Source organism: Populus alba, chromosome 4 (assembly GCF_005239225.2).
Source record: "Populus alba chromosome 4, ASM523922v2, whole genome shotgun sequence".
Taxonomy (NCBI): Eukaryota; Viridiplantae; Streptophyta; class Magnoliopsida; order Malpighiales; family Salicaceae; genus Populus; species Populus alba.
The window spans coordinates 14,750,702-14,820,730 of NC_133287.1; the positions used below are offsets into that span (position 1 = coordinate 14,750,702).

General features: G+C 34.4%; 2 protein-coding genes across 2 annotated transcripts; both read right to left on the reverse strand.

The window, feature by feature from the left end:
• Positions 1-2,106: 2,106 nt before the first annotated feature.
• Positions 2,107-4,372, reverse strand: LOC118050751 (glucan endo-1,3-beta-glucosidase 14). The gene is made up of 3 exons (XM_035061195.2): positions 4,104-4,372; positions 2,917-3,971; positions 2,107-2,606 (listed from the first exon to the last, which is right to left on the reverse strand). The coding sequence occupies exons 1-3, from the start codon at positions 4,168-4,170 to the stop codon at positions 2,526-2,528; spliced, it is 1,203 nt and encodes a 400-aa protein (XP_034917086.1). The 5' UTR covers positions 4,171-4,372; the 3' UTR covers positions 2,107-2,525.
• Positions 4,373-34,053: 29,681 nt separating this feature from the next.
• Positions 34,054-36,039, reverse strand: LOC118050823 (acetylajmalan esterase). The gene is made up of 5 exons (XM_035061303.1): positions 35,760-36,039; positions 35,436-35,657; positions 35,019-35,170; positions 34,565-34,838; positions 34,054-34,277 (listed from the first exon to the last, which is right to left on the reverse strand). The coding sequence occupies exons 1-5, from the start codon at positions 36,037-36,039 to the stop codon at positions 34,054-34,056; spliced, it is 1,152 nt and encodes a 383-aa protein (XP_034917194.1).
• Positions 36,040-70,029: the final 33,990 nt, after the last annotated feature.

Below are 70,029 nucleotides of genomic sequence, written 5' to 3' on the forward strand. Positions count from 1 at the left end.
GAGCATATTGATTGATTTGAGAATCGATAACATAAATCAAAGTATATTAGTCCTTTCCTTCATATACAACACAATGATTTTAGTAAGGGTTCCTCTTTTTAGCATAAAAAATGAAGTAATAAAATACCATATCGATAATCTAATGTAGAAGTTAATACTCTTGAAAATGGCTCTTCTAGATGATTTTGATGCAAAAATATTAACATATAATGAAACTAAGTATGCTAAAGAAGTTCATGTTACATCAGTTGATGACGGAGCACATTATGAAGGTTGTTCTAGATTACTTTTTTAATGAAGCAAAATACAAATGATGTGCTTCACATGTGAATAAGAAGAATTCTAAGATTCATGAGGTTGAAGTTGATGTTTTTATACTAAAAAATAATGAACTTGTCAATGTTTTTGACAATGTTCCAAAAACAAAAATTATTAGTTCAGAACATAATAAAATTAATAAAGGTGGGGGAATCAAGTTGTTCTTAATTTCATGATAACTAAAGGATCATGATGTTAAAAGTAATGTAACTAATGTTAAAGGATTCCAATTCAAGGCTTGCATAATGGATCATGAAAGTGCTTTGATTGGACATCCAAAAGGTAAGGAAAGAACTATCTAAACTTAAGGGTGAGTTTTTATTAACAAGGAGAACTTGATATGTGAGTGTCCTCTAATGGTCTTATTAATTAATGATGGGCTAATTGAGTTTGGATTGGCAATGCAAATGAGCGAAGTTCTTGATTGTGTTTACTGTCAGCCTATAAGCCAACTTTGAGCTTAAATTTACATGTCTTCATTGAATTGAAAAATAAGCATATCCTATATAATTTTTAAGTTCAGAATGTTATATTTATAAATTATTCAACCATGCATGCATTGACATTTCCTATAAGAAGTTATGTCTATTCTATTTTTTAAGCTTTTTAAGTATCTGTTTGTGTTTCTCATAAGTCAAAAACACGTGATAAATTACTATTTATCTAGTTTTATGTTAAAATTATTTATTTGGATCTCAATTATATTATTTTGGTATTTTTCTATACTTGAAGGGTAGTTTCAAATATATAATGTTGAATCAAATTAGATATTTAGATCTTTTGGAAAAATTTAAATTAAAAGTCATTGACTTGGCCTTTTAACAAACTATCAAATTCTTTATTTTTTTTGTGAGTAGTAAACTTATACCTTAACTCTGTATTTCTAAAGTGGTAATTTATTTTGTATCTTTAGATTACGGGTTTTTTTTTTATATATATTTCTTGAAAAACAAATGTGAATAAATTACAAAGAACATCAAATTAAGAAAAGAATATGTAAGTATTGAAGAGTACTTAAGAATGAAAAAGAAAACACATCTATATTAAATGTATTGAAATTATAATAACTAATTAACTCAATTGGACATGTGAGACACTATAGAGTATTTTGGCTCGGCCTTGGGATAGAAATAGAATGTTTGAAAAAAAAAAAAATGTTTCCACGCATGAAGAACACCTATTCCTTTATGGGGTTGGAATTGAAATAATTTGATATGATTCTCTGTTTCATTTGGGTGCGAAAAGAAAGATGGAAAAACAATAAACATTCCTAGTCGGGGTCCATCAGTATGGCTGGGCTGCATGTGCACCACGTTGGCTGACGTGAAATTGATAGAACATCCCCGAATAGGTTAACAAAGGCTGAGCTTAGATTGTCCCCTCATGATCCATCTATAAGTTCTCTACAGTGAAAGTGAGAGAGAGCAGATTTAAAGCTCCTTTGCCTAAAGGATGCCGCATGACTCAATGCTGACGGTTATATTGGCCAAGGGAATAAAGCTGCTCTCAATTCCCGCTTCAGGATTAACAAAAAAAATAAAATAATAATAACCAAACAAAGCCTCCGCTTTACATCCTGCTGCTCTTCATCGTCTCGAACATATTTTATATGCTTTTCTTTATTTCATACAATATGTTATAGGCTGCAGATATATAAATTTAAGAGAGGAAAGAGAAGGGAAAAGCAAAGTTATGAATTCTTTGTACACGGAAGGTCGGTGATGGATTCCACGTCCAAAAGGAGGGAGGTGCCTTTCTTTGCAGCCAATAAGGGGCAGATTGGCAATATTGTTATAAATTCCATTACATATTTTCCCCCGAATGACAAAGTATATTACATACTCAAATATGTCCTAGCAAGAAGGACAGCAAATTAATGAAAAGGTTTTTAAATTAAGAAATTACTGTTCTAAATACCTGGCATAGTTACGATAAAAGATGCTGCGTATCGATCCTTTGTTGTTTCGTGGAAAGCAAGCTCAATTCATGATCGAGAGTAGTTCTGCAAGATGCTGGAATTAAGGATGTAATGCTTTGTGGAAACAATTGTCAATATTGTGAGATTCATTGGTTCTTAAGTTCGTCCAAAATGGGAACTTCGCTTTCTGATTGTGGTGGTTCTGGGGTCCGTGTTCTGAAGGTTACCCACAAACCTCAAAGTTTATCACAAAAAAAAAAAAAAAAAAATTTACAACTCTGTCGATCGCTTAGCATGCTCTTCTCATGAAAACATGGAACGTCAGGAAAATCATAAACTGCAAATACACCAAGTTTTCCATGCTTGTATCCTGTTTGACAGTAATCGCCATTTAAGGAGAAAAGGAAAGGAAATAAAAGAAATCAATTAGATTATATTGTTTCACCAAGCAAGATTAAATAACAGCATTTGTATATAAATATATCTCAATTTTTTCTCTATAAAGGGTTGCAAATGGTTTATACAAGTATGGTCCTTTACATATGTGGCACACCCCTTTTGGCCGAAGGTCCCGCCTCGTATACATTTTTCTTATTCTTATGCATAAATTTTAAATATTCAGACTAAAATCAAAAGAAGGATTAACGAATGCTTAATTAAATTGAAACCTATGTTTTTACCTTTGTGGCAGAGGAAGTAAGAGAAATGGAAGCCGTTGAGGTCGATGATGGACTTGAAAGGGCTGAGATCCCCACATTGTAGACCATGGTACAATCAGGTTGAAAGAGGCCATAATTTCTCTCTGATGTTGGTCCAGGCTTCATATCCTCGTTGAACAAAGCAAACAAATAGACTTCTAGCTTCATGTTAGGCCGCAAAGGTGTGCCTTCGTTCTTGAGTTGCCTCCTCAAAATATTTTTGTTATAGGCTGCTGCATTATCAACTATGGCACCAACTTCATCCGCGTCCCCTTTTGATGGCCAACCAGTCTCTGACACCCCAACTTCAATTCCACCAAAACCCATTCTGGCAATTGCAAAAAGAACAGCATCGACTTGAGCATACAGCATGTTGTCGTAGTGTAACTTGGTGTAGGGGTCAACCATGCCTGCGTTAGGGTTAAAGAGCACATAATCCAAGGGTACCTCATCAGGTTTATCCTTGTAAGCGAAATATGGGTATGCATTGATCCAAAATGGTGCTTTAGTGCTTGACAAGAACTGTAAATATTGTGACATGATTCCTGAGACCTCAGTTTTGAAACTGCCAGCTGAAGGAGGGTATGATTCAGCGAGGACCGCTAAAGAATTGGGTGTTGAGACTTGAATGTAAGTATCTAGGCCTAATTGAGCAAGTGCGCCATGAATGCTGACTATGGCTGGAACAACAGAGGCTAGTAATGTTGTATCACTGTCGGTGAAGACCTCATTTCCTACAGCGATTCCTGTAATTCTTGTGGCCGGAAAATATGGCTTGATGTGGTTACTAACCCACTGAAGGGCTTGTTGAGGATCCATTAGAACAGCTAGCATTTGGTTTTCAACAGTGACAATCAACTCAACGTTGGAGTTGGCAAATGCTGTCAATACTTGAGGATTGGTATCATAGATTCTTGCCTTTGTGAGCTTAAGGGAGCTCAAGAGATCAAGAACCTTCTCTGGCTGTGGCAAATTGTTGCCAATTTGACCATAGTTGATACCAAGGGATGTGACTCCACGTAGAAATCCATAATTGTCTGTTAACAAAGCAGGCAACAACATTAGTGGAAACCCAATAAAAGAAGGGAAAAAAAAACGTTGAAATGTACATTAATGTTGAAGCTTTGAGAATGAAACACTAAGGAAATATATAGAAATGCATGTAGTACCTGAAGGAGTTAGAAAAAGTTGAAGAAAAATATGAATTATGGCAATTCTTATACAAAACAACGCCATGGAGGAGAGTAGAGAGAGAGAGAGAGAGAGAGAGAGAGAGAGAGAGATGAGGATTTTGGGAGTTGTAAACTGAGAAGGGAAGAGAATATATAGATATAGAGAGAAGGAAGCCGTAAAGGGAAATTGTGAATTCTTTTCTTTACTTGTTCGAAAATTTTTAGAGGCAAGAGGTAAACTTCCTTCCCTGAGTTGCCTTTGGCTCTTGGCTCTTACCTCTTAACTGGTTTTAAATGGCTCCAAAGTACGGCCAGGTTTTCCCAAGACCACAAGTGTGGTTTTTCTCATTTTCTTCGTCATGATTGCTTTTCTTTTGGACTGGTTTGTCTCTTTCCAATTCAGTCTAACAATCAATTGTCTATTACCAAAATACCCCCAGCCACTTTCTTCAGACAAAAGCAAAGGGTTTCATTGATTAAATACACAATCTAGCAATTGGGGGATCCTGAAATCTGGAGTGGGGTAAGGGTTAATTATTATAAACATTAGGGTGATAGTTTTTTCGGTTATTATTTTAAAAAGTATTTTTAGTTATGGTTTAAAAAAACAGATTTTAAATTAAAATATGTATTTAGATAAAATTATTATGAGATAAATTTTTATATCTAAAATAAATAAAAAAATATCTCTATAAATAAAAAAGAAATTATTTTAAATTTTACATAACTAAAATTTAAAGCGTAATTAAGCATGAGCACAACACAAAAAATAAAGCTATTTAATTAATAAAAACAATTTTTTCTACGTAGTTAAGCAAAATTCAAAAGCTACTACAGTCACAAATATTATGCAACAATGATAATAAGAGAATCTACTTTCAATTTTGTTATCGAAAATGCATCCATAGATTCTTTTACTTTTTAGTAGCAGACCTTGATTGCTACTCCACAACTAGAATTTGTCACGTTAACAATGGATTGTTTTGTCGTGATTTAAACATTGATTCTATTAAAAAAAATTATTTATGAACTAATAAAGAACGATATAAATTATATTTTGAGATTTTATTTAATATTTTAATTTTTTGGGTTAAAATGATTCTTTGACATTATATCAGAGTTTTGATAATTAAGCAGTCACGAGTTCAAATCTCACAATTTTTATTTATTTGATAAAAATTAAGTACAAGATAATGTAGATCTATGCAAGTTTCAAGTACAAAGAACTTTCACTTAAAATGATATATTAGAGAATAATATAACTTATATTTTAGGATCTCATCTAACAGCTTGATTTTTTGAATTGAAATGATTATTTGACATAAATAACATTAGAAATGATTATTATTCATCATAAAACTTCTTGATGGTGATTTTTATTCTGTTTGTAGGTCCATCAATAATATAAAATACCTATAGATTTAGAGATAAAAAAAACACACCAAACAAAAAAAATATTAACATTGTAACAACCCATTTTTTTTTCCAAAAATTTAAAAGAGTTTTTTCTATATTTATTTATACTAAATTATCGATTCAATAATTTTCACCACTTGTATTCAATAATCTCAATAATTTTTGCATTATCCGGGATTTTATCAACATGGCCATAAGATCAAGTTTTCATTTTTCTTCATTTATTCAATAGAACGATGGTTATAATATTCCATGATTATGGCAACAACAGTACAGTTATTTGTAAGCTAAAAGAATATCAAAATTGATGTGCAGTGGAATTATAATCTACTTAAAATAAACAACTTCTTTAATTATATTATCCATGCTTATATTATACAAGCAAAATACATTTTTTTCTTGATACAAAATTATATTACAATAAAATATGCATTCTCCCAATTACATCATTTAATTTGAAAAAAAAAAAAACATAAGTTCATGGAGATAGAAATAGAAAAATTCTTCTTCTCTAAATATTGTATTTTCATTATATTTCATTTGTATATACGCATGCATTTATATAGTTACAGATTGTAACTGTCATGACAGTTATTATAACTGTTACTGTCAATTACAAAGTAGTTAGGATTAGTTACAATTCTGTTACAGGTGGTTAGAAGGATAAGAGAATAATTAACAACAATCCTAATGCAACCAATCCTTCTTCCTTCTTCAGCTTAACCAATCCTTCTTTCTTTTTCAGCTCTGTAACTTAGTCCTTCACGTAACCAATCCTTCTGCTTCTATTAGTGGTTTATCATCCCCTCGCAAGTGAAAGGGTCTTGGTAAGAGGCACAATTGTGATTTGAGAAACAAGAATCTTAAGCTTGTAAGATGTTTAGTTAGGATATCAGCAGACTGGTCTTCAGTTGGAACGAATTGTAATTCGATTTTCCCTTGTAGAACTTGATCACGAATGAAGTGTAGATCAATTTCTATATGTTTTGTTTGTGCGTGAAACACAGAATGTGTGGCCATATGATAGGCATTGATGTTGCCATACTAGAGTATAAGGACAACAAGGGTAGGAACACATAGTTCATGCATCAATGCTTGAATCCAAATAATTTCTACAGTAGCCAGAACAAGTCCCCTATACTCCGATTCTGCATTGCTACGAGAGACTAATTTTTGCTTGGTAGAGGACCATGAAATTAGATTAACCCCTAGATAAATGAGGTAGCCACTGGCACTTCTTCGATTGTCAGGCTGAGCTGCCCAATCAGCATCGGTGAACCCTTCAATTGTCAACTGATTTGAGGAACTTATGAGTAAGCCAACATACATAGTTCCACGTAGGTATCTAAGAATGCGTTTGACAGAGAGCCAATATGTTGAAGTCGGTTGTTGCATAAACTGACATGCTTTATTAACAGCGAAGGCGATGTCAGGTCGAGTAATTATGAGATATTGTAGAGCTCCCACTATACTGCGATAACCAAAAGGATCTTCCATAGGTTCACCTTCAAATTTAAATAAATTCTATCCAACAGCTCTGGGAGAGTTGACAGGCTTGGTGCCAAACATATCTGTTCTGTGCAGTGAGTCAGAAATGTATTTTGTTTGGCTGAGATGTATAGAATTGTCATAGTAAGAGACTTCAATGCCTAGAAAGTAGGCCAGTCTTCCCAAATCTCGTAATGCAAATTCAGAATTCAGTTTAACAATAAGTGAAGTTACTTGCATATGTGAGCTGCTTGTGATGAGGATATCATCTACATAGATGAGAACAATCAAAGTTGTAGACTGGCCAAAGGAGATGAACATAGAGCTATCGGTCTTGGAGGTGTTGAACCCCTACTACAAAAGAGCAGAGCTGAGTCATTGGAACCAAGCTCGTGGAGCTTGTTTCAAGCCATATAAAGCTTTCCTCAGGCGACAAACTTTAGCAAGAAACTTGGTGTCCACGTAGCTAGGAGGTTGAGACATGTAGACTTGTTCCTCAAGTTCACCATTCAGAAATGCATTGTGGATATCAAGCTGTCTTACTTCCCATTGAGAACTAAGAGCAATGGTAAGAATAATGCGGATAGTTGCAGCTTTGACTACCGGGCTGAATGTCTCAAAGTAATCAAGGTTAAGTGTTTGATGATACCCTTTTACCACAAGTCTAGCTTTATACCTGTCAATGCTCCCATCTGGTTTGTGTTTTAATTTATATACCCACTTGCATCCTATGATGTTAACATTAGAAGGCTTAGCAACAAGATTCCAAGTGTGATTGTGATGAAGGGTTGCAATCTCTTGATCCATTGTTTTTGTCCAACGTGGATCCTTTAGAGCTTGATTGAGTGTATATGGTTCTGTGATAGCAATTAGATTTAGAACAACCTTCTTTTTAGTGATAGCACTCATTAACCTTGTTTTCATATGTGGAGCTAGACTGGAATCAGGAATTGGAATAGTAGGAGCTGATTCAGGAGAAAAAGGTGAAATTGGAGAGGTTACAGGTTCATTCAAGGAAATAGGATCAGCAGTTGTGGGAGTGGAATCAATATGTATTGAGATAGGTATATCTACTGGATTGTGAGACAAATCACTAGATGGGAATAGTCATCAAGTTGAGATGGGGGAGATTTAGTGGTGAAAGGGAATTGTGTTTCATCAAATACCATATGAGGTGTGATATAAACTCGTCCAGTAAGATAATCAAGACACAAATATCCCTTGTTGCTGAGGGTATAACCAATAAAGATGCACTAAACCGATCGATATTGCAGTTTATGGTTGTTGTAAGGACGAATGAAGGGATAGCATAGGTAACCAAACACTCTCAGAGACTTGTAGTCAGACAGTTTTTGAAAAAGATTTAGATAAGGTGAGGTATTGTTAGTAACTTGCTAAACATTGTATTGATGAGAAATGTGGTTGATTGGAAGGCATACTGCCAGAACTTCATAGGCAACGAATCATGAGCTAGTAAGGGCAATCTAGTCTCTACAACATATCTATGCTTCCTTTCTACTCTCCCATTTTGAGCTGAGTTATAAGGGCAAAAAAATTGATGCATATTACTAGCCTGTTTGTCGAAGAAAGGTGATGAAGGATTTGAACTCACCTCCATTGTCAAACTGCACATATTTTATATTGTCATCAAATTGATTCTCTGCTTGGAGTTTGAATTGTTGGAACATTGGGAGAGCTTAATCCTTTATATGTAATGGATAGAACCATGTGTATCATGAGAAATCATCTAAGAATAGAATAAAGTACTTAGCACCAGATATGGATTTTTCAGAGGTAGGCCCCCATATATCCTTATGAATCAATTCCGATGGTTTGGAAGCACGAGAGGAAGAGAGATGAGTTGGCAGTCTATGACTTTTGGCAAGCTGACAGGAGGAACATATAATAGAACAATCAGTAGCTTTATTCTTTTCATAGGAAACATTACAGCTTTGTAATATTTGGGCTACAACATCAATGGCAGCATGGCCTAGTCTGTGATGCCATATGTCCATTTTATTCTGAGTGGTGTTGGAGATTGGAGAATGAAAAACATAAAAGTCTTTGATGCCAACATATGCCATCTTCTTATTGCTCAGTACTGGGAACTTGTAAAGTCCATTCTCAAGTCTACCTTGTGATAGTATCTTCTTTGTATGCAGATCCTTCACAAGGAAACTATTAGATCAAATTCAATCAAGGCATTATTATCTGAGCAGAACTTAGCAACACTAATCAAGTTTGCTGAGATGAATGGAACATGGAACACCTTTCTAAGTTGAAATGATCGGGAGTTAGAGACTAGATGATGGGAACCAATGTTGAAAATGGATAAGTGCTTACCATTACCAACTGTGACCTTATTTGTCCCTGTATATGGAGTAGAATTGCTTAGATTTCTAGCATCCTGAGTCAGGTAATGGCTTGCTCTAGAGTCAAGGTACCAATTGTCATCTACAATATTATTAAAGGAGGCAACCATAGCAGGTACATTGTTTTGAATTCTATTATTCATGTTCACAGAGTTAGTACCATTATTGGAAGAGTTTTAATAGGAAATGTCAAATCTATGATAACAAACGTGTACTGTATGACCAAATTTGCCACATAACTGACATTGTGGCTTTTCTGAATTGATTGAATTATGTCTTCCACTCTGTGTATATCTGCCCTCGCAACCACGACTTCTATAGTTGTAATTGCTGGCATTTGGAGTGAAGCTTGTGTAGCTATGTCCTCTACTGCCATTGTATCTCCTTCCACCACCTCTGTTATTAAAGGAAGAGGCAAAATTGGATACCATTGCAGAGATTTGATCTGCTGAGCTTTGTTGCTCAAGTTGATTTTCAAATGCTAGAAGCATACTATGAATTGCTTCAACTAAGATTTTATCATCTCTAATATTGATAGCTATAACTACTGCATTGTAGTCAGAACTGAGTCCTCTAAGTAGATTCATGACTTGATCATGTTCGGATACAGGTTCTCCAATGGCAGCCAGATTGTCTGCAGCTCCTTTCACCTTCATGATATAGTCTATCATAGGCAGGGATCCTTTCTTTGTGGATTGCAATTCAAGCCTTAGTTGCATTATTCTGGCTCTCGAAGACAAAGAGAAGGTCTTTTCCAATGTATTCCAAGCAGACTGAGAAGTAGTGTGTCCAATAATTTGTGCCATGATAGCTGGTGTGAGGGATGAGTAAATCCAGCTGAGGATTGTGCGATCCTGACTTCTCCAAGTAATGAACGCTAGATTGATTACACCTGCACTCAATTCTTTTTCTGGACAGACAGAGGTGCCATCTATGAAATCTTCAAAGCCATTAGCAAAAACAACATTGTCAATTTAAGATTTCCACAGAACATAGTTGGTTCGATCAAGTTTTACTGGTAATGCATGGTTGAGCTGTTGATAGGATGAAGTGAGTGCCATTATTGTGTTTTGCCCAGATCCAAGAGGATTAGAGGTAGAGGAGAAGTGACTTGAAGTAGAAGTTATGGCTGAATCGAAGAGGGAAAGAAGTTTCTCTTTTAGAAAAGCTTTGATACCAAGATAGAAATAGGAAAATTCTTCTTCTCTGAAGATTGTATTTTCATTATATTTCATTTGTATATACGCATGCATATATATAGTTATAGATTGTAGCTGTCATGACAGTTATTATAACTTTTACTATCAGTTACAAAGTAGTTAGGATTAGTTACAATTCTATTATAGATGGTTAGAAGGAGAAGAGAATAATTAACATCAATCCTAACGTAACCAATCCTTCTTCCTTCTTCAGCTTAACCAATCCTTCTTTCTTATTTAGCTCTGTAACTTAGTCCTTCACGTAACCAATCCTTCTGCTTCTATTACTGGTTTATCACATAGAGATACTAATCAGTGTGATAATGTGAAGTACCTGGAGATTATTATATATATAAATTAGGTGATAATTGCTTTTCAATTAAACAAGAATTAGTTATTTTCAATCAAACAAGCATTTAAATAATCCTTTATCAAGCAGTGTATTCTTATTCCATCACTTATTTTCACAATTTAATTTTGTTAAAAAAAATTCTTTGGACATGTTGTAAACATTAGCTAGTCTATTCCAAACATTTAATTTATTGCTAAATAATCTAGATTTTCTAATTGTCCATTATTCCGGGCACTAATCTCACACTCCAAATTTAATTTCTCTGATTATCTATTTACTATACTTGAATCCCATTAATCAAGGAATTCAACACTCAAATTGTCCATTAACTATGACACTAATCTCATTAACTAAAAAATTAGTTTCTCAATTCTCCTAGTATTCTCACACTCCACATTTAGTTTCTCTAATTATCTATTGACTATACTTGAATCCCATTAATCAAGGAATTCAACACTCAAATTGTCCATTAACTATGACACTAATCTCATTAACTAGAAAATTAGTTTCTCAATTCTCCTAGTATTAAGGCATATTTCCATTAATCAAAGATTAGTTTCTCAATCTGCTTAGTAATCAGGATACTAATCTCATTAACTAGAGATTAATTTTTACAATTGATTGTTCATGCATTTCAATTTAAACTAGAATATAATTAAAGTATTTTCAGCTATTTTTAAACAATTAATTAGATTTCTTGAAGGTGTCAGGCACCTACCTGGGGTTTGAACTCATGAAGAAGTCTCTTGCTATTGAGCTAAGCTCACTGTCTCTCTTATACCATTTGGCACACAACATCATTTACCATTCAATCATTAATTCATCATGAATTTGACTTTGTACTCAATTATTCCACTTCACAACCATATACAAGTTTTACTCATTTAATTTAACATAACTGCATTTATTCAAAATTCATTTCTCACACAACATTATGCATTTTCTCTCATAATTTTCTTTCTTAAGCCAACACAATTTTATTGCATGATAACTTGTTCTCTCTTAGTTGACCTTATACACCATTAGAGACACCATACGTTTCTGCATAATTTAAGACCCATCACAAGCAAATCTAACTCAATTGGTTCAATTCACCATCCATTTACATTTTCTCCTATTTCAAATTTCAAACCTTAACACAAAATTCATGATTTAAACATCAATTATTTCAATTAGATTGATATCCATCCATTTTTCATGTTAACAAACATAAATAAATCATAAAAACAACAATTCAACTAGCCAAAATCCATAGCTCAAGATTTATGTCACACTAACGTATCTAATATTTCAAAAAACATAAAATCGAACAAATTGGTTATTTGAGAGGAGTTTGTTACCTTATTTAGATGATAATTCAAATGTAAAATGCAAGAATAACCCTAGCTCCCTTCACCCTTCTTCTTCTCCTTAAAATGTTACTTTGATCTTTCTTAATTACTAGTGTAAATTTGTTTTTTTCTCTCAAAATCCTCTCTTTTCACTTCTAACCTTCACTTCTCTATTCCCTAAAGGTTGTAGGATAAAGGAAGAAGAACAAAAAAAAGCACATTTTCTCTTATTTGGCTACACCTCTGAGATATATTTTTTAGCAATCAAAGCAGTTTCACCATTTTGAGAAATGATCTAATCATTTTATTAAATCAATCTAGTGGTTTTCTCAAAATAGCTAGATCATTTTCTTAAAATGGCTTGACAATTTTTTGTTATGAAAAAAATGCACATATCTGACCATAAAATTTTCCTTTTCCCTTTCTTTGTTCTCTGTTCATTTTCTTATCTCAATTTATTACACTATAATTTCTATTACATTATTCTTAATTTATTTCAGGGTTTACAAGCATTATTTTATCATAAATAAAACTAAAATAAAAGGGTTAAAAGAGTAATAACATTTCTATTTAAAAAAAAAATCAACAACATTTCCCCTACACGAGAGACTATCCAAAATTCATCTACCTATAAATATTCATCAATAAATAAAGCCACAAATTAGTTGATTTAATTGATGACTAATATGTTTTTATAAATTAATTATTTCATAAGATGAACAAGACAAAGATAAATAAGGCAGTCATTTGAACAAGGAAATATACTATTCAAAAATAAATATCTCCTAACACTTAAATCACCAACCAAACTTTAAATTGAGATTTAATTTAACCCTAAAAAAACACATTGTTTAACACATCCCAATCAATTTCCTTCAAATTAACCCCAAATTCTAAACTGCAAAATAATTCTTTTCTAACAAGGTAATTCCCAAGTCAACTTTAAATTTAGCTGAATTCAACTATAAAAACAATTTATTTTATGAAAAAAGACATCCTAATCAATTATTCCAAAATTAACATCAAACTCTAAATCACAACATTATTTTCTCCTAACACTTGCATTACCAACTAAACTTTAAATTGAGACTGAATTCAACAATAAAAAGAAAAAGATAAAGAAAAACTAATTATTTTATGAAAAATGGCTTTGAATCAATTTCTCCTAAATTTACACAATCTTAAATTGTAAATTTGTTCATTCCCAACAAGTTGAAATTTTAGACATAACTTTAAATTGAGATTCAATTCAACCCCAACAAATACATTATTTATGAAAAACATATTATAATTAATTTTTTATGAATTAACCTGAGACCTTAAATTACAAAATTTTAACACAAACATATCAAAACTACCAGCAACAACAATAACAATAACAATAACAAACATATAATGTAAAATAAACATAAACTAAATGGATTTTTTTGTATCAAATAATCTTTTTTAGAAAAAAAATTAAAAATAGAGAAAAAACTATCACAAAACTCACAAACATAGCACATAATACCTAAAAAAGGAGAAGAAAATGAAAACCCTCACATGTTAGTCCAACTTAGTGATGCTAGCACAATTGCTTACAAGGATCACAAGAAAACAAGCATAAGTTAAAAGCATCATAAGGCAAATAATTAAGCTTTGAAAACCTAAAAATGGTAGGATATTTACCTGGCAAAGTCGTGGATGTGTGGTGGATGAAGGATGAAGAGATGAAAGGGAAGAGAAGGACAAAAAAAAAGATTGATAAAGAGAGAAATGAGGAATAAAGAAGATAGAAGAAGACATGTTTTTTTTATGAAATCAAGGATTCTAGTATTTTAATTAGGGCTTTGTACCAACAGAATTAATGATATAATATTAAATATTTATATATTTTAAACGTCCATCGATAATTCCATATGTAATGGTTAGTGACAAAATCATGTAATTTTTTTTCAACTCTCTAGAACTTTCCAATCGACTTAGTCCATCGGTAATGTCATTTGTAATCACATTAAAATCACTTTCATTACATAATAATGTTTTACAATTTAATCATAAATGTCATATAACTCTTCTTCTTCCTTTTCTTTTTCTTCTTTAATTTCATCATCGTCATATTCATCGTAATCTTTTTCATTGAATTGATGCTCGATGATTCAAAATATCATTTAACTCTTGATCATCAACATCAATAAAAAAATTCTTAGTTAAACAAAATTCTAGATGTTCTTCTAAGTCGATAGACGGAGCAACTTGATATGCATCAACGAACTCATCAATTTGAAAGACATCGTCTACTAAATTTAATTAGTCGTTATCTTCTTGAACAACTTGAACACGATCCCTAGGTTTGGTTTTCATTATGGACAACTAATCAATGCTAGAATGATCATTTCTAAAGAAATGGGTGCATGTGTAATAAGTTTATTGTCATTACTTAGCAAAAACTAAGATATCATTGACATTGTAAAGTCTAGCCTTTGTATTAATTTTGACTAAACAATGATAGAGATCTACTTTAATTTCTCTATTGGTGGTATCATACCAATAGGATTTGAATAAAAAGACTTTATTCTACTCGTTATTATATTGCAATTGAATTACCTTAACACGACCAAACGATTGATGTCTTTTCATAAGTGTAGGAGTGTCAAAGTAATAAATACCCTGGCAAGACCGGGATCGAACCACAGGGAGGTTAATTATATAAATTATAAATAATAATAATAATAATAATAATAACAATAAGTTAAAGAGGACTTTGAGATGTAAGATTAATGTGCGGATTCAACAATGATAAAAACAAATGTCAAGGTTAGAGGATCCACTAATAGTATTAGAAATAAGTATAGTATAAACTCTTTTTATTAATCAATTGGAAACCACACACAAAGGAGGTTCCAATCGGATGATTTATCCTTAATAGTTCATTATAAATTTTTAACATGATCATATTAGTTATCTTATTTAAGTAACACCAAACTTTTAAATATTGTCAAGAATTCATGATGTTAACTTATGTTAACAACAAATCCCTTTCATAGCACAAGTGTAGGTTATACCATATGGTTGGCTATGAAAGTGTAAAGCATTTGTTGTACCAAGTGTTATACAACACAAATATAGATTAACCATTTAAGAAGCAATGCATTAAGAATTAGTAAGATAAAAAGATAAGACATGTTAATAACAGACTTTCTGGATATAAACATTGAAGTCTATGTTGAGTTTATATTATACATATTCTAACACCATTAGTGAAACCTTTTCACTTTGACATAATAAACTTAGGTAAACATTATGAAGAAGAGAAACATAAATAAACAAGAGGAGAACATGATTATATAAGTATAGTAAAGGAAATAAAAGGCATAAACAAGAGATTAATGAAAATATATCATGGAATAAAACTTGAACATTACAAAATACAAATAAAGAGAGCAAGAGCAAGATCTTGATCTAAACAACTAAGATGCCTAAATGCATGGCAAATGCCTTCTTTTATAGGCCAAAATTTGAAACTATTGATTTGATGACTAATTGTTAAATGGGTGGCCACATCTTGACTTGGTGACAATCCTTATTTTCTTGTCTGAACAAAACGTCATTGCTAACCTCAAAATTTGAACATATTTTTGTTATAAAAGTTCTAGGAGATTGTCTCAACTTTCCAACAAAAAATGAATCGGTGCATTTAGACTTCTAAAACTCAAGATATGGACTGAACACTGAATAGTGTCTGGGTTGCAAGACAGATTCGAACTTCTCCGTTGTTGCTACTATTTGAACTTGAAAATGGCCTTTTTGAATCTTGCACTCCCATGAAAGTTTTAGGCCTATGTCTTAGCTTCCATCCATATAGAGCAGACCTAAATCCAAGTTCTACAACTCCAATTATGATCCAATAATCGAATAGTGTTCTTGGATCGACTTCTTAAAGTTGGTTATTATAGGAAGTTGGAAGAGGTGTGATTAGTGCTTAAAAGTGTATTTTTATCAATGATGTTTTTTTCACACCTCTTGAAGTATCAATAACTCCTTAAGTTAGAAGAGGTGTGAATAAAACATCATTGATAAAAATACACTTTTAAGCACTAATCACACCTCTTCTAACTTCCTATAATAACCAACTTCAAGAAGTTGATCCAGGTCTACTCTATTCGGTTATTGGATCATAACTGGAGCTGTAGAACAAGATTTAGGTCTGGTTTATATAGATGGAAAGCTAAGAAATAAGCCTAAAACTTTCATGAAAAGTCCAAGATTTAAAAAGGCCGTTTTCAAGTTCAAATTGTAGCAATAACGAAGAAGTCAGAATCTATCCTGCAGCCCATATCTCAAGTTTTAGAAGTCCAAATGCATCGATTCTTTTTTTGTTGGAAAGCTGAGACAATTTCCCAGAACTTCATGAAGACTATCTTTTGTTTTGGACAAGAAGATAAGGATTGTCACCAAGTCAAGATGTAGCCACACACTCAGCATTTAGTCATCAAATCAATAATTTTGAATTTCAAGGAATGTCTCCATGAACAAGCCAATGCTTAAACAGTTTCTAATGGCCAAATCATGATCCATACTCACAAACATACAACCCTGGTTCGAGAAATCACTCAAATTTTAGTTGGAATAGGGGTAACAATAATGCACAAACTTCACTGCCACCATTTCAAACACACCATAATTTTTAAAATTCTCATGAATATGCATCTCTTTGTGTTCCCCCTCCTTGAAGAAATCTTGAGAAAACTTTTGTATGCATTCATTGAAAAGCAAAAGACAATCAATACTCAACTTGCTCAAACCATAACAAATTTTAAAGATACTCTTGCAAAGTTAACATCTGCTCTTAGTTTTCAGAAGAAAGATAAGTTTCCATCTCAATCACAAAAAAATCCCAAAGGACAATATAATTCAAGTGCAAGTAGCTCTAGAAGCCAACATATAGATCAAGTCCAATCAGTCATTACTCTCCACAGTGGTAATATTATTGAAAAACCAATTCTTAAACCTTGTGAGAAAGATGATGAGTAAATCTCTAAAGATAAGGAAAGGATTAAACCTGAACATTGCAAAGAAAAGACTGATTCCTTACCAATACTTTCATTTTCTCATGCCATGACCAAACAAAGGGAAGTCAATAACGATTCTAAAATCTTTGAAACTTTCAAATAGGAAGAAGTCAAGGACAAAAAAGGCACTGAAAATGTGATATTGGCATGCAAGTTATAATTTTTTAAATAACAATACCAAGTATATAGGCTGCTCTAATGTGTTTTTTACATAAAAAATTACAAGTCTCATTTGAAAAGTCTATGTAATCATCTAACTAAATAAATCGACAATCATTTATGTAAATAACAATATGTCTTTAATAATAACTGAGAAAGAAACTGTAAATTTGAGATAAATACACCCTAAAAAACTCATAGCTTATACGATAAATACAAATGAAAATGATTGAATAAACCTACACCATAAAAAAAAAAATTATGAAAGACGAACACATTAGAAAAATATAAGGAATGAACACTTGCTGATATGATGAAAACATATAAAAAAATATAATAAAAGCCTCGAGTGACCTGGTCATCTAACCGAGGTGAACAAATCAAATACATAACTTACGACATGAAATTGGGATGACCTCATAAATAACAGAGAAAAAAATACCAGAAAAAATATTTGAAAACAATGCTTTTAAAAAAAAAACCAAAATTGACCTAGGCTAATCTTTCAAATATATTACCTAGGTAATTAGACCATGATGACCCCATTAAAAGCAAACCTAAACAAAACAAAAGAAAGATTCTTAATAAACAAATATTAAGGGATGAAATTGAGGGAAAAAAATCAATAAAAAAAAAAAAACAAAGCAAGCAAAACAAATAGTAATTAAAATAATAAGGACTAAATTCAACATAAAAACCAATTGTAATTAAATGTTAAGGAAAATTTTTAATTAAATTAAATCTTTAGGGATGTAATTGAAAAAAACAATTCAATTAAGAAAATAATTTAAAAATAACAATTAAAAGAATTAGCATCAAACTTGACATAAAAATTCAATGAAAAGAAATGCAAAAGGATGGAATTGAAGAGAAACAAATAAATCAAGAAAATGATTGAAAACCATAAAAATAGCAATTAAAAGAATAAGGATCAAATTTCATAAAAAAAAATAACAAAATCAAACAACCAGGGATGAAATAAAAAATAAAATCCAAATAGAAAAAATCAATGTAAATAAAATAATTGCAATTAAGAGAAAAAGGACTGAATAAATTTTTTTTGAAAGGTTGGTATAATTTTTTCTATGTCCATCACGCAATTCAGGGAAGAAAGAGAAGGAAAAGAGAGGGAGAAAAAAAGTCAATTGATGTCAGACCAGACCTCACTACTATATACGCACCACCCATAGAGGAAGAGGACACCGAGACACATTAAATGATGTGGCAGGAGCTTGATTTCTATCACCATTGTCAACCGCACGCGTTGCTGAAAGCGGCTAACGCGCTGATGCATGCCAGGCACGCATTAGCAATATTTTTTTTATGTGCTCAAAACCAAAAACACCCCCATGACTAAAAAAAATAAAAACCTTATAAAATTATAACTAAGTTCTTGAAGCCAAGACTAAAAAAATTGAATTATAAGGGCAATATAGTAATTCGACTGTTCATAAAATTATATAAAAAAATAGAAATGTCCCTAGAACTAAATAACAATAACAAAAAACCCATAAAGAAATGACAATCAAGCCCTTAAAGCAAAGGCTAACAAATTAGCATAATAGGAGTACCTACGCAATTCAACTATTCATGATAAAATTGAAATTACCATACTACTCCAGTATTAAAGGTTCTGAATGCTTACTCTCTAAGTGCAATACGGTAATTGTAATGTTATTTAAAAAATAAAAAGATGGTGTTGCCCCCAAACAAATTAAGAATGACAAATTAACCGTATAAAAAGATTATCTTATCCCTCAAGTAAAGCTTTAAATTTAAAGGATGAAGGGTAAGATCATTATGGCCCTAGATACATTTCATTGTGGATAGGCTTTAGAGAAAAACCCACAATTGTTTAATATTTTAATTAATAATTGTTGATTAATTTCATTTTCATTCATATAAGTTTAACTTGAGTTAATTAATAACAATAAAAACATATTATCAACTTTAGATTCGATGTGTTAGGCTAGATGCACAAGCGTACGAAAAGGTTGTAATCATCACTAGAAAGATAGAGTTAAACATTAGTGTCACCAATGAAGATAAATAAAAATAATTATAACCCTAATAGTGTTACTAAGCTTGAAATTTACTTTCCCAAGACAGAAAAAAAACAATAACTTTGATCAAACAGATTATAAAATTGAAGTGGTTTGTGATTAAGAATAAAGTCGTGACTAAGATTAATACTTTCAAGAAAGAAGACATTGAATAAATTTGCTTGTTCTTGGCCAAACGAGTAGCCTCGTTGAAAAGTAACACGGTTGGTGAATGGATAAGGAATGGAATACGTGGGAATCATGCATGATGAGACGTTGAGACGTAAGTGTTCTTATCTTGATGCAGCCAAAACTACTAATCACTACTCATTAGTCCTCCCGTCTCTTTTCCTTAATACCGAATCACGCACTTGTGCAAGTTGTTAGCGACGATGAAGGACCCATTTTTCTTGCGGACTTTATACAGTCAAATACAACCTGTATTACCCACATGCAAAAATTAGAACCACATTAGCTAGCTCTGTCGAGCTAGCTGTCGACGAGGAAAGTTGAGAAGAGAAACCATGGAAAGCTGAGAAGAAGAGGAACCATCCTTTGTACCTTGCTTACTTTTAGTAGAACATTTTCTTTCTTGAAATCCACTTTCTCTTTTCCATGTTTGATGAAATTTAGAAAAATAGTTTTGGAGAAAGTAGTTCTTATCTGTGAAAAAACACTTTCCAAGACATCTTTCTCCCTGGTAGCCTGCCTCATCAAAGAACATCTCTTAATTATTAAAAAATATATTTTATATATCCAAAACAAGCATTAAAATATTTTTGTATCTATTTATCATTAACTAATTTGTTTTTCTCAATTTGAAAAATAATAATTTTAAAGTTTTAAAATGAAAAAATAATTAATAGATTTTATTTACAAAAACATTTAACAAGGTTATATGTCTATAATATTATATTTAAAATATTTATATAGTTACATTTTTAAAAACAAGCTTAATATAAATATATGACATAATAAATTCTTTTTTTTTATCATTAAACTTTTTATATCTCATTCTTTTATTGTAAGTGATAAAATAAATATATTTAATGTTTTATGTATATGTTAGATACATATGGAAAAAATTCAAATATTAATAAGTTATTTTTTAGTTTATTAATTTTGCATGGGATAATTAAATACTGAAAGTTATTTTTTAATTTATTTTTTATGATATTAGTGAACATTAAAAAAATAATTTACTTTTTCAAGAATTTACTTTTCATAAAAATTACTTTTAAAACAAAATCACCTGTCGGCAAATAAATTGTACTTTGATTTTTTTTTGAAGTTGAAAGAAACCTCAAGGATAGTTAACCCTTGCAAGTACTTCTCTATTTTAAAATATATTTATAAGACTTCTGAATGTGAGGAGTTACTTAAGCTGGCCACAACTTGAGACATAGAATATAGTCCGGGCTTGGAAACAAAAAGAAAGAAATAAAGATTCACTATACATATGCATATAAAATTAGAAAAATTTAACACTATGACAAAAATACCTGCACAAACTAAGAATGTTTCGGATAAAAACTAAGTAAAAGATTATGAATTCCTCTTCTCTTAGTATTTGTTTTGAAATTGTAGCGGTGGTTGTGGTTTAAAGTATTTTTTACTTTAACATATATTAAAATAATATTTATTTTAATTTTTTAAAAATTATGTTTGACATCATCACATTAAAATGATCTAAAAACATAAAAAAAAATATTTTTAAAAAATTTGAGAGAATACTTCAATTACATTCTCAAATGGTCTATTAATGTAAAGGAAAAACAACATCATTAGCTTGTCCATAGAATCAGTCTATTTTGAGGGAACACAATCATAATGCTCAATATTTCTTTTTAAGATATGTTTGAAACAACTTTTTCATATAGAGTTTAATTCTATATTTTCAATCCGGTTAAAAATAAATTATTCCCAATGAGATTTGAGAATTTAACTAGGGGTTTGAATTCTTGTGGTTAATAAGAGGTTATATTAGTTTAACTAACAAATCAATCCTTTTAAGTTAAGTATTTATACTTTTTTTCTTACTTTAGTTAAGGTGTTCCTGGGCTTTAATCAATAAAGTGTTAATTCCTACGTATATAGCTCTTATCCATGCATCAACACATTATACTTTTAACATGAAATCTTGTAATTTTAAGTTCCCAATCTATAACTTCTTAGCTATGCCTTTGAGAAATAATTAATAATAACAACATGTAGGGATGGTTCGTTGGTTGAGAAAGATAATAGTGTATGAGATTAAAATTTAAGTCTCACCTCCCATAACAATCAAGAATATTTTTTTAATTGATTAGGTATAAAGTTTACTCTCTAAAAATCATCAGTTTAAGTTCCATTAATTTTAAGGTCATTGGACGCTTAAATAATCATTAATTTCAGAGCCTGTGGTATTAATTGAGGCGCACACAAACTGACCGAACATCCAAATTAATAATAATAATAAAGAATCTCTCTTTCTCTAACCTTGTGGATTATCCATGAGCACAAATTGCTTATATATAATAGAAAAGGTTAATTTTAATTGCTTATAATAAAAACGATTCACTTATGCGAAAGAAAACTTGTTGGCCATAGGCATGGGGTAGGGGTGTCTATGAAGACAGGCATCGATTAATGTACTCTCTCGACCACTTAACTCGAGAATATAATTATTTAAAACTATATTCAGATTTTTACTCTGATATGCAAAAGGGACAAGTTGCAATATCACCCCTTCCATGCATTTAATCTCTCACTGCTAAAGGAGATAGAAAGGAAAAGAAAAGAAAAAAAAAAAAAAACAAATCGCCTTACAAATTACAAAGGTCATTAAAAGCATATTCATTGTCAGGGAACCTATGTGCATAGCAAGATTTAGTAGTTGGCCATTTTATGTGCTTTATAACAAACTCTATAAATGGCTAAGTAAAGAGAGGAAAAGATATATCTTCTTTCCATTATAAAATCAGGAGAAAGAGATGACCACCATTTCTTTTGCTTGCTAGTCAATGTTGTCACCTTTTCCTTTTCTTTTTCCTCTATCCAAAGGGATTTCTGGATGAATGTGCCTTTGTATTGTGAGAGGGCGAGAGATACCATAAAGAAGTTTTGTAAAGTAGAAGCTTTTGTTAAAGACAATTTGGCGTAAAAGAGGAAGCATGCATCGTGGAAAACGAAGGGGGGGTACTGTGAGAATCGTGAGAGAGGAGGCGAGATGCAATGCATGAAAGATTCGATTGACAGTACTGCATATGGATGTCGCTCAAAGACGTGCTTCTTTTAGAGGATACTACTAGACCTTAGCTAGGTTGTTTTGATTTAAAAATGTAGGAGCCATTACCGATTTTGCAAGGGAGAACTAGCCAGCGATCCAATAATTGCAAAGTTCTATATTTGTAGAAAACGGGCCGAGCAAGGTCACCTCCGTTTGAAGCTTTCGACAGGGTAATCATGATAAGATAAGCCATGTGGGAGACATGAAAAGTACAGATGGTTATTGGCTAAAGATATGCCAATTTCTTGATAGAAAATCATCCTCGAAATACGTTTCTCATTTGGTCCCAAGTGGTGGTCGGGTCAGAGTGTTCCACAGAATAGATACAGTGTAACGAAATCAACATTAACAAAAACTGAAGGAGCTGTGTGATTCCTTGTTGCATCTACTCTAGATGTTTGATAGTGTAGATTCGCATAGTGATTTTTTTTTTATCTTGTTTTCTTTTTAAAAATTCAATTCTTTCATATTTATTTTATTTATAATTCGTTTTGATAGTTTATTTTGATCAGTTTGCTATGAGTTTCTTGAGGTTAGAAAAACAACATTTTTTTCATACGTCGTAGACTGATTTTATTAAACATTACTTGAGTTTTTCATTTTTCAAGAGTACATAACTGGCACTTATGAATAAATGCAGCCCTTAAAGGAAAAATAAGTTGTGAAATTTAAAAGGAGAAGAAAGAGAAAACAAAAAAAAAAGAAGAGGAAAATTGATGGTCGACATGCATCATATTGGAGGGAAATAACCTCCATGTGCCACCTTGAAGGAAGGCTCCTATCGAGATGCTTTTAGAAAAACAAAGAAAGCGGGCTTTGGAGGTCAAAGGACTCTACATGCACCATTTAGGGGTCAATAAAAAAACTAAAAAATTAATTAAATCAAGAAAATTAGAAAAAAAAATAAATCATGAAAACAAACCGATTAGAATTAAAAAAAAATCGATTGGTTCAATTCAATTTCGGTTTTATAAGTCTAAAACTTAAAAAACCAAACTGAACCCAACTAAAAAAACTAAACCGAACCCAACCCAAAAAAAAAAAAATCAAGCCAAATTGAAAAAACCGAGCCAAACTGGAAAAAAAACCAAGCTAAACCAGAAAAAACCAAGCCAAACTGGTTTGAATCGGTTTTTGTTCTAAAATAACTTAACCAAAACCGGTTGGTTTGAACCGATTTCGATTTGGTTTTGGTTTTTTTAAATAACTAGTTTTGTAATTATTTTTGATAAAAATCGAACCAAATTGAAAGTGATCACCCTTAGCACCATCACATTGCAATGGATCTTTTCACATGCTGATGCATGTTTCTTACACGTAAACTATGTTTTTTTACTACTTCAATTGAGTCCCCATTTCTATTAAAAAAAAAACCTTAAATTGAGTAATGAATTTTATCCCCCTCAAGCCTAGCCTTTTTTCTTTTAATTTAGTTTCTAATTATTTAATGACTCTTCAATTTAAACCCAAATTTCATTTGATCCAAGCCCAATAAAAGCCCATTTAAGAAGAGAATGATAGAAAAAAAAAAAAAAAAATAGTTGACCAATCAAGTTAGCGCAATATGACTGTATTCATGATCCGAGTCGTGAATACAAAAAGATAGCATCCTAATATTTATTTTAAAGATAATTCATATTATTATTGATTGTTCGAGTTGATTTTGGCATGATCAAATTGACTTAATCACATGGAGCCAACTTTCACATGATTAATCTAAAATGTGAGCTATGTAACCAATCAGGTAGGGAGATTTTAAGTTTGACCTACTACAATAGATTTAATAACACTTTTTGAGAGTTCTTCACGTCTTATTCAATTTTATTTATTTATTTGTTTATTTATTTATTATATCAATATCACTATTTTTTTATATATATAGAAAAAACAAAGGCTTGGCCAATATCGTCTTCTAAATTTATTCTTAGTCAAATCGGTTTCATCTAAGTTAGTTTGACCATGGGATTACTTCGATTATTTTTTTTTTTTTGAAAGAAGCTGATATTATTAAGTAAGACATAATTGTGTTATGCAATCACATTACACATAATAGTAACTTCGATTGTTTAAAAAAAAAAGTTAACAAGTACGTTAATAACACCTCAAATTAGTACTATCACTAATTGTTCTTTACCTGAACCTCAAAATGTATGTTGATGATATCACAAGTAATTAATAATTAAAAAATATGGCACATCTTGAATATTAATAACCGATTTGTGCTGGGGACAATAAACTACACCATATGAGTGCTGCTAACACGCGTATAAATGTTAAATGGTTTAGTACGAAAATTTTGTCGATTATAGGGTAGTTTTCAATTCTAACGCTTCATTCATAATTAAATCAATTTTATTCTTAGCTTTAATTGATAAATTTAATATTTTCATACCAAATGTCGTTCAAATTAGCTTGAACATGCACTACATCATTAAACAGTTTTACCAATAGATTAAGTCCGTCAGTGTGAGGCATAAGAATCATTAGTAAAAATATTATAGACGGTCTCACCGACGAAATCTGCCTGTCAGAATTTTGATCATCGGTAATTTCCCATTCTATCGGTAAAAAAAAAACAAGCACCGACAGAACACCAATAGTATAAAAAAATTCCCGTGAGAATTTTACCGATGTAATAATTCTGTCTGTTTTTTCAACAGTAATTACCGACGAACTATCCATCGGTGATTGTGGCATGAGCGGTAAATATTTCAGAACTCCCTGTCAAATACCGACGGAATATATCCGTCGGTGATTTTGGCATGGGTGGTAATGTTTTTGCAACTTTCGGTAAAATACTGACAACATGTTTTTGTCTAGAAATTTGTCGGTATTTATTTAAAATATTTTAAAAAAACATTATTTATTAACAGGAAAAAAAACTTAATAACCAAATAAATTTGTATTAAACATTAAAAATGTAAAAATAATTTTAAATAATATTTATCCAAATATTCATTACAAATTTAATGTTTTTTTTTTTTAAAAAAAAAATAAACTAAAATAGCAGTGAAACTGGAGGAGGAGGAGGAGGCTAGTTGTTGCTGGGACCATACGGCCAAAAAAGAGCACATGGATCATCATCCATCTTTGATCTAATTTCCATAACCATTTGACGGAGCTGATCATAATCCATCTTCATATTGTTGTTTCAAGGCTATGAACTCCTTTGATTAGGTGCTTGATATTGATGGAGAGCTCCCAACGGTTGAGACACTACGACCGCAAGTTTTCAGCGGTAGTGTTGGAAAGACCGTAGACTCTATTTTTTTCGAGTTCACCATGTTGTTACTCATTTTTGGACCCCCACGTGCTAGAGACGGTGTATACCTGTTTTGAATAGAGTGTAGGAGTTTAGCTCATGTTCGCCAGAAGATTGACAAAGGCACATAAAGAAATATTTTTTTTTCAAAACCTGGTGTGAGCTGTTTTCTACTCTTTTTAGCCTTCCCCTTTACTACTAAAATCATCAGGTTTTCTTAGGTTGATCAGGAGTTGTCATAATGCTAAATTTTTTCCTTTTTTATCTGGTTTTTAAGGTTGAATAAATCCCTCAGAATTTGCACTAAAAAAAATGGTTCTGCTGCTGTTGCAATTTTTTGTTCCAATTTAGGCTCTGATTTTGACTCAGTTTCGTACGATATCTGACCATCTTAGGTATATTCTATCACTCATTACATATTAAAAAATTGACGTACACCTTTAATAGGTCCTAGGGATCATTGTTCTTAAAGCAGATTCTCAGTCAGATTTGGATGCTCAACATTGTAGGATCAAGAACCTTTTTGACCAACTAGATTATTGCCAGATTTTGTTCTTTAAAATGATTTTATCTCACTTCGACTCCTTCATAAAAAATGTAGTCCTGGATGCATAGATAAATTTAGGCTTTTGAATCACTTGATTTCAATATCAAAAGTTCAAGATATTCCTGTTTGAATATCTAACGTGAAGGTAGAGAATTCTACCGCGAGAAGGATATTGACTCGAGTCTGCACTAAAAAAAATCTATTTTTGGCCTAGTTTTTGTGATTTTTGTTTGTAGTTCACACTCTCAATCATATCAAGATTCTCGGCATTCGTTAGTTTTTGAGTTAGACTTGGAGATCCCTTTTGACCAACCAAATTACTGTTAGATTCTGTTCTGTAAAAATATTTTATCTCACTTCGACTCCTTCATCAAAGTTGTAGTCCTAGATGTGTAGATGAATTTAGGCTTTTGAATCACTTAATTTCAATATCAGAAGCTCAAGATATTCCCATTTGAATATTTAATGTGAAGGCAGAAAATTCTGCCGCAAGAAAGATATAGCCCAAGTTCGCGGGGCTGATTCAAAAGATTTTTTTTGGACCAAGGACTTAATCGAAAAGTGTTAAAATGAGGGATTGAATTGAAGAAGGATATTGAAAGCTGGAGAGGGGGCTGGATCATCATAAATGACAGGATTTTTTCCACACCGAATAAGGAAAATGAGACTTTGCAGTTGCACCCTCCATCTAATTTCTTTCCTTTTTTTCGCTGCAAATTCCTGTTATTTTTCCTTTATCATCATGCCTGAATTTTGGAGCTGCAACCATCAAAGGGACAGCTATATAGCCAGAAAAGAAATCAAACGTAAAGCACCAACACAAAATCAGAATATTGCAGTTTTCTTTTGCATTTTATTTTTTACTGCAAATCAGTAGGGATTTACGTCCTAGGATTAATGCATTGAATCCTTCCTAAATAGAGACATATTTAGACTATATATAAGCCCTTCTAATGACCTAACGGGGGCAGCAAAAAGAGAGCAAAAAAATAAGAAAAAAGAGGAGAGAATAGAGAACGAGAGAGATAGCAAAAGAAAAAAAAAGAAAGACGCCTTTGCTCCACTTGTTTTTTGCAAATAAAAACTACAGAAACAAGAAAAGAAAATTAGAAATCAGTAGAGAAAGTGACGGAGGCACAAAGTAAAGAAGGAGGAAATAAGCAGATCTAAACACGGAAACATAAGAAGAAGGACAGACGCAGACCGAGCAACCATCACTCTTCCAACGCCACTGCAGTTTCTTCGTCGCCAGGTTGGTTTTCTATTCACCTGTTGCATGCTTTCTTTCGCCTTGTATTTGCAATGTTTAGCGTGATCTTATTTCTTTGTAATGTATTTTTGTATACTGTTCAAGTGAATTAATTCATTTGAACAGTAGCTCTCTATTCACAAAAGAGGGTTGCACCCCTTTTGTGTCCAGCCGGGTCACTTGCTTGGGCAAGTGACCCGACCAGACCTTCCCCCCCCTTTTTTTTTCTTCAGAAAATAAAAGAAAGAGAAAGTGATTTATGATTTTTTTTTAGTATGTTTATTTTAAGGTCTGAATTTTTTTTATTGTAAAAATATTAATCTTGTGTTTAGAATACCCGGTTTCTGTTTTTGACGCAATGTGATAAATATACATATATATCAAATTTGTTTTCTTGTGTGTTGCATACGACCAATACCCTAACATGTTTTGAATGTTTTTTTTTATATACAAAAAATATTGGAAGTTTTGAAAATTTTTTTTCACATGAATTTCTTAAACACAACAAAAAAATTGTTTTTCTTGCATTTTTGGAATTTTACAATATGTTTGTAAAACTCCAAAGGGTATTGGCCAATATTAAAAAAATATATATAAAAATATTATTCACCGCTAATGTTTGGATAAAGAAATCCTTAAAGGAAGAATATCCAAAATATTATTGGGAGTAATAAATCCGCACACATCCTTGAAAGAAGCCTTGATTATAATCGAGGACATTTCAAAAAAAAAATTTACTCCACGGTTTACGAGTCGTGAGAGTATAAAATACTAAAAAAAAATAGGTTTTTTTTAGCGCCCTAGATTTCTAAATTTTTTATCCCTCCTCCTTGCGATTTACGAGTCGCAAACTCTTGAAATACTAAGGAAAAAATTAGCTTTCAAAGCACATGGAATCTCCTTGGATTTCTATCCTAATAAATTTTATTTGAATCAAACCTAGGAAAACTGATGCGATTAGAAAACACCAACACCATAGCAATTATAGAGCAAACCAAACACCAAGCAGCTTACCTTAGATAGGGCGTACTAGAGGTGCTAATACTTTCCCTTTATGCAACCAGTCCCTTGCCTTAGAATCTCTAAAAGACCAGTTAGGGTTCTTAGTGACCATAATACTAGGTGGCGACTCCTTTAAATAAATAAAAAAAGACCCTAAAATCAATCAATGGTCGCCGCGAGGGTGCGACACACCAGACGATCCGACCTCCATCAACAAATTCGGATGGGTCGAAGGATCATCCCCATATCTCTCCCTCAACCGGCTATTATAGGTCTCTTGAAATGTTTTTTAAAAAATCATCATATTCAATTCAAGAAAACAATAACTTATAAAATAAAATGATTAAACGAACATACCACAAAGTGTTGAGCACAATTATCCACGTACTGCTGCACCCCCTTTTAACGGTCTTGACTCAGCACGTGTGTCTCTACAAATAGCTCCATTGGACTCGGCTCACGTCTAAGAGATGTAGCTTGTAAGGAAAAAAAAGGTTACAAGTTAAATATATTTCATTTAAATAAATTTTAGCATCCGTTTCGCATGTGCACTGAACGGGATGGAGTCGCCAGTGTGTGTGGTCACCGAGCCATGAATTTGTCGGTTTCGATTGTTGGCTCCAGACTGTGAGCGCCATGAGAACTACTCAGACGTCACGTGCTCAATATATGCCACCCATATATCTCCTAAGATGAATGGTGGTTTGAATTCCTGCCAAACCGCCACCTCATTCCATCCTTCAAGATTGGTGTCCCATGCATATATTTTCGCTTTTTTTTAGGTGTCATACCAAAATCACGCAACCTACTTTCATATTAACCAATTAGAATTTAGAAAATAAAATAAAAAATAAAAAATAAATATTATTTTTGATGTTACCTAGTTGCTGTGTGATTCTCCCATATCCTCCTAACAATATTGTTGTCCGTGCTATCACACTCAAATTTATTCTGTGTATATAAATAATTCATTTAAAATAAAAATATTGCAAGATATAAACTTACAAAAATTATTTATTAAAAATAAACTAGAAATTAAAAATTAACACCTACTTGAAATTATCGAAACTAGGCATCGATATTAGGTCTCCACTCAGGATGTCTGGAGACTTGATTCCAATGAAACAATAGAATCTCCATCGACAATTTAAACACCGATGTTATTGTCCTAGAAGCCTCAATGTTTGTGAACCTGAAATTAAATAAAATTAATAAAAAATTAATTAGTTGTTCATAAATTATATTATAAGTATACAAAAAACTAAAAGCTAAACAAACTTACACTGAGAGGTCATCCTTCCATTATGCCTAGTACTTGTGGGTGAATTGACGATGCTGTGAAGCAAACACGCGCTAAGCCACGCTAGAAGAGGCAGCATCACAAGTTGGCGTAGATGCCTCGCTGTGATCAGCACCTAAGGAGATGTCCTCCTCGCTATTAGAAGAACTAGTTACAACCATCTGCTGACGACATGCTGTAGATTTTATTCGATGCATCTACATAAATGTATATGAATTATTACATAATTAACATTGATTATTTTTAAAAAAAATTGACAGCAACTCCCCTATACTAGAGACTACCCATAATTTTCAAACCTGCAATCTTTATAATAACCACAATCTAGTTAACTCTAGCAACATCATATATACAACCTAACATCTATAGAAATTCAATCATTTAAAAAAATTCGACAGCACCTTTCATATATTAGAGACTACCCATAGTTTTCATACTTACAAATATTGATAATTACATAAATATTTCAAAATCAACTCTATACAACCTAACATCTATAGAAATTCATAAATAACAATTAAAATTAATCAAAATAATAAACAACATAACAAATAATAATATCCTAAAATTAAGATAAACTAGTTAAATTTAATTCTATTTTTCAATTAACATTTAAAACATAAATTCAACAATAAAAATTATGAAAAAACAAACAATAATATCCTAAAATTTAGATAAAATAATTAAATTTAATTCTATATTTTAATTAATATTTTGAACATAAATTCAACAATAACAATTATGGAAAAACAAACAATAATATCCTAAAATTTAGATAAACTAATTAAATTTAATTCTATATTTTAATTAACATTTTGAACATAAAGTCAACAATAACATTTATGACAAAATAAACAATAATATCCTAAAATTTAGATAAACTAATCAAATTAAGAAAAGTATGGATATACTAGATCTTGAACCTTAATAAATTGTTATATAATTTGCTTTAAAAAATAGGGAAATTAAAAAGCACTAGAAATTAAAGAAAGCAAGTAAATAAAGCTTATAAAAGAAAAAAAAAAGTAAATACTAAACATAAATTGAATAAATAAATAAAATAACATATGTGGGAATGACCATCGTTTACCGTAGTTGCACGACTCTATTTATATTGTTAAAAGGTGTTAAAGGCTTGCCAAATTACCTCTTAAATCTAATCCTATATAGAATATTCATATCAAATAAGGAGCTTACATAATCAATTCTAATACATAGTGTACTCGAATTAAAGCATAACTCTTTTTTTATATAAATATATAAATGCTAAGCTATTATGTAATACTGATTAACTATACACGTTGAGGATTCTTGTTCTACATAGACCTAAATACTCTAGTCAATCAAATGAACCTTTTCTTTATGGTAAAATATTATGGACTCCCTTCCCGCAGTAGATTGTTTCCGTCTAGTCAATTATTGTCATATCTTTATTACATGTGATGGATTATGAACTTTTTTATAACTCATTTTCACCCCTAGTTTATTTCTCAAAAATAGTAAAAAAGTGTCTTTGAATATATCATAAAACAAGAAAATCCAAAAAACTATTTTAAAGTTTATTGGACAAAATTTCTCAAACATTAGTTGGATAGGGTAAATTTTCTCAAGGTGTAATTTAATACAAATTGGTTATAATTTGAGGAATTAAAGAACTACAGGGCATAATTGAATAAGTTTTCAATTTTATATAACTTTGACTTCAATTGAAAAGATTTTAAAATTCAGAAAGAAATTGAAGGGTACATTTTTTAACTGGCGAGGGACTCAATTAAAATATTTTAATATTTGGTTTTGATTTCAGGCTTAATTGAAAAATCAAAACTTTGAGGGTGTTACTTTTGAAAACACGCTAACATTTAGGGACTATTTTAAAACGTTTCCATGCCAAGTGATGTTGTTTTGGAGCCTCGTACATGAGCAACGCTTTGGCTCTTTTCTTCTTCCCTACGAGCATTTGTAACTCTAGCCCCTTAATTTCAAAACCCTAGATGCGCCTGTCTCCATCGCAGCCTCTTCACCATCGTCATTTCTCTTCATTTGGGCGTCATATGGTTTGATTTAAGTGTTGTCCCCTCATAATCCTGGCGTCGTTTGCTGTGCTTTTGCTTTTTTTATATAGATAGGTATCTCATACTTTTGTGTTTTGTCTGTTTCTTCAACGACTTTAACGCCGGACACTATGAGAGAGGGTCTTGGTTGTCCTTTAATTTGTTTGCATGTGCTTAGTAGTGAGGATTGAAGGGCTCTAATATTTGAAGAATATATGTCTAAGCCAGTCTTCTTCCTGCTATAAAAAGGCTCTGCTTTTTAGGGTTTGAGGCATATTTTTAAGAGTATTGGTGATAGTCTAAGAGTGATATAGAGGTTTTAGGAATTCTGGAGAGGAAAATAAATGGTTTAGAGAGAAAATCTAAAAAAACTGTGAGCTTGAGAGACTAAGGTTCTAGGTTCCTCGGAACTTTGGGGTAAGCATTTTAGCATTTGAGTATAAATTCTAGGATTAATGAAAACCCTAAGTGTTCACTCCTTAGTCCAGTCAACTTCCAACCTTTCATCTTAGGTATATTTACGCCTTTCTGTTTATATATTTTCCTTCTATTTTCAAGCTTAAATAATTGTAAATGAACGTTTATGGCAGTGTGTATTATTAATGTCTGTTAAAACTGACTATGTGTATGGGTTTTTGATATTAATGGCCTGTGAATGGCAAGACTTACCCTTGCGAACCCAAATCCTTAGAAATTATGTACTGACTTCTTAGACCAAAAAGTGGCCAGCTGCTCATTGACAGTCCATCATTTACTGCCACTTTAAATATGTATGGATATTTTATATTGAGTAGCTTTTATAGTGGGAAGAAGGTGCATATAAACGTTGACAGTTTTAAGCTTGTGTTATAATCTCTACATTAATTATATTATGTACTGCCCTAAATATATTAATAGAAAATATTGACTATCGTTAAGCCTCTTATATAAATAGTGAATCATTAATTTCATTTGAAGTTTTAGTTATAAACTATTAATTTCATTTTCACCTACACATGATGTCCTCGGTTGCCAATAATCATATGAAATCTTTTTTTGAAAATGTCTAAAAGCATGTAGCTAGCATAATGTCTTCATATATACCAGTGCTCATTATCTTCGATTGTACTCTATTTTGAATTATATATTATTATAATATAATTATTTGGATAGGAGGAAACAATGTCACAAGGTTGTGGTGGTTATAAGGTGATTTCAATGATGTCTTTAATGTTTATCTTATATTTTATCCTATGAGTTTTATGTATATTTATAGAAAAAGCAACCATGTAGCAATTATCAATAGAAAAATAATCATGTAACGGATTATTTGGCCAAGGAGTTCATAGACATGCTGAGTTGATTGCATAGATATAATCCTCTCAATTTGTAGTCTAATTTGCTTCATTTTTTTGCTTTTATTAAGTAATCAGGGAAGATAGTTAAGTTTGCCTGACCCTTTCTTCTTCTTTTTTTTAATGTTTTTTGATCTATTTATTGTTACTTTACTTCTTTTTTTTTATTATTAACCTGGGTGTTTGAGCTAACTTGCGTGCATTTTAACTAATTCATGAACCTTGAAAATTAATGGTTATATAAGCTTCCAGTGACCCTGAGATTTGTAGAGCTCGAACTTGATGATCTCTAAAAAGTAAACCTAAAACCTAACCAAATAAATTACACTTCTTATAGTTAAATCAGTTTTGAATAATATAAATTCTTTTATTTCATTAAAAAAACAAACAAACAAACTCGACAAAAAACAAAATACATATAAGAATCATGAAAATAAGCAAATTATATAAAAAGGAAACCAAGATACAAGAAGCAAGAACTTGTATTTCGAATCATCTTGAATAATACTTCAACTATATATATGTCAAGCATTGCATTGAAACTTGGGGAAGATGTCTTGAATGATCCAGTCGGCCAGCTGCTCATTTGCCTTCTGAGTACAATGCCCATTATCCCAGAAGACATATTCTTCAGGCTTTGGACAAACTATGGTACCATGAGCTCCACAGAGTTTATGTTTGTACAAAATAGCTTTCTTTTTATTTTCGGCATCGACATCACAACAAGCTTCTGTTAAGGATTTGAATCCTATACGTTGCAAGAAGTAATTAAACATGTCAGAACCATATCATATCCGAATAAATTAATTTGATTTGGATCCTCGTTGTAGAGTTTTTAAAATTTTGATTTTTATTGTTTAAAATTAATTTTTTTTCATGTTTTCATATCGTTTTAACATGCTAATATTAAAAATAATTTTTTAAAAATAAAAAAATATTTTAATTTATTTTCAAATAAAAAATATTTTAAACTGCAACTGCTACTGTATTTTCAAACAAATAGAATTGTGTACGAAGGGGAAAAAGCGCACTCACCAAGTGATTGAGAGTTATCCAAAATTGATTGCATTGCATTGTAAAGATCACCATATACTATTTGTACATCAGGATTTTGCTCTCTTAATTCCTTAAGGCCATCTTGAAGAAGTTCATTGTGGTAATTGCAGAAGTCATTGTTGTCTTTTACACATCCAAATCGATCATAAGTGGCAGATTTGTTAGCAGATTGCATAGTTACTGAGATTGGTCTACACCCATCTAGGGCTACTCCAAAGACGAGGACTTTTCTAGCTCCATGGTAGATGATTTTCTGTAGCCAATTAAAGCAACATAATTTATTCACCACAAAATAAGATAAAATAATTAAGAATAGAGAACTCAAAACTTTTGATTTAATTTCAATGATCACAAAAAAGCTCCTTTTTTTTTAACATATTAACTTGTTTCTGAGAAGTAATTAATTAAAACAAAAGGAAGAATATTAACGTACCTTAAGAGCTTGTTTTATAGCCTCCACAACGTCAGACACCAAGCCATTCTTCTTTACCTCTTCAATGTTATGATTTTGGCTGAATGCATAACCATAGTCATTGGTTCCGAAATTTATCATGAAAAGTGACGACCTGACTGCCTCCGTACAGTCTATCAAACGTAACAAATGTGTGAGATAACAGGAACAAGATTCAAATTTATAGACCAGATCTTACTCATACTTAGCCTAGTTAACTAGATTAATTAAATTTAATGATCGGATTAATCTAGATTTGATCAAATTAATCTCAAAACTAAATAAAAATAAAATATAACCCAGATCAAGTTTCAGATCGACAAGTTAGTTTGTTGATCGGAAGAATTGTTACAAGTTTAATAACTATAAGATGAGAGGGAAGTATATTATTGTAACCACCTTTGACATTATTACAGTATCCTTTGAAATAATCATCCAGCCATCCAAGTTGTACACTGAGAGAAGGCTTTGCCCAATCCAGGATGATATTCTTTTTTGCAAGAACTTCCTTTGACAAGGCTGTAGCGCCGCTGTACGCGAAGTTCACTCCACGACTTGCTGACAAATGTGATGCACTCAAATTCTTATAGGGAACGACCAAGGGGAGATCGGCTGATCTTGCTGCAAAATTTCGAAGCAAAACTCTCATAGCAATCCAGCCCTACTCTCAAAAGTAATCATTGCTACGTAAAACAGAGAGAAAGAAGAAGATTGTTTGCTTACCAATGTAATCAATTATTAACAGTCCATCGGAGGGTCTCCCAGTTGCTTCGTTAATGGTTTTTCCATAAGGAAACATGGCTTGCCAAATAGAAGGATTATCTATTGCTGAGTTGCCTGTATCTGAAATTGAAGTCCCAAGATTATATATTGCATCAAATCCACATTGCCTAAGTTTGGGTACTATATTGGATGCATTGCATGAATTCTGAAGAAGAATGATGTGAAGAAAAGTAGAATAGATAATAAGAAATTGAAACAAAGCCAGAAATCTGATGGCCATGGCTTCAAGGAAATTGATAGTTCTTGATATTTCTTTTTTGCTTTTTTTTTTTTCTCATCGAATGGAGGGAAATATATAATGGAGACTAGGAGGCTAGAATTAGAAATAAGAAACGACTTGAATACAGCCTAGTAGAACAAGGATAATAAAATCCAAACAGAAAATACCTAAAAAAATATAAAACACAAGCTCCACCTCAAACAAGCTCCAACCAGCATTAATCTAGCCAGCAAATTAAAACAAAAATTATTAAAAACTAAAAATCTTATCATCATTCTTTTAGGAATGAAAGTAATTTCTGTTTTTTTATCCATCAGACTATTTTAACTTTTACATCATAAGAACATGTTATTTATAGGTAGCTGACAGATTGTACATCAAAATTGTAGAACTAATAAATTAAAAACAACCAAGCTTTTGTTAACACAAATTAAGACAGGACCAAACAAATTGTTATGAGATCAACGTGTACTCTTCTAAAATCTCTAAGAGAATCTGAACGCCCAATATGTAGCAAACATCATATTCTAATCCATATTCCATTAAAATAAGGATCAATTTAATTTCTTATAATTTTTATAAACACATTATAATAAGATACACATAAACTAATTTAAAACATCCAATTTAGTATTTAGAATTACAAATTTATATATAAAACGTATCCCCGTTATTAAAAAGATAGTTATTTTATATAAACATTAGAACGGTTAGGCTTTTTACTCGATAAGATAAGAATCTCCTTATGGAGATGAACTTTTCTAGTAAAGGAATGAAAGAAATTTATTTTTTTATTTCATTAGATTATTTTATTTGTTACATCATAAGAACATGTTATTTATAAGTAGCTGACAGATTCTAGATAAATTGCAGAGGTAATAAATTATTTTTTACTAATTTGGGAAGAATGTATTTCATGTTTTGCTGTATTGAAGCGTGGGAATCAAACTAGTGTCCTATATCATAAAATTGTTGGCTGCACCAAACTAAATTTGGTTCATGTCTGTTATCTTTTACATTCTACTAATGCAATTTCCTGTATGAAATTTGAAGTTTATTTATGGCAGCAAAGATTTGAAGCAAAACAAACATGACATTTCTAACCCTAATGTTTCACTTCAAAGTATAGATTTTGAATTTGTGAAGCATTGTTGGATCATTGAATTAACAATCAAATTAATTAGTCTAGGCAAATGGATGGAGAAAAAGGAAATACCTTAAGATACTGTTTAAAAAGTTAAATAAACTATCTTATGAAGCAGAACAAAACAAAAATAAATAAATAAACCTTTAAACAAGCTAAGTTAACCAATATGAATATATTTGAGGTTAAATTAAAAGTAAAGTCCAGTTATTTTTTGGGTTAAAATTTCATTGGGATTTATTGTTCAACATAAATTCTTTAACATGAATTATTCACATGACTAAATAAATTATGAGTGAATAAGAAATTGATCTAAAAAAACTATGATTGGCTTGTTTTGGAGAAATAATAATAAAAACTTATAAGACTATCCCACATATGTAAAAAAGAAACAAGCTTTCATAGTTAAAATTGAGAGAAGTTAAAATTGACTCTAAATGACATTTAAGTTTTTAGAGAACAGAGGACCTAAATAAAATGTGTTTTGGGCCTTAAGTCATGGATTAGGGTTTAATGTAAAAAATAGATTTTTAGACTATAAAAGAATTATTTTTTGTTGCCAAATTTATTTTTTTTTGCCATTTGGTTTTGGAATTATAATTCTTTGGCAATAAATAATTATTTTTTATCTGCCTAGTGTTCTATCCAGCCAATAAAAATAAGAAACTGTTTAGTTTTTTTCAGTACCATTTTTTCATAACCTTAATAGTTTTTTCAACTTAAAAACATAAATTTTAAAGCTATAACATTCAAGTTTAATTATGACTTTATGAGAAGAGTAATCAAAACTGATAATTGAGAGAATTTATTTTGATAATTATTATAATTAATTTTCTATCATTTTTTGTTTCTAAATCATCTATAAAAAAGGGTTAAATAATAGTGTTTATGGTTTTTTTTAATAGCTATTTTTTTTATTTTACAAATTTTTATACACCATGATTTTTTAAGCTTAGCTCCTCTAGTTTACACTACGAGTTCTTCCTTGTTTTTCACATATTTTATAGCCTAGGTTCAATCATTATAGAAAAATTCTTGAGATGAATTTATTTTACTTGGTACAATTTATTTGGGAGTACACCTAAACAATATGGTATTGATGGAGTCCTATAAGGCTTACTGAAACTAGTTTTTTTTTTTTGCATTAAATGATAAGCAATAAAGCTTTATACCTGATAACAATAAAATTTAATTTCAATTTGATTGTATTTTAAAAGCTTCAACAAGCATGCATTTTACATGCTTTCAGTTCAAAGTCAATCAATCGTAAGCATGCAAAATATAAATAGGAGTACAAGAACAAACAAAGAAAGGAAAGTAACAATTGAGAAAAACTACAAAACAAAGACAAAAAAAATAACCTTTTTTTCTTAGAGTTGAATAACACAACAAAGGAGATCAACAGGTGTTCTCAAAAGAAAAATAGGAAAGGCATCAAAATATAGAACAACAAATGATGGTAAACATAATGCATATATTTAAACGAACATGTCCAAACCACAAATCTGTCACCATAACAACTCCTTTTTTGTTCTATATCAGTGATCACCATATAAAAGCAAATCAAAGAAACAGTAACTTGCAGCAAACAACAAAGCTCCTGTTAACACAAATTAAGACATGACCAAACAAATTGTTATGAGATCAATGTGGACTCTTCTAAAATCTCTATATAAGAGAATCTGAATGCCCAATATCAAAGATCATATTCTAATCTATATTCCATTAAAAAAAAGGTCACCTTAATTTCTCAGAATCTTTGTCAAACACATTATAGGTAAGATACACAGAAACCAATTTAGAACATCCAATTTAGTATTTGGGATTATGAATTTATACATAAAACGTATCCCCATTATTTTTATTTATTTTAAGATAAGGATCTCCTTACAGAAAAAGACTTTTCTTAAACTTTACACAAACTAACAATTAAAAAATACGACAACGCCTTAGTTTTTATTAGATAATCAAACAATGCATCTTACATTCGGTAGAGTCTAATATCTTCCCTTCATACAACCAGTTATCATGCATGATCTCTAAGACCAGTTACGGCTCCTAATGATCAAATATTAGGTGGCGACTCCCATTCCCTTATTCCACTAATAAGAGACAAGAAATCCTTGTCTTTCCCATTTTCCCGATTACTTTAAACCATGAAGTGGAATATCACCGTGATGCCACACACGTGTGACACTATTCAAATGGACTCATTTATCAGCGTATGATTTCTTTTTGAGGCTATAAGGTGATGCGGATCAGCCCAGAAACACCACTAAGGACCCATTACATGTTCCAAATGGACCGATGACTCGGTCTAAGACAAAGACATTGAAAGACGCATTGAATGCATTGGTTTTGAAGGTTTCCACCAAGTCAGAAGTGAAAGGTCCATTAGAGTATCAAAAGGAGATCCTGGTACATCTTATCCATGTGCAAGAGGGGTCCAATACAACCTTATTTGGGCCATGAGATGAGGACAACAAAGGAAACAAAAGAATCCTACTACAACTTGGAAATAACATGGAGGCTGCCTTTTCCTTTTGTTTCTAGGATTAAGGGGATACATGTAAGGCTATAAATAAGCCTTCAATCAATTCTGTATTATTTTAGTTCATTCTCCTCTTCTCATGGCAGAACATGGATTTAATATCAGGGGCTTTATTTTATTTTGTTAGCTACAGCCCAAGGCTTGTTTGGGCTTAATTAATACTTTGTGTTAAGCTAGGATCCAAGGCTTGTTTGGATTAAGTTATGAGCTTTTCATTTTAGGGTTTTGGGCCAGTTTTGAGTGGATCTCATATAAGTCCACATAAGGGGTCCATTAGGGTTAACTTTTCAAGAACTATTTAAACTCATGTAGGCCAAAATTTCAGAGCTTTGATGATTAATATTCTGAATTTTTCAGTTTTAACGTGTGAGAGTGATTCTTGCATTCTTCAGTTCTTGAAAGAACTGAATATGACTTCTCGAAGATTAACTGGCTTCGTGGCGTCATTCTACTCATTCCAATAGTGTTGGTGCCTTGGGGCAGGTTTCCATTGTGTCACACTCATATCAGACCTATTTCGGCTTTCCGAGATCAGATCTCAATCTTGATTGTGGGTTGCGTGACCACGTGATCACGAGGTTCGCATCAGTTGGTATCAGAGCTAGGCTCCGAAACAAGGTCATATCATTCTGTTATTTTCATTTTTTTTTCTTTAGTATTCCTTAAGTTTTTCAGTGTTTGCGTCCATCTTCTTGTTCTTCCAGTCTGCGTCATCTAAGCAAAAAAAAAAAATTATATTTCATTTGGTTACAGTCTCTAATCATATCAGTTTATTAAAAAGAAAAAAAAAAGAAAGAAATAGAGAAAAGAGTTATTAGTTGAAATTTGAAGGATCATTTAATTTTTGTCGCAGAAACACAAATCTTGGTGAACCATAAGCAAACCACCTCGGAATCAACTTAAACTTCATATTCAGTCTATTGGGGGTGGGATCGCATCATATATCAAAGTTGGGCTTATTCTGATATTATTTGCTTGAGGTTTGAATTCGAGTTTCAATTCTGCCATAGAAACACTACTCTTAGTGAACCCTAGGTAAAACACCTTGGAATCTATTGAAACTTCATATTCCGAGTACTTGGTATGCGATCGCACCACATATTAAATTTGGGATTATTTTGATATCCGTTTCTAGAATTTTTAATTGGAGGTTCAATTCTGCCGCAAACTGATCATACAAGGGGTTTGGGTACCTAGACATAAGAGAACGACCTATAAATTGATTTTTGGTGTTTTCATAGTATTCTATTACTAAATATTGAATTTGAGGTCATTTGGAGATCGTTTGGTTTGGGTTTCAATTCGGTTACGTAAAAAATTGCGTAATAGGATAGATTTACGTCAAGTTTGAGAACATGATCTATACTGTTTAAATTTATCTGAATCTTTTAATTTCTCTTATATTTGGGTTATCTAAGAGTCAAGTAATTTTTTTTTCTAATATTCTCTTTTGTTTTATTTCATGTCTTCGTTTTGTCCACAATTTGCACGAATTTGTATTGCTACTCGCAAAATCATAATCGTAGTTTCGTTTTGCTTTATTTTCAGTATATTTTTTTGATTCTTGAGTCTAAAAAATTATAATTAGAGTGCGCCGCGAAAGCTACTGACTTTGATTTGTTGATTTCAGTTCTTAAAGAACCAAAAGAAAGCAAGTTGTGAGGTAAAAGGCGTAGAGAGCTTATAGAGTGAAAAGCCTTGATTTTTGTTTTATGTGATACACGAGAGGTGTGAGGATATATTTGTGCTACTGAGCAAATTTTTCAGATTCAAAGAATGTCTGAAAACAACGAATCAGCGACACAAAACATTGACGTAGCTTTCCAATTGCGATCCATAGGCCAACAACTTAAGTTGTTGTCTAGGACGTACAAGGATCTGAAAGATGAGGTGAATTCGATAAAGCAACAGAATAGTGGGGCTGATCGCCGGGGAAATACGGTTTGTATGGCAGCACGAAATATCAGATCTGATTTTGAAGAGTTTGTTGATGAAAACGCAGATGGGGGTGAAGATGACTATGATTTTGCTTCAGCTGGCCAAGGAATCAGGTCTGGACTGAACAGGCCTAGGAGGAATGTGAATTTTCATGGCATGAGCACTTATGAAGATATGGATGGGGACTTGGACACCATTAAACTGAAAATTCCTACCTTTCAAGGTAAAAACAATCTCGAGGCTTATATGAAGTGGGAGAAAAAGGTAGATTGGATTTTTGATTGCCATAGCTATTCTGAACAGAAAAAGGTGAAATTGGTGATAATTGAGTTTACGGAGTATACGTTGATTTGGTGGGATCAGATTGTGATCAGTAGGAGGACGAATGGGGAGCGACCCGTTCAGACTTGGGGGGAGATGAAAGTCTTAATGAGGAGACGATTTGTGCCAAATCACTATTACAGAGACTTATATCTGAAGCTCCAAGGCCTGAATCAAGGTTATAAGACCGTAGATGAATATTACAAAGAGATGGAGATAGCAATGATTCGGGCTAATGTTGTTGAGGATAGAGAACCACCATGGCTAGATTTCTTAATAGGTTGAATCGGGACATTGCTAATGTGGTTGAGCTACAACACTATGTAGAGCTAGAGGACATGGTTCACATGGAGATGAAGGTGGAGAGACAACTTAGGAAGGGGCATGCTCGGCCAGTATTTAATTCGGGTTCATCATTATCTTGGAAGCTGAATCTAAAGAGAGAGGGTACTGTCCGGCCAAGATCCTTTGGTCCTTATAGATCTGAACCACCAAAGGCTAAAGTTGATGTTCCTACTGATGCCAAAGGTAAATCTAAAACTTAACCTAAACATACTCGTGATGTTAAATGTTTCAAGTGTCAGGGACATGGACATTATGCTTCAGAGTGTCCAAACAAGAGAATCATGATGATTAGAGATAATGGTGATGTGGAATCTGAAAGTGATAGTTCTAATTATGAAGGCATGCCACCATTGGAGGATAGTGATGGGGATGAGTTAGCGTTACCGGTTGAGGAGTCCTTGGTTATAAGGCGAACACTTCAGGTTCAGGTCAAGGAAGATGATACTAATGAACAAAGGGAGAACATCTTCCATACACGTTGTTATGTACAAAGCAAGGTGTGTGGTTTAATTATAGATAGTGGAAGCTGTGTTAATGTTTGTAGTGCCACCCTTGTTAGTAAACTAAATTTGTGTACTGCTAAGCATGCTAAACCATATAGATTGCAATGGCTAAATGACACTAGTAAAGTGAAAGTGATTAAACAGGTTGTGGTTCCATTTTCGATTGGGAAATATATTGATGAAGTTCTGTGCGACGTGGTACCAATGCAAGCAAGTCACATCTTGTTGGGGAGACCATAGCAATATGATAGGAAGGCAATTCATGATGAGGTTAAAAATAGGTATACCATTGTAAAAGATGGTAAAACCATCACTCTTGTACCTCTTACACCCAAACAGGTGTATGATGATCAAATAAAGCTAAAAAGTGAGCATGAGGCGATGGGGAGAGAAAATCAAGGTGAGGAACAAGGGGAGAGAAGACCATCAGATTCAGCTAGAACCCAAACCACCACAACCCATTCGGCCACCCATCCAAACACAAGCAAATATTCAGCCAACACTCCAAACAAATCAAACCATTCGACCACAACTCAAAAACACCCAAATCTGGCCGAGAGTGGAGGTAAGACAAGAGGAGTGAAGAAAGTCAGTAAGTGTGATGAGGATTGTGTGGAAAAACTAAAGAAACAACCCAATTTTTATGCTAGAGAGAGTGAGGTCAGATCTGTATTTTTCACAAATAAGCCAATGATTTTACTTGTGTACAAAGAGGCTTACTTTAATACTAATGATCTTGATCATATTGTGCCTAGTGTTACTATTTCTTTGTTGCAGGAGTTTGATGATGTACTCCCCGACGATACTCCTAGCGGATTACCACCATTGAGGGGGATAGAGCATCAGATTGATTTCGTACCCGGAGCTTCAATTCCTAACTAACTAGCTTATAGAAGCAATCCCGAGGAGATGAAGGAGCTTCAAAGGCAAGTTGATGAGCTGATGGAAAAGGGCTATATTCGTGAGAGTATGAGCCCATGTGCTGTACTCGTGCTACTTGTGCCAAAGAAGGATGGAACATGGAGGATGTGTGTTGATTGCCGAGCCATCAACAACATAACGGTAAAGTATAGACATCCCATTCCTAGGCTTGATGACATGTTAGATGAGTTACATGGATCCTGTATTTTCTCTAAAATTGACTTGAAAAGTGGGTACCATCAAATTAGGATGAAAGAAGGTGATGAGTGGAAAACAACATTTAAGACTAAGTATGGTTTGTATGAATGGTTAGTAATGCCGTTTGGACTTACAAATGCACCTAGTACGTTTATGCGTTTAATGAATCATGTGTTGCATGCATTCATAGGTAAGTTTGTGGTTGTGTATTTTGATGACATTTTGATATATAGCAAGAACTTAACTGAGCATCTTGATCATTTGCGTAATGTACTTAGTGTATTGCGTAGTGAGAAATTGTATGCTAATCTTAAAAAGTGTGCCTTTTGCATGGAGAAAATTGTGTTTCTTGGCTATGTTGTAACTGCACAAGGTATCGAGATGGATGAGGAGAAAGTTAAGGCCATCCGGGATTGGCCTACACCCAAATCGGTAAGTGAGGTAAGGAGTTTTCATGGGTTAGCTAGTTTTTACAGGCGTTTTGTGAAAGATTTCAGCACAATAGTTGCGCCCTTGAATGAAGTTGTTAAAAAGTCAGTTGGGTTTAGATGGGGGGGGGAACAAGAGTTGGCTTTTGTTTTTTTGAAAGACAAATGATGTTCTGCACCTGTTTTGGCTTTACCTGACTTTACGAAAGCATTTGAAATAGAATGTGATGCGTCTGGAATAGGAATAGGTGCTGTTTTGATGCAGGATCGGAGACCTATTGCGTATTTCAGTGAAGTTAAGTGGAGCGACCTTGAACTATCCCACTTATGACAAAGAACTCTATGCTTTGGTAAGAGCACTTGAGACATGGCAGCATTACTTGTGGCCAAAAGAGTTCGTAATCCATTCGGATCATGAGTCTTTGAAACATCTAAAAGGACAAGGTAAGTTGAATAGGAGGCATGCAAAATGGGTTGAATTCATTGAAACGTTTCCTTATGTAATCAAGTATAAGCAAGGGAAAGAGAACATCGTAGCTGATGCACTCTCGCACAGATATGTTCTTTTACACACCATGAATACTAGATTGTTAGGTTTTGAATATGTGAAGGAATTGTATGATAATGATTCTGACTTTGCTGAGATTTATAATGCATGTGGACATTCGGCTTTTGGTAAGTTTTATTTGATAGATGGTTATTTGTTCAAAGAGAATAGATTGTGTGTTCCTGCTAGTTCTTTGCGTGAATTGCTTGTTCGTGAAGCACATGGGGGTGGTTTAATGGGTCACTTTGGGGTTGCAAAAACCTTGGATGTATTGCATGAGCATTTCTACTGGCCAAAGATGAAAAGAGATGTGCAACGAATTTGTGAATAGTACATTGCTTGTAGAAAGGCAAAATCTAGAGTACAACCGCATGGACTATATACACCATTACCTGTGCCTACTGAACCTTGGGTAGATATCTCTATGGACTTTGTTTTAGGTTTACCTAGGTCAAAGAAAGGTAGAGACTCTATTTTTGTTGTGGTTGATAGGTTTTCTAAAATGGCGCATTTCATTGCATGCCATAAAACAGATGATGCATCTCATATCGCAGACTTGTTCTTTAGGGAGATTGTACGTTTGCATGGCATTCCTAAGAGTATAGTGTCAGATCGTGATGTTAAGTTCCTTAGTTACTTTTGGAAGACCTTATGGGGAAAGTTGGGAACTAAACTCTTATTTTCGACAACATGCCATCCTCAAACAGATGGAAAAACTGAGGTAGTGAATAGAACATTATCCCAACTTTTACATGTTGTAATTCAAAAGAATTTGAAAAGTTGGGAAGAATGTTTGCCTTTTGTTGAGTTTGCTTATAATAGAACTATGCATTCGACTACTACTTTTTCTCCTTTTGAAATTGTTTATGGTTTTAATCCACTAACTCCTATGGACTTAATTCCTTTATGTTTTGAAGAAAGGGTAAGTTTAGATGGTGAACAGAAGGCAAAGACGGTGAGAGAACTTAATGAGGGAGTTCGACTACAAATAGAGAAAAAGAACAGACTTTACGCTTCTAAAGCAAATAAGGGACGTAAACTGGTTGTTTTCCAACCCGGTGATTGAGTTTGGGTGCACATGCGTAAGGAACGATTTCCTACCCAAAGGAAATCAAAATTACAGCCTTGTGGTGATGGTCCATTTCAGGTTTTAGAGAGAATCAATGACAACACATACAAAATTGACCTTCCAGGTGAGTATAATGTTAGTGCTACCTTTAATGTTAGTAATCTTACGTTGTTTGACATAGATTTTGATTCAAGGTCGAATCCTTTCGAGGAGAGAGGGGATGATGCGGACCAGCCCAGAAACACCACTAAGGACCCATTACATGTTCCAAATGGACCGATGACTCGGTCCAAGACAAAGATATTGAAAGACGCATTGAATGCATTGGTTTTAAAGGTTTCCACCAAGTCAGAACTGGAAGGTCCGTTGGAGTATCAAAAGGAGATCCTAGTACATCTTATCCATGTTCAAGAGAGGTCCAATACAACCTTATTTGGACCATGAGATGAGGACAACAAAGGAAACAAAAGAATCCTACTACAACTTGGAAATAACATGGTGGCTACCTTTTCCTTTTGTTTCTAGGATTAAGGGGCTACATGTAAGGCTATAAATAAGCCTTCAATCAGTTCTGTATTATTTTAGTTCATTCTCTTCTTCTCATGGCAGAACATGGATTTAATATCAGGGGCTTTATTTTATTTTGTTAGCTACAGCCCAAGGCTTGTTTGGGCTTAATTAATACTTTGTGTTAAGCTAGGATCCAAGGCTTGTTTGGATTAAGTTATGGGCTTTTCATTTTAGGGTTTTGGGCCAGTTTTGAGTGGACCTCATATAAGTCCACATAAGGGGTCCATTAGGGTTAACTTTTCAAGAACTATTTAAACTCATGTGGGCCAAAATTTCGGAGCTTTGATGATTATTATTCTGAATTTTTCAGTTTTAACGTGTGAGAGTGATTCTTACATTCTTCAGTTCTTGAACGAACTGAATCTGACTTATCGGAGATTAACTGGCTTCGTGGCGTCATTCTACTCATTCCAATAGTTTTGGTGCCTTGGGGCAGGTTTCCATTGTGTCACACTCATATCAGACCTATTTTAGCCTATTTTGAGGCTATAAGGTCAACCCTAAACCAACTAAAGAAGGTCTTATTTTAAATTTCTCCAATTCAAATGTTAAATTGTTTTCTATGCAAAATGTTTTCATTGTATTTGGCTGAAACACAAGTTTAGTTCCCATATTGTATTGTTAACTTGTTCTTGACCATCTGTGCATTACATTATGTCATTGCTTTGGAATATGAAACTTGTAAAAAAAAAAAAAAAAAAAAACTGAAGATGTTGGTCATCTTTTGGGTTTTAAACAAAAAACAATCATAATTGTTCTCATGTACATTGGGCCTTGGAGCAAGTCTACAAGGTCTGTTGGATTTCAACCTATATAAAGAAGAAAAAAAACCCATTGAGTTGACATTTTAATTTTTTCAAAACTAATTTCTTTTTAAATAAAAAATAGATATTCAAAATAGTTTGTTGTCATACTTTAGTTTTCAAACAAAAACAATCAAATTTTTTCCCTCATATATATTGGGTCTTGAAGCAAGTTTGCAAGGTCTATTAAGTTTCAATCCATTTAAAAAAACTTATTGAGTTGACATTTCAATTTTTTCAAAACCCAATTTCTTTTTTAACAACAAAAAAATATCCAAAATGTTTTGTTATTCTTTTTTTGTGTTTGAGTGTGTGCGTGTGTGTGTATTTTACTCTAGGCTGAAATCAAGAAAAATAGAAGATGAAGATGAAAAACACAAATTTTATTCGATATGTTCAGCAAAATCAAGAAAGTAAGTAAGATGATTGTTGTCACCCATTTTTGGGCACCCCACAAAAAAAAAAAAAAAAACAATGTCGTCTCTCTCTCTCCCCGCATGCTGCTGCAAAAACCCAAAACCTCATGGCTAGAAAACAGTGCAGGCGTGCCCTGCAAAGCCGCACCCGTTGGAGACCTCACCCGGTGTCCCTTTGCTCCCCATGCGCAACAGCAGGCCGCTCCTCTTTACTCTATAAATACTGCACCCAACACCATCAGAGAGGGGGATTTTGTTTTGGAGGGAAGGGAAGGGAAGTTTGAACGAGAGAAGAGAGAACGGAGAGAAAGGAAGGAAAGAGTACCGGGGGGCTTTTTTTTTTTTTTGAATGAGAGACGAGAGAGGGAGAACACAGGGAACAAAAGAGAAAGAAGGAAAACAGAGGGGAAGAGAAGAATTATAACCTCTCTCTTTCTCTCTGTCTCCACCGTTTGAAATAATACTACCACCGCCCACCTTGCTCTTAGAACCACCGCTTGGAAGAAAAAGCAGGGAAGCAAGGTGATCGGACAAAGAGAAGAAATAACATAGAAGCAGCAGAGAAGAGGAAGGTCGACCATCATCCTAGCCATCCTTCGGTCAGCAACCGCCAATAGCACCGCCTTCAGAACCACCACAGGTCAGCCCTCTGCCCCTTATCTCGTTTTACTGTTCATCTTCTGCAGAACGTGCACGTTCTGCAAGCAAGAAAATAATTACCCGGTTACTGTGCATGTGTACAGTAACTGGCTAATTAATTAACTGGTTATTGTGCACACAGTAACCCGGTTACTGTGTGTACAGTACCAGCCTATGTTTGTTTTGGGCTAGGACCCCAGCCCAGCCCATGTGGCTGGGCTGAGTCACGCCCTGTAGAAACCGGGCCCCAATTTATTTTGGGCTGATTTTGACCCAATTTCCTTTTGGGCCGAGTCTGGCCTGTTCAAAAAATTTTCTTCAAAGAATTATTTCAAAAAAAAATATGTGATTTTCCACAAGTTTGTTGCTGCATTTTGGTCAATATCGGTTTGTATTTTTTTACTGTAAAGATACAAATCCGATATTAAAATACCAGGTTTTCGTCAAGTCATCAAAAAAATAAAAAATAAATTTTTTTTTGTTTTCATGCATACGGCCTAGTCTCTCCAATATATATATAAATATTATAACATCATATTTTCACACAACAAAGGAAATTTCAAAACAATATATGTATTAGTATGCATTTTGGCTTTAATAACCAGTTTATTCAAGCTATGAGAACTAGGCCAATATTTCAAAAATTCCAAAAACATTATTGTGTTTTCTTTTAGTATTTGGGGTTACGATCTTATACGTAAGACGTATTCCAAATATTAAATTCTTTTGTTAACGTCAGAATTACCCATTAAGATAAGGATCTCCTTACTGAGAAGGACTTTTCTTGAACCATACCAACAACTAGGAAACACGAAAAGACCTTAGATTTTATCAGACAATAAAACAATGCAGCTTACCTTAGGTAGGGTGTATTTGGGGTGCTAATACCTTCCTTTTACGCAACCAGTCCCCGTGCCCGATCTCTGAGACCAGTTAGGGTTTCTAGTGACCAAAATACTAGGTGGCAACTCCCATTCCATTTTCCACCAACAAAAGACAATATTTTCTTGTATCCCCATAGATATAGATAGATTTACATTGTAGATATAAAATGGAAAACTTATGATTTCGCCGCGACGCCGCACAAATGCGACAGAATGGCGACTCCACTGGGGACTTGTAGACTAAGCTTTGTTTTTTTGTGTGATTTCTTTGTGTGTTCGTGTGTTTATTGTTAATATGCCTTTCCTTTTATTTATCTGCGTAGTTGTTTTTATTTTACGTGCATTATCCATGCATTGTATAAAATTGTCTCATGCATCACTTGCTTTAATTTTGAGAAGCACACACCAGCTTTAAGTTAAATGGGGAATTAGCGATTTGCCCTAAGACTATCGGTCAGGGTTTAAATGCGTGAAACACCCAACTCATATCTGAGTGCCTGCTTGGTAATGGTGGGCATACGTGTCTTAATTGTTCCCTGCAACGCCCCTCATACTGTCTTTACGAAGAACGTCACTAGGCAGATATGAGACCTTTCAAAGACCAAATAGCAAAACTACCCACTCTCACTTGAATAATAGAGCTCGTCCTTAGGTTATGTATCTTATTTGCATCATGATTAATAATGTTAAATTCACCAATCCAAGTTTTGAGCTGGAATCATGACTAAGTACCTTTCTTTCCAAGAATTTGGACAAGAATCTGAGTTGGCTCAGATAGCTGAAGGAAAATGTCCAAGAATCGATGCTAGTAGGTTACCATGCATTACCAAGATAAATCACATGGTAAATGACTTAGGGAAGTTATTATCTATCATGGAATATATTGATGAGACTCTTTTTGAAAAATGATACGGGAGAATTGCACAATTAATGAGGTTACCAGTACAAGCAGCGGCGATCAAAGCCCTTCTGAATTTTTGGGATCCCAGTTATCATTGTTTTACCTTTGGGAACATCGATATGACACCAACATTGGAGGAATATGAGAGGATTCTAGACTTTCCAAATAATAGCCACAGAATCTACCATCGGAGAAGATTTGAGTACACAGCTTCGGAGGTAGTCAGTTTATTAGGCTTGGGAAAGATCAGCCAATGTAGAGTCGCCGAAGGGGGTTTTAAATGGAAGGTCATCGAAGCCCGAATGAAGAAAAGGAAAGTTGGGGGATGAATGATATAAGTTGGCGTCCTTCACCATCTTTGGACTAGTATTATTCCCTTCTGAAATTGGGGTCATCAGTTTTGGAAGCAGCAAGTGTCTTCGTAGAATACGAGCATGACCAGATCAATCCCTCTTTAGCCATCTTGGGGGAAACCATGTTATCTATCAATCACTGCAGAATGCATGGAAAAGAAGCTATGAGATGTTGCATCCCTATGTTGTACTTGTGGATAATCAGTCATATCGAAACACCAAGGGACATCTTTAACAACTTTTAGTGGTTTGACCTGCGACCGTTAAAGGTTACCATGGATGAGACTTGGAAGAATTGGGATGAGAAAGCATGGATAGACAAATACACATCATTGCCAAGGAGCAACTTTAAATGGAAAGCGCCGTGGATGAACAACGTCATCTGCACAATGAGTTGTGGAGGCAAGATATGGGTTCCTTTGATTGGTGTAACCAGTTACATTAGTTATGCGTCTGCCCTTGTAACAAAGCAGTTAGGTGGGATGCAGTACACACTAAGAACTCTGGGCTTAGCTGATTTCATCGGTTTATTCAAGCACCAACCATTCCTCGAAGAAATGGAGCTTATTCGACAAGATTGGGAAAGCCCCCTGAAGGTGAAAAGGGAAGAAGGGAGCAATTTTGAAATATCTTTCAGCCAGAATTATGCAGTTTGGAGGAATGAAGAGCTTTTTGAAGTGAAGGGTTCCTTGACACAAAAACAGTCGGAATCGGCGATAGAGCAACAAAAAAGAAAAAGGACGGATGATGAGGAAAATTTAAGAAAGCAGCTAGAGCAATGTAGGATTAATCTTAGTAAAAGTAAGGGGCAGCAGTAACTATTAGAAAACCAGTTAGAAGAAGAAAATATGATGAGGGTTTACTTGAACCAGCGGTTGGAAAAACAAGATAAGCAGCTAATGTCTTTAAAGGAATGGCAGAAAAGGGTCGAGGTAGCTGAAGAAATAACAACGAGGGTCCAAGCTGAGTTAAGGAATCGAATAACCAGATATGATGAGCTGGTTAAGAAGAATGGGCTCACAGAAAAGGAGTTGGCTAAGGCTAAGAGATCAACAAAAGGCAAGATGAATGTTGATAAGGAGGCAATAGATTCTTTGAAGAAGGGAAGGAACATTCTTTTAAAGAAAGTAGAGGTGGAAAAGGAGAAGAATCGGTTAGCCCAACTCGACATAGAAGAAGAAAGGAAGGTCAGAGCTCAATACATGGTGCAACTGGAGGGAAAGAGAAGTGCGAGAAAAGCTGTTGAGTCTGATATGAGGGATTACCAGAGGAGAGCTGATTTTTCGAAAGGAAGGATGATGGCTTTGCAATTGGAGATCGAGATACGAGAAAAAGAGTTGAGGGAGTTGAGAAGCCATTACTTCGAGATGGAAGAGGAACTAAGTAAGGCTAAGCAAGAGCGTCAGGAGTGCCAAGACTACATGGACAGCTGTGTAGTTCAAATTAATTCCAAAACAGCTGAGCTGGATATCGAAAAGGAAAAACTGTAGAGGATAAGAGATAAGCGGGCACGGTCAGAGGATATGGTTCGAGTGTTGGAAAGAAGTAATGAAGCCTTAGGAGCCAGCAATGAAGCAATAATCGCAGATAACACCGTATTCCATGACAAGATAAGATATATGTCAAAACAGGTTGAGCAAGTAGCCCGTTATGCAAAAAGGTTGCAACAGCAAGCCACCCAAGTTGGAAATGACGCTTTAAAATATCGAGAATACATGAGGGTCATGGCCTCTTTTATTGGGGATTTAGCTAATAGGGGAAATGCTTTTTAGGGGGTAGCGATGTATAAGACCTTCTTTTCCATTATCGTTTTGTATGAGCAACTTTTTATTTATAAGAAGGCCATGGCCTATTTCTCTTTTTAATGTGTTTTGGTAAGCCACTATGATAAGAACTTGGCAAACCCTCCTTTATAGTAATCGGGTTGACTCAAAAATCTTGCTTAAAGGATTACGAAGGTCATGAATCAGCTCATAAAAAAATACACATTACATGTGCATTACATTTTCATCACGCATTTGTTTTTAATTTATCATATGCACTCCAAATCGTTGAAACATAGGTCCCACGTCCAGAATCCACCAAACTCGGTCCAGATCAAGGATGGAGAATGAAGAAAGAGCTCACTTAGAGTCACACTATCAGACCGAGTTAGAATCTATAAAAAATGAAGTTACTCGGCTGACCGACCTCCTTGAGCAACTTTTAAGAGCTAAGAATGGGGAGGGAACGTCAGCACAACCACCTGAAGGAGCGCCGACAGCTCACATTCCTCAAGCATCTCAAAACCAGGGGGCAAACTCGGCCAATGAACATCATTTTGTGCCTATAACCCCTATCCTACCAACTCATATTCCAATCACTGTTGACTTAATAGCGGAAGGAACCCCGGATAATAGGTCTCCCAATTTGATGGACCAGGACAAGTTGGTTGTCTTGGAAGAAAGATTAAAGGCAGTTGAGGGTAATGACTGGTTTGACCCTAAGCGAGCAGCTAAAGTATGTCTAGTACCAAACATCGTGGTACCAAAAGATTTCAGGATACTAGAGTTCATTAAGTACACTAGTTTGGAATGCCCAAACACTCACCTTCGCTCCTACTGCAATAAAATGGTGGAAGTAATCCGCGATGATAAACTGCTAATTTATTTCTTTCAGGATAGCCTGGCAGGGTCCGCTTTGAGCTGGTACATGAGGTTAGATAGTGTCAGGATTAGGAGCTGGAGAGACTTGGTGGAGGCTTTCCTTAAGCAATACAAGTTTAACATGGAAATCACTCCTGATTGAACAAGTCTAATGTCAATGGAGAAAAGGAGCCAAGAGTCAGTAAGGGCTTATGCACAAAGGTGGAGGGATGAGGCAATGCATGTCCAGCCCCCTTTGATAGAAACAGAGATGGTGAGCTTGTTTGCCAATACCTTCAAGGCACCTTATTATGAGCATCTAATGGGTAGCTCCTCTCAGCATTTCTATGATGCAGTACGAATAGCTGAAAGGATAGAGCAAGGGATTAAAGCTGGGCGCATAGAAGTGCCGTTGGAAAAGAAGGGTTTTATTGGAAGAAAAAGAGAAGGCGATATTAACAACTTGGAAGGTGGGTATAAGGGCAAGAGAGTAGATTCTCATAATCCACAAGTACCTACCTCTCAATTCTCACACATAAACTTTAACCAACCTTTTTCCCCTAATCGAACAAATAACCAGTCAAACAACCAAAATCACTACCAAAGACCCCATACAAGATACACTTTAGAACAACTGCCACCGTTACCCATGCCTTTGAAGGACATGTACGCCAAACTGTTAAGCATTGGACACATAGCTCCTATCCCTACACTACCATTACAACCACCATTCCTAATTTAGTACATGCCCGAGTTGACTTGTGAGTACCATGCGGGTAATCCCGGGCATGGGATTGAGACCTGTTATGCTTTCAAGAAGAGATTGTTGGAGCTTATTAAGATAGGAGGGGTATCCTTTGAAGACAAGCCCAATGTTAATTCAAACTCGTTGCCTAAACATGCCTCAGGTAGTAGTGGAATAGGCATGATAGAAGTTGGGAATCAATGCAAGGCGTTGAAGGTGTCTATGAAAAAGATGTACGACATGTTAGTACAATCAGGATTTCTAGAGGCAAATCGGGAAAGCCATTCGGAGGTAGGTGCCTACTGTGAGTTCCATGGAAGAGATGGACACCATATTAAGGATTGCATCGAGTTTGGCGAAAAGATTGCGAAAATGTTAAAAATAGGGCAATTGAGAATTGAACCCATGGAGAGCAGGGTTGAGGTGAGTATGATGGAAGGTCAAGATGAGATGACAGGAGTATGCAGGTTCCAACAAATGGCTAATGGACCCCCTAGGCTAATCTTGGTTAAACCGTCCTGCACAAAAAGGAATCATAAAGCCATGCCTTATAATTACGGTTATGCCTCCAACGTTCGAGCTGCTCTTCCTTTGTTCCAAACCGAGATAAGTGGTTTAACCAAGAGTGGTCGTTGCTTTACGCCTGAGGAGTGGAGGAAGGCAAAGGGTAAAGAAGTGGTAGATTTGGATAAAGCGCTAGAAGTGAATAAGCCGGTAACGGAAGAGGAGTCGAATGAATTCTTGAAGTTGATCAAGCATAGCGAATATTGCATAGTAGATCAACTAAAAAAGACTCCTGTTAGGATCTCCCTTATGTCCTTGATACTCAGCTCTGAGCCGCATCGAAACGCCTTGCAAAAGGTATTGAATGAGGCATATGTACCCCAAGACATTGAATATAAAACCATGGAGCATCTAGTAGGGAGGATCCATGCAACTAATTACCTATACTTCACGGCTGATGAGCTTGATGCTGAAGGTACCGGACATAACAAGCCCTTATACATTACGGTTAGGTGCAAGGACTGCCTCATAGGGAAAGTACTCATTGATAATGGCTCGGCCCTTAATGTGTTGCCAAAGCACATTCTAGAGGAAATGCCGATCGATGAATCCCATATAAAGCCGAGTACTATGATGGCCAGAGCGTATGATGGCTCACCTAGGCCAATAATTGTGACTTTAGAAGTGGAGCTATATGTGGGACCACAAATGTTCCTAGTGACACTTCAGGTTATGGATATCCACCCTTCCTATAGTATGCTATTGGGAAGACCTTGGATCCACATAGCGAGGGCAGTAGCTTCGTCATTGCACCAATGCCTGAAGTATATCATGAATGGGATGTTGGTAACTGTCAAGGCCGAGGAGACAATATCCATGATAAAGAATGTGGTTGTGCCTTTTATCGAAGTAGAGGATTGCAAGGATAACAATATCCATGCTTTTGAGATTGTGAACACTGACTGGGTGTCGGAGAACATAGTGCTAAGAAGGCCAAGGATCTCAGAAGCAGCAAGGATGGCAAGTCTATGCTTCTTAGACCGCGGGATCCCATTTCAGTATAACCTTATTGTCGGGATACCAGAAGGGGTTAATCCGGCAAGGATGAAAAATGCAGCTCAAAGATTTAGGCTAGGGTATCAATCTAACCAAGAGGATTATCGGTGGGCTACTGGTCGGAGAAGGGCAAGAAGGATGGCTAGAATTAAAGGAGGAGAGCCTGAGGAAGAAAAGCTAGAAATCCCTCCCCTTAGCGTATCATTCTCAAAAGCTGCATACATAATGCAACATGATAAAGAAGCTGAAAGCCTTGGTCAAGCAATGGCGAACATGAGCATAAACACCTTGGAGGAAAATGAGGAGGAAGGAGATGACATGAAACCCGTAGCGGGAAAAGAAGATGAAGCGCTGCCACAACTGACGGTCTATACACTAGAAGAAGTCTCCGCCAAGACCTTTGTGCGCAAGTTGGCTTAGGACGAGAAGTTTCAGATCTGGGTGACCTAGGAAGCTCCAGTAGTTTTCAAAATGTAAAACAACCTTGTTTGCCTTAACATGCTTTTTTCATTGCTTATGCTTGCTTTTATTTCCTCTAGTTGACAATCAAGGCTCATGATGTCAGCTAGATTTTGTGTTTTTCATTGATCCCACCTTTTCTTTAAATAAATGATGAGATCATACACTTCTCAAAATTGTTTTTTATGCATTTACACCAAGCATTTCCTGTTTTTAGGAATCCTGAAAGCGGATCTCCTACAACATCACATACACTTAGCATCAAGAATAAATGGCCAAACTTGAACGAGCATGTGATAGCTATGGAAGAAGAAGAATGGGATGAAAGCAATATCAGTGAATTCATCAGGCTAGTAGAACAACAAGAACAGACTTGAAAGCCTGCCGCCGAGGAACTCGAAACCATTAATGTGGGCAGTGATCAGCTCAAGAAAGAGTTGAAAATAGGTACCTTAGTTACTTCTGAACAAAGGACAAAAATGATCGCCCAATTGCAAGAATATTCGGATGTCTTTGCTTGGTCCTACGAAGATATGCCCGGTTTGGATACAAATATTGTAGTACACAAGATACCGTTGGAAGATGGTTGTAAGCCAGTCAAGCAGAAGCTAAGAAGGGCCTACCCGGATGTCTGGATCAAGGTAAAGGCAGAACTCGAGAAGTAATGGGATGCGGGCTTTCTAGAAGTAGTTAGATATCCACAATGGGTATCTAACATTGTTGTGGTGCCTAAGAAGGAGGGGAAGATTGGAGTTTGTGTGGATTTTTGAAATTTAAATAGAGCCAACCCTAAGGATGATTTTCCTCTGCCACACATAGATGTTTTAGTGGACAACGCTGCCCGAAGTTCCACTTATTCCTTTATGGATGGCTTTTCAGGATATAACCAGATAAAAATGGCTCCAGAGGATAAGGCAAAAACAACGTTTGTCACACCTTAGGAAACCTACTACTACAAGGTCATGCCATTTGGTTTGAAGAATGCAGGAGCAACATATCAAAGAGCAATGGTGACTCTATTCCATGACATGATGCACAAGGAAATCGAAGTGTATGTAGATGATATGATTGCCAAGTCTAAAAAGGGACAAGATCATGTTGAAGTTTTGAGGAAGTTATTTGAGAGGTTGAGGAAGTATGAACTAAGGCTTAATCCTGCAAAATGTTCATTCGGAGTTAAATCGGGCAAGCTGTTAGTATTTGTGGTAAGTGATAGAGGTATAGAGGTGGATCCAAATAAAGTAAGGGTCATCCAAGCTATGTCATCCCCTAAGACGGAGAAAGAAGTAAGAGGATTCTTGGGAAGGTTAAACTACATTGCTCGGTTTATAGCTCAGCTAACAACGACATGTGAACCTATATTCCGACTACTAAGGAAAAAGAATCCTGGAACTTGGAATGAGGAGTGTGAGGAGGCATTCAATAAAATCAAGCATTACTTACAAAATCCACCTTTACTGGTTCCTTCGGTATCAGGAAAACCTCTAGTATTATATATAACAGTAACTTAAGTAGCCATGGGATGTGTATTGGGTCAACATGATGAAACCGAAAGAAAGGAAAGAGCTATTTATTACTTACGTAAGAAATTCACTGAATGTGAGTCTAGATACACTGAGATAAAAAGGCTTTGTTGTGCGTTGGTATGGGCGACAAAGAGGTTACGACATTATATGTTATATTATACCACTTGGTTGATTTCAAAAGTGGATCCTCTGAGGTATATTTGTAACAAGCCCTTTCTCTCAAGTCGAATTGCAAGGTGGCAAGTTTTATTAGCAGAATATGACATAGTGTATATGACAAGGAAAGCCGTGAAAGGAAGTGCAATCACGGACCATCTGGCCGATAATGTTGTTGAAGATTACGAACCTCTGGATTTTGACTTCCCCGATGAAGATATATTGTCAATAGAAAAAGAAGAAGAGAAGACAGATTGGTGGACCATGTTTTTTGACGGGGCAGTGAATGTACATGGTAACTGGGCCGGTACGGTAATAATCTCTCCTAATAAGAAATAGTATCCAGTTTCAGTTAAACTGCATTTCGAGTGCACCAACAATACAGCTGAATATGAAGCTTGTATCCTCAATTTAAAAGCGGCATTAGAGCTGAAGATAATGAAGATAGATGTATATGGGGATTCAATGTTGATTATCTGCCAGGTTAAAGGGGAATGGCAGACCAAAGAGGAAAAGTTGAGGCCGTACCAGGAGTACCTATCCACGCTAGCAAAGGAATTTAAAGAAATTAGATTCACCCATCTGGGAAAGGAGGGGAACCATTTTGCGGATGCTTTGGCCACGCTAGCTACTATGACTACCATTGATCTCAAGTGCAAGGTACAACCGGTACACATTGACATTAGAAATGACCCAGCTCACTATTGCTTAGTTGAAAGAGAGATAGACGAATAGCCTTGGTATTACGATATCAAGAATCTTGTGTAAAATCATGAATATCCGGTAGGAGCTTCTAAAACGGATAAGAAAACCTTGAGAAGGTTGGCTATAGACTTCTATTTAGATGGAGAGATTTTATATAAAAGATCATTTGATGGAACCCTGCTAAGGTGTTTGAATGAGGTAGATGCTAGAAAGGCATTACGAGAGGTCCATGAGGGGATTTGCTCAACCTATGCTAGCGGGCATATGATAGCAAGGAAAATTTATTTTTGGATGACACTAAAGAAAGACTGTATCGACTATGTCAGGAAATGTCACAAATGTCAAGTTTACAGTGACAAGGTCAATATGCCACCAGCTCCTCTATTTAATCTAATATCTCCTTGGCCATTTACAATGTGGGGAATTGACGTGATCAGTTCTGTTAACCCAAAAGCTAGCAATGGTCATAGATTCATCCTCATAGCTATTGACTACTTCATGAAATGGGTGGAAGCTAATTCATATGCCCACGTAACACAGAAGGTAGTGAAGAAGTTTGTAGAAAAGGACTTGATTTGCCGATATGGTCCCCCGGAAAAGATAGTGACAGATAATGCACAGAATTTCAATGGCAAAATGATAGTGGAGCTGTGTACTAAATGGAAAATCAAGCATTCGAATTCCTCACCATACCGACCAAAAATGAATGGCGCAGTAGAACCCGTCAACAAGAACATCAAAAAGATTATTCAGAAAATGGTAGTCACATATAGAGATTGGCATGAGATGTTGTCGTTTGCTCTTCATGCATACCGCACTACAGTCAGGTCCTCGACAAGGATTACCCCATATTCTCTGGTGTATGGTATGGAGGCAGTGATGCCTTTAGAAGTGGAAATCTCGTCGTTAAGAGTGTTGATGGATTCTGAATTAGAAGAGGCCGAGTGGGCCAAGGTGAGATATGAGCAACTGAACCTGATCAGTGAAAAGAGGATGGTTGCAATATGTCATCACCAACTTTACTAGAAACGAATGGCCAAGGCATATGATAAAAAGGTTAGACCGCGATTATTTCAAGAAGGGGATCTAGTATTGAAGAAAATATTGTTGTTACCTGGAGACGATCAAAGCAAATGGGCACCAAATTACGAGGGTCCATACGTAGTAAAGAAGGCATTCTCAGGAGGAGCGCTGAAGTTGGCTAGAATGGATGGGGAAGACCTAGCTCGACCTGTGAATTCTAACTCTATAAAAAGATATTATGCTTGATATAGGCTCCAAAATCAATAAAGCAAAGTTTGGCCATTGACTTCTTTCTTTTTTGCATTGATCTCACAACAATCATTTTTGCATTAATCCTAATAGTGCATTTTTGTTGTTATCACATCACTCACTAAAAAGTTTATCATTGGCTGAATGAATTTCCTCTCTATATAAAAGCCCAGACTAGGATCATACCCCTATACTGGGGGCAATAAAAGATGTTTTTATGAAAAGTTTTACGTGTTTGAAACTGGACGGAAGCCTATAGATTTAAAAACCAAGCTAAAGCATTTGACAAAAGCATGACAAAGAGGCAATGACAAGTCATACATTTTGAGAAAAAAGGCTACTTGTAAAAAGTCGAAGATTTCTTCTCCAAGATATGATAGGTAAAAAGAGGCAACACGAGAAATGAATCCAGCATACGATTCCAAAAGCAAGCTCATGTTAAGAGAGAGTTTCATGAACTAGAAGAAGATGATAGGGCCTATGTTTCAAAACCAGGTACGAATGCATGCATGGCATCTAATCATAAATCATTGCATTTTTTTTTTAATCGTTATAGGAGGAATCCTTAATGTAATCCAACAAAATTATGGACGAAGAAAGAATCACTGAGTTGATGATAGCAAAGAATCACGGTTTTGATTCTGGAATAACGAGAAGAACCTTTTAAATATATATATATATATATATAAAATAATAAATAAATAAATAAAATTTTCCATCAGGAAGAACGACATCGATATCAGCTTCGGTAAAAGGGAATCGCCAGAGCGGATTCCAGGTTGACCGATTTTCAAAATAGACTTTTTGGTTTTTGATTAAGGGCGATCGCCAGAAGGGATCTCATATTTCAGCATTAGTTAAAAGGAATCGCCAGATGGGATTCCAAGTTGATTAAAGGAGATAGCCAAAAAGGATCTCGTATTTCGATATTGGTCAAAGGAGGTCGCCAGATGGGACCTCATATTTCATGTTGGTTAAAAGGAATTGCAAGATGGGATTCCAAGTTGATTAAAGGAGATCGCCAGAAGGGATCTCGTATTTCGATATTGGTCAAAGGAGGTCGTCAGATGAGACCTCATATTTCATGTTGGTTAAAAGGAATCGCCAGATGAGATTCCAAGTTGATTAAAGGAGATCGCCAGAAGGGATCTCGTATTTTAATATTGGTTACAAGAGGTCGCCAGAAGGGACCTCATATTTCAGCTTTGGTTAAAAGGAATCGCCAGATGGGATTCCAAGTTGATTGAGATCGCCAGAAGGGATCTCGTATTTCGATATTGGTCAAAGGAGGTCGCTAGAAGGGACCTCATATTTCAGCTTTGGTTAAAAGGAATCGCCAGATGGGATTCCAAGATTTTTTATTAAAGGAGATCGCCAGAAGGGATCTCGTAATTCGATATTCGTCAAAGGAGGTCGCCAGAAGGGACCTCATATTTCAGCATTAGTTAAAAGGAATCGCCAGATGGGATTCCAAGTTGATTAAAGGAGATCACCAGAAGGGATCTCGTATTACGATATTGGTCATAAGAGGTCGCCAGATGGGACCTCATATTTCATGTTGGTTAAAAGGAATCGCCAGATGGGATTCCAAGTTGATTGGTTAAAGGAGATCGCTAGAAGGGATCTCGTATTTCGATATTGGTCAAAGGAGGTCGCCAGAAGGGACCTCATATTTCAGCTTTGGGTAAAAGGAATCGCCAGATGGGATTCCAAGTTGATTAAAGGAGATCACCAGAAGGGATCTCGTATTTTGATATTGGTCAAAGGAGGTCGCTAGAAGGGACCTCATATTTCATTTTGGTTAAAGGGAATCATTTTGGTTTAAGGAGGTCGCCAGAAGGGATCTCAGGTTAACCCAACCGCAATACCGATGTTAGCTTTGGCCAAGGGAAATCGCCAAATGGGATTTCAAGTTGGCCAAACTACAAATATAGATTTTTAGTTAAAAGAGATCGCTAGAAGGGATCTCAGATGGAATGCCAGGTTAATATAACCAAAGTTAGAGGCCCGAGGATCGCCAGATTGGGATCTTGAGAAGACTAAGTTTTGATCTTAGTTTCGGGTTGAAGCAAAATTGTTGTAAATACAAAGTTCTAGGTCAATCAAGATTAGTTACGGTAGTTCAGTTTTGTTTATCTTTATAAAACTTACTGTGCAAAATCCCTGCTCTGTAAGTATTATAAAGAGGGGGCATCTGTTGTCACCCATTTTTGGGCACCCCACAAAAAAAAAAAAACAATGTCGTCTCTCTCTCTCCCCGCATGCTGCTGCAAAAACCCAAAACCCCATGGCTATAAAATAGTGCAGGCGTGCCCTGCAAAGCCGCACCCATTGGAGACCTCACCCGGTGTCCCCTTGCTCCCCATGCGCAATAGCAGGCCGCTCCTCTTTGCTCTATAAATATTGTGCCCAACACCATTAGAGAGGGGGATTTTGTTATGGAGGGAAGGGAAGGAAAGTTTGAACGAGAGAAGAGAGAACGGAGAGAAAGGAAGGAAAGAATACTGGGGGGCTTTTTTTTTTTGAATGAGAGACGAGAGAGGGAGAACACAGGGAACAAAAGAGAAAGAAGGAAAATAGAGGGGAAGAGAAGAATTATAACCTCTCTCTTTCTCTCTGTCTCCACCGTTTGAAATAATACTGCCACCGCCCACCTTGCTCTTAGAACCGCTGCTTGGAAGAAGAAGCAGGGAAGCAAGGTGACCGGACAAAGAGAAGAAATAACACAGAAGTAGTAGAGAAGAGGAAGGTCGACCATCATCCCAACCATCCTCCGATCAGCAACCGCCAATAGCACCGCCTTCAGAACCACCACAGGTCAGCCCTCTGCCCCTTATCTCGTTTTACTGTTCTTCTTCTTGCATGCAGAACATGCAGTGTGCACGTTCTGCAAGCAAGAAAATAATTACTCGGTTACTGTGCATGTGTACAGTAACTGGCTAATTAATTAACTGATTACTGTGCACATAGTAACCCGGTTATTGTGTGTACAGTACCAGCCCATGCTTGTTTTGGGCTAGGACCCAGCCCAGCCCATGTGGCTAGGCTGAGTCACGCCCTGTAGAAACCGGGCCTTAATTTATTTTGGGCTAATTTTGGCCCAATTTCCTTTTGGGCCGAGTCTGGCCCGTTCAAAAAAATTTCTTCAAAGAATTATTTCAAAAAAATATGTGATTTTTCACAAGTTTGTTGCTGCATTTTGGTCAATATCGGTTTGTATTTTTATACTATAAAGATACAAATCCGATATTAAAATACCCGGTTTTTGTTAAGTCATCAAAAAAATAAAAAAAATGTTTTGTTTTCATGCATACGGCCTAGTCTCTCCAATATATATATAAATATTATAACATCATATTTTCACACAACAAAGGAAATTTCAAAACAATATATGTATTAGCATGCATTTTTGGCTTTATTAACCAGTTTATTCAAGCCATGAGAACTAGGCCAACATTTCAAAAATTACAAAAAAGTTATTGTGTTTTATTTTAGTATTTGGGGTTACGATCTTATACGTAAAACTTATTTCGAATATTAAATTCTTTTGTTAACATCAAAATTACCCATTAAGATAAGGATCTCCTTATCGAGGAGGACTTTTCTTGAACCATACCAACAACTAGGAAACATGAAAAGACCTTAGATTTTATCAGACAATAAAACAATGCAGCTTACCTTAGGTAGGGCGTATTTGGGGTGCTAATACCTTCCTTTTACGTAACCAGTCCCCGTGCCCGATCTCTAAAACCAGTTAGGGTTCCTAGTGACCAAAATACTAGGTGGTGACTCCCATTCCATTTTCCACCAACAAAAGACAATATTTTCTTGTATCCCCATAGATATAGATACATTTACATTGTAGATATAAAATGGAAAACTTATGATTTCGCCGCGACGCCGCACACGTGCGACAATGATTATATATATAATCATCTTAGTTTAAAATAATAAGAGAATAGACTTTTTTTAAGAAACAAAACCCTAGCCAAAACTAAGAAGAAAGAAAATCAAGAAACGACACAAACTAAAGATTAAAGGGATATACCTTGATTATAGCATACACTCTAACACCAACTATTCGGACACCTTTCAAGATACTCTGAAATCATATTTGAATGGTTTGCAACTTGACCTAACAAGAACTTGCTTGGAAAACCAAAGTTACACGCAATGATCACCCCCACCCTATGCCTTTAAAAAAACACAAATAAGTAGTATAAAATCACAACAAAGTTGATCAATTCTTTGAAGAGTTTGCAAGTTCAATCAAGAACTTAATATGAGAATCACTCAACCATAAAAGATAGCCAGAATGCCAATTTGTTTTTTATGAAAATGATAGTCTTTTTTTTAAAAAAACAAATCTACAAAAATATATTTATACTAGAAACAATCCTAAATCTAATAGGATATTCCTAATTGATATAGATAAACCTAATAATAATAATAATAATAATAATAATAATAATAATAATAATAATATAGTGAACCCAAATTTAAATAAAGATCATAATATCTCTATAAGACCTAATAATAACTAAAAGATAAATAAAATAATAGCTTGACTAATTTAAATAAAACTAAAGTTGTTTTTATAATTCACTAGCATAATCTAACCTCAACTTTAAATGCATAGTTCTCTCTATTCTAAATAAATTATAAGGCTTGTCATATATCACTAGAAATTTAAAACACAAATATGTTTTTTAACGAAGTATTTTTAATATTTTTTAAATGATTTATTTAATAGTAAAAAAAAATGCATTATGTGTCAGTTCATAATCTCAAATATTAAATAAAAAGGTAAAAGTTGTATAAAAGATCTAAAATTAATTACAAAGTAGTTATTTTAAAAGCTGAAAATTAATAAAAATTAAACTAAGGTGTGGTTGGCAAAACAAAAAAAAAAAGAAATAAAAATAAGGCTATGAAAAAAGTGTAAGGGTGAGTTTGCTAAACATGCCCTTAGCTAAAAATTATTGAGTTAAAAAATTTCTAAGAGTGTGTTTGTCAAGCATAGTTTAAAGAACTAAGAATTTTTATTATTATTATTGATTTTTACTTTGCCAAACACATCCTTAGGCTTTATAAAGGTACTAGGCTTCCTAGCCTAGTTAAAATCCAAAGCCTCAACCCAATCACATGGACTAGACTTCTTAGCTTGGCCCAAACCCATAATCAAGACCCATTATCAGGACACAAATTACAAAGATCATATGATGTGATAGGATTGCCGAAAAATGAATTACAGGATTAGTTACGACTAATGGCATCCGTGATAGGACTGCCGGGAAATGAATTACAAGAGCAACTTAGGCTAATGATGTCCGTGTTAGGACGCCCAGGAACGATTGATAAGACTTGATTTGTAAAGGGTATCAGTATTTAAATGACCTGGGAAATTGATAAATATAATTGCCTAAAAATGTCCAGGTTGGACCTTGCAAAGTCACCTAGTGCATACAAGTAAATAAGACTATTCAAATTAAGGATATGCAAATGAGTGTTAATTGGGTTTAAATGATTTACAAGCAAAATATAAGTTGACTGTTATAAATTTTTATGGATCTGATAGAAAATTTATACTTCATTTGTATACATTACATGAGCATATATATATATATATATATATATATATATATATATATATTTTCTTTTATCAATATAATGGTATATTTATTTATGTAAAAGGGCCATCAAATATTTAGGGAGATCATTAGTTTATGACTCTACTTTGTTAAACTTATGTAAATATTTAACTTAAACATAATGGAATTAACGCGTTTATGCAGTATGCTTTTGTGTAAACCTTGAGGTAGTTATAAAAGTCTAACTTAGCATATAATACATTAGTTATCTTGTAATTAACCCTTTTGAAATGTTTAAGAACACTTATTATATTGTAAATGCTCTCTTTGCATGTTAGTATTCCGTTTTCTTTTAAATTTTATGACATATTGAACTTACTTGTAGGATACACACACACACACACACACACATACTGTGTGGATTGTATGAAGTGTTGAATATTAATGATTGAAATAAGGTCCGGAATTATAAGACTTTATGATGATGGGTTGATTGAGTAAATTGATTGTAGTCGATCACTTGGAATGTTTTAAATACAAACAAAACTCTGCTGAATTTTTGGAAGATTTCCAAAAAAAAAAATTACCCTTAAATTAAAAGCATATGTTGTGATCTTTTAATGTTGATCAAGTCGTATAGTCTGGTCTGTTACAGTTGGTATCAGAGCCCTAGTATGGATTCTAGGAAGAATTCAAAAGAGGTTGTTGATGTTCATTAATTGATTACAGGATGGTACATACCCACCAAGAGATTAGAACATATCTATCCTCTACAAGGATGGGGAATAGAGATATAGACTTTTTTGAGGGGCAAGAAGAGAGCCCTTTAGAAGATACTGCTTCACATGCACCAACAATTTTGACTCAAGCAGGGCATGAAGAATCGACGGGGCCTTAAGTCAGACAGGCACCAAGGCAAACTGGGGATGTCTGACCAATTGTGTCAGCCTTATAGGAACGAGAAGAGAAGCCCCCCAGACTACACTTGCAGGGCCATATGTTTCATATGTTGATCCGATACTCGTGGCCCAGCTAGTCAACGCGGTAATAGAAGGTATGGTTAATGTTGCCACTCCTATGCCAGCACCCCTACTTGCACCTATCATACAAACTATTTCAAAAGCAGCTACAATTACTAATGATGTGGTACATCTAGTTTGTTTGGTGAAAAGTATGAGAGAAGTGGGTTGTAAACCCTACTCGGGTGAACAAGATGCTGGATTGGCGGGAAGGTGGATTAGAAAGGTGGAGAAAACAATTATTCAAATTAAGATACCACATGATCTGCTGGTAGATTATGATACACAATTACTATCAGACGGTGCTATGACTTGGTGGGAGAAAATTCAATTAAGGAGGGCTACATAAACTCTATCCTAGGATGATTTCAAGACAGAGTTTGAGAATCAATATTACTCCAAATATCATCGAAAGATGAAGGAACATGAATTCCTAGCCTTGAGACATGAGGGAATGTCAGTACTTAAGTACGAGAGACGATTTCATGACCTCTATCTATTCGTACCACATTATGTCCCATCAAAACAACACATGATAGAAAAGTTAAGGGGTGGCTTCAGACAAGAATAAAAGCAAGGGTTGATTGCTTTACAATTCAAAATAGTAAGGGAACTAATTGAAGCAACATAGGCCTTGGAGGCTTTTATGGAAGAAGGCCAACAAAGTCACAGGGGTGCAGTAAAATGAAAGGATATGGAATTTTTAGGCAAGCCATCGCTTCCAAAGAAAGGTAGAGGCGAACAGTTCCTTCAATTAAAAAAAAAAGGGGACATCAATTAGCTCTCGATAGGATATCGGTGGGAAGTGGTTAGACCCACTTCAGGGCTATAACTGTGAGGGGGCTGAATGATTAGAAGGAAATTGTCTACCTTCGATATGCTCAGTGTGAACAAAAACACCCCAGGAGTTGTTTGGTTTCTCCTGGACGATGCTATATATGCTGAGAAGAAGGTCATAGGTGGAGAGCCTGCCAGTACTTAGGAAGAGGATATCATCACTGTGGTGAGAAGGGTCACTTTAAAAAGGAAAGCCTCTAGTTAAACACTGAACAGCCTTAAAGACATAAGCAGTAAAGCCAGAGTCATCAACAGTCCATCACAGTACACAGACCAAGAAGGTCAACTCAGTTAGGAGTTAACTAAAATAGAGGACGATCTAGAGTGCAAAATGAAAAGGATCAAAAAAATGGTTTTCTATATAACCTCAGAGGATGTCAGAGCAACATCTGATGCGGTGGCAGGTATGCTGCAAATGAATGACTATCAAATGCATGTTTTGTTTGATTTTGGTGCCACTTACTTTTTTATAGCAAATAAAAATGTAACCAAATTGAGTAAGGAAACAAAAAGGGTAGAAAAATGATTTATTATTGGGACACCTTCAAGTGAAACTATGGAAACAAATGTTGTATACGAAGGGGTGGGAATTAACATTAATGGGTGTGAACTAGAAACAAATTTAATACCTCTCGAATTAAGTGATTTTGATATAATTCTAGGTATGAATTGGTTGGGCAAAAATAAGGCTCGTCTAGACTGCTTTACAAAAACAGTAACCTTCCAAAGGCTAAGGGTGAAACAATGAACTTTAAGTTAGGACTACCTAAGGGGAAGAGGGGAAATGATGCAATCTGGGTCATTATGGATCGACTAACTAAGTCTGCCTTTTTCCTATGAGTAAAAATGATAGATCTAGTTAACAAGTTCGCTAAGATTTATATGAACGAAGTTGTGAGACTTCATGGAGTCCCAGTATCAATTATTTCAAACCGAGACCCAAGGTTTACTTCACGTCGTTGGCCAAGCATACAACGTGCCTTAGGAACAAATTTGAATATCAGTATTGCTTTTCATTCGCAGACTAATGGCCAATCTAAAAGAGTTATTCAGATCTTAGAGGATTTACTAAGGGCATGTGCTTTAGAATTTAGTGGAAACTGGAAGGAGCACCTATCGCTAATAGACTTCACGTATAACAATAGTTATCAGGCAATAATTGGAATGGCCCCATTTGAAGCTCTTTATGGTAGAAAGTGTAAGACACCCTTGTGTTGGGAAGAAGTTGGGGACATAAAGTTGTATGGGGTAAAATTAGTACAAATCACTACTGAAAAAAGTGAGGATCATTAAGGATCAAAATGCGTCTAGTTTTGTTAAAAAAACTTCAAATAACTTACCTGGCTAAAAAAGGCTAGAAGTCAGGTGTAATGAAAGTGGCTCAGGATAGGCAGAAGAAGTATGCAGATATTCAAAGAAGACCCCTTGAATTTTGTCTTGGAGATGAAGTATTTTTTAAGGTAGCTCTTTGGAAGCACATGCTGAGATTTAGCATGAAGGGAAGTTAGCTCCGAAGATCATTAGACCATTTGAAATTTGAAAACATATCAGACCTATAGCATATGAAATAAACTTTCCCTCACAATTGGCCAAGTTTCATAATGATAATGTATTTCATATTTCTTTGCTGTGAAATGTCAATGTAGACCCTTTAAGAGTGTTACCTCGAGTGCCAGTGGAGGTAAAAGAAGACTTAACATTAGAGGTAAGACCAATAAAGATACTCAATTAGGGCAAGAAAGAACTTCATAATAAGAAAGTTCCCATCATCAATCATCAGAGTCTTTTGGTGAAGCTCACAAATCGAGGAAGAAACATAGGAGAGAGAATAAAAAATGAGACAAAAATTCCTCGTCTTGTTTATAAACTCAGGTACATCACTCAAATTTCGAGGATGAAATTTCTATTAGGAGGGGAGAATGCAAACCCCAGAAAAAAATATATATAATTAAAGTTTCTTAAATTGCAAACTAACTACATGAGAAATAAAAGTGAAGAAATTCATGTGTATGTTTAAATAAAAACAGGAATTTAGAAATTTTTTAACATAAATTTCCAAGTGAAATAATTCGAGACATTATAAATAAACCCGGTAATGTTTAGGGTTGGATTTAATTGAAAAGAATAATACACTTAAAGGAAATGGGGCCTAGATGCAAATAAAGGAAATTATAGAGTGTAAATACTCTTCTTCTCACCAAAAATCTATAGCATCCATAAAGAAAGAAAATATAGAGTTTTGTATCCATTCTTGCAAAATCAAGAGAGAAACACTAAAATTTCAATAACCCATCCAAGATTAAGGATTTATAGATGGAATAAACACTTGTGAGCAAAGAATTAACAAGAAAATTGAACTAGAAGAGAGGAAAAAGGGCCGGCTGTCATTAGAAAAGAAAGAAGAGAGTTGAAAATCTTCAACTAGTTGAAGATCAAAATCTTAATTTGTACCGGGTAAGGTGTTCTAAACATGATCTTAAAATTCATTTCAAATTCAATAATGAGTTAATGCTTTGATATTAAATTATAGGTTAGGATTCTTATACATGGATTGGGGAAAAAGTATTTGTTGTTAAAATTAAGTTAATACATGTGTGGTATGTGATGGGGGGTGTGAAACCAAAATACTTTACCCAGAAAATATAGTTTATAAAAGTATTGTGTGAAGGGAAAGGGGTGACGAATCTGAACAGACTTGTTTCCTGACTTTTGGTGAGATTTCAGGTAGAAGGATGAGGGAATTAAGATCGGGTTCCTTCATATAAATTGTAGATTAGGATGTTAGTTAACCAAGAAAACTGGTCTTACTCAATTTGGAGTTGTAGAGCTCCAGTTATGGGTTACAAATCGAGATTGAGTTGTGACTGATTAGTTAATGCAATTTTGACTATCTTGGAGGCAAAAATGGGTTCTCTTTCCTTCAAAAAACTTGTAGCCTCGTGTCTTAACTTTCCAACGAGATTAA

Excerpts from the sequence above, each read along its gene's own strand:
- LOC118050751 (XM_035061195.2), bottom strand. The coding sequence starts at position 4,170 with ATGGCGTTGTTTTGTATAAGAATTGCCATAATTCATATTTTTCTTCAA. Across the intron at positions 3,972-4,103 it reads ACTTTTTCTAACTCCTTCAG|ACAATTATGGATTTCTACGT; the intron begins GTACTACATGCA and ends CTTTGTTAACAG. Across the intron at positions 2,607-2,916 it reads TTACTTCCTCTGCCACAAAG|GATACAAGCATGGAAAACTT; the intron begins GTAAAAACATAG and ends ACTGTCAAACAG.
- LOC118050823 (XM_035061303.1), bottom strand. The coding sequence starts at position 36,039 with ATGGCCATCAGATTTCTGGCTTTGTTTCAATTTCTTATTATCTATTCT. Across the intron at positions 35,658-35,759 it reads GTTAATAATTGATTACATTG|CAAGATCAGCCGATCTCCCC; the intron begins GTAAGCAAACAA and ends GAAATTTTGCAG. Across the intron at positions 35,171-35,435 it reads ATACTGTAATAATGTCAAAG|ACTGTACGGAGGCAGTCAGG; the intron begins GTGGTTACAATA and ends TACGTTTGATAG.